This window comes from Camellia sinensis, chromosome 9 (assembly GCF_055761805.1).
Source record: "Camellia sinensis isolate YWXY chromosome 9, ASM5576180v1, whole genome shotgun sequence".
NCBI lineage: Eukaryota > Viridiplantae > Streptophyta > Magnoliopsida > Ericales > Theaceae > Camellia > Camellia sinensis.
The window spans coordinates 11,084,962-11,157,050 of record NC_138969.1 but is presented as its reverse complement, the minus strand read 5'-3'; the positions used below and the strand labels follow the sequence as shown (position 1 = coordinate 11,157,050).

The following is a 72,089-nucleotide window of genomic DNA, read 5'->3' as shown; positions in this document are numbered from 1 at the left end:
TTAAAGAGACACAAATGATGCAGGAAAACGGGTCATTGGGCACAATAGTGACTGTTGTGCTTCAATTTGGTGTGCATTGTGGACTTATTTTTATGATTTGAACTGTTCATTTTGTAGGGTTTGTTGAGTACTTTATGCCTATCAAAAATCATATTAATCGGATATCAATAACTATATGATCGAATTACATATTTTTATGCTATTTCTCATAAGAAAAACTTATTGTTTATTTTTTTGGTTATCGATCATATAGTTATTGATATCTGATTAATATGATTTTTTTTTTGTAGGCATGAAGTAGCTAGTTATGACTTTATTATTGACCTCACTCATTATACAAATTACAAATACTAAAAACATCTTAAATTATGCCACATCATTAATTAGTACACTACGTAATCATTAATTGGTACACTACGTAGTATATTAATTGGTGCATACAGTATTACTCTTATGGATTAGTACAAGTTTACAACCTGGATTTAGTGTTTGGTGTGATTAATAACTAATATTTATTAATTATTATTAGTTTTTATTCTTCATTTTTAGTTCTTCATTCTTGTTCGACTTTTGGAGTCGCATGGTTGTGATTTTTATGGATTTTGTTGGCTTATATATATATATATATATATATATATTTTGTTGTTGATTTTTTTTAGTAAGGTGGGCAAATAAGGTTAATTTCGTACCTTCAAGAAGACCGAAAATTTCGTCCCCCAACCTTCAGTCTTTATAAATCGGAAGGATGTTGTTAATGTATGTGGTTTTTTTATTAAAAAAACTTTCACAATTATAATGAATTAGTGTAATCCGTGTTATGTACAAGATTTTATAGATTAAAAAAAAAATTATTATAATTATTTTAAAGTAATATAATATTTTGTCTTGTGGTATACATGAAATTTTTAAGTTAACTTTTATGTTTATAACTTTTTAAATTATTAGTTTAAAAAAATTAATATATATATATATATATATATATAAATCTATTTAGTGAAATTTGGATAATTTATATTAAAAAAAAGTTAAACCTGATTAAATGAGATTAAATGAGTTATGACATATCTCTTCTTATTATGAAAATATACAAATTTAAAAGTTATAATTAAGACAAATATACAATTTTATTGTTAAATATAAAGTGAAGTGATATTTAACAATAACTAATATGATATTTTCTATTATTAATTCAATAATTTAAGTTATATTTATTTTGATTTTAATTTCATAACTAAAAATACAATATGAGGGTCCGTTTGGCAAGGAAGGTTGGGGCTAAAATAGCCACAAAAGACAAAATAGGCTATTTTAGCCACAACAAACAAAACATCGCATCCAACCCATAATCATTACACTCTTCTCTCACAAAAAAATTCAAAAAAGTCAAAAAGTCAAAAAGTTCTTCCCAAACCAAGCTTTTTAGTCCAGGCTAAAATAACCAAAAAAGTCAAAAAGACAATCCACTTCCCAAACGGAGGCTGAATATAATACACATACGAATTTTTAGCCTTTAAGAATAAGTCAAAATATTTTCAAACTTTCATTATTTTCTTTTAATTTTTTTTTACCTAAATTGATTTTGAATTTTAATAAATTTTTTGATGTGATACAAATTACTTTAACTTTTTCATTAAATTTTTATCAATTTTTAAAATAATTTTCATTTTTATTGCATTTTTTTTTCTTTTCACCAACTTTGATGGAAAAAATAATAAATTTTTAACGTTTCATCTTTTTAAATTTTTATCAAATTATAGTTTGACAAAAAGATAAATATCAAGGATGGAAGATTCTCTTAATTGGAATTATAGTGAAATAACATCTTGAAATAATTAAAATTTGATTATGTGGTTGGTTGAAATGTATAATTTAATTAATTCTCCTATCATATTTGTATAAAAATTGACACTTATGATTACATCATCATAAGTCAGATTATGAATTTTTTTTTTGAAGTGTCAAATATTTTCCATTTGTAAATATCCTACATATTAAAAAAAGAAAAAAAATGTAGCTTTTGGATATGTGTTTATTAGGTTTTTTTTTTTTTTTTTTTTTTTTTTTTTTTATGGACATAAACAATTGATGTTTCAATTTAAAAAATTAAAAGTAAAAAAAAAAATTATAGATTGGGTTTTTTAGAGATAAAAGAAGTCATCTAACTTTTCTATATACTATTTAAGATGGACTATTTAATCACATAAAAAAATAGAAATTATATTTAGATATTATCCCTATATGTTATGCTATTATATACAATTATAGCTGTAAAAAATTAATTATAATATATATGAAAAGATATATTAAGCTTTTATTTTCAATTAATTCAATTATAATTAATAAACTAACAAGAAGCAGAAATGGTATAATGGAATAGAAAAAGGATAAAAATAAAGAACACAATGATATTTAAAAGTTTTAAATTTACCTAATTATACAAAAATCTAATGATATAGTAAAATCTTGAATTCTCAATAAATTTTTACATTTTTTATAAAATAAAATGACAGTAAAAAATAAAAAATTTGATACCCATTTTTTTACTTCAATTTTATTGTCTTTATTGAAGAAAACAAAATCCGATCAAAATTCTTGGCACAGAACGGACATAGATACTTTGATTATAACCACAATCATCAATAATTATTCTCTACTATGCAAACTTGTAAACAAACACATAAACCTCATTAAAACCAAAACCGAAACCAAAACCAAAACCAAAACCAAAACCAAACCAATAGCAGAGAAAGAGAATCACATAGTGAAAAAATAAAATTTAAAAACAAATAAATTTATGGAGTAGAAGAATGTTACCTCCAGCAATTTACACCTCACCTAATCCAATCCGTTAGCTCATTTTCCAGTGCCCATGAAGTCTAAAAGTTGGAATGACTAATCAGATTATTCTTTAAATAAGATTTGAAAATTTATTAATTTGTCCCATTAAGTGATTTAAAATTTTGATAAATATATGTATCAAAAAAATAGATAATTATATTACTAAATCATAATTCAAATTTAGAAAGTCATATTTTTTTGAGATCCATATCTAAATTTTTATTTTTGTGTGGTTTCTATTTCGGTGTTATTTTTTTTTTTTATTTTTTTTTGAGGATGGAGTTGTGGGTTTCTGTTTTTTTTTTTTTAAAATTTAGTTTATCTGTGGTTTCTATTTGTTTTTAATTATTATTATTTAGGTAAGTTATGATATGAGTTAGATATGTGATAGACATGTGAGTTTTATTGATTTAAAGTATGATGGTGAGAGATATTTTCAAATTGGATTTATTTAGATAAACTTTAAAGATTTTTAAAAATTAAAATTGGATATTGAGATACAAAAGAAAGATTTTAACTGAATAAATAAAAATTAAATTTATTAATTTTATCTGTTTGTATATTTGATTTTTAATTTTTTTTTGTTATGTTATAATATAATATATAAGATATAGATAGATATTCACAACTTTCATGAAAAATATTATCTGATTTTTTGGTAAGGAGAAAAGGAAGACAACTTTTAATATATTTTTTTTTGAAATCGGTGAGAGATTAGGATGGAGAGGTTATGAAATATTTTTGTTATCTTTCCATTTGAAATCCATAAATTAAGGGATAATTATTATTTCTAGAATAATTAAATAAACAAATCAGTTAATAGTTTTTTTAAAATCTATTTTATAAATTGAGAAATTAATAAATTTATAAAATTAATTAATTTGTCCCATTAAATGATTTAAGATTTTGATAGATATCCATCAAAAAATGGATAATGATATTACTAAATCATAATTCAAATTCAGATATTGCTATATCTTTTTGAGATCCATATGCCTTCGTTTGGGAAGAGTTAAAATAGCATGACTTTTTGACTATTTTAGCCTGACTTTTTTAGCCTCATTTGGTTTTTGTTTTTGGCTTTTTTGAATTTTGTGAGAGAAAAAATATAATGATTATGGTTTGGATGTGATATTTTGTCTTATTAGCTTATGTAGCAAATTTGTCTTTTGCGCTTTTTTTAGCCAAAAAGCCAAACCAAACATAAATTATTTTCTCTTTTATTTTTGTGTGGTTTCTATTTGTTATTTTTTTTTCAATTTATTTTAGATGGAGTTGTGGGTTTCTATTTTTTTTAAATTTAATTTATTTGTGGTTTTAATTTGTTTTTAATTATTATTATTTAGGTAAGTTATGATACGAGTTAGATATGTAAGTTTTATTGATTTAAAGTATGATAGGAGATATTTTCAAATCAGATTTATTTAGATAGACTTTGTAGATTTTTAAAATTTAAAATTGGATATTAAGAGGCAAAAGAAATATTTTAATTGAATAAATAAAAATCAAATTTATTAATTTTATCTGTTTGAATATTTGATTTTTAATTTTTTTTGTTATGTTATAATGTAATATGTATAATATAGATAGATACTCATAACTTTCATGAAAAATATAAACAAATGCAAGTTTTAATATTGTTTTTTGAAAATTGGTGAGAGAAATTATGATGGAGAAATTATGAAATATTTTTTTTTATCTTCCCATTTGAATCCATAAATTAATGAATAATTATTATTTTTGTACGGGAAAGAAATAAACCTTCTTGTATAATCCTGTTGATCAAGTCTGCGCTCCTCCGTACAACGTCGCTTTACTCCCTGAAAACACAAACGTGGGCTAGCCGGCGGGTGTGTGCCGGAAACCCCTCCGATGCCTAAGTCAGAAAAACAGACAAGTAGACAAAAGCTCTGTGTATTCAGAAAACAAAGTTGTGTCACCTCTCCAAAGGTGATGTTTGTGAACTTTTATAGGTTTCGTGTGGCACAATCTTAGTAGGACTCTTACTCCTCCATGTAGAGTCCTCCTAGGATTCATACTCCTGAAGGAAAATGCTTATCCTTCAACACCCCCCTCACTGCTTAAACCAAGTGAGATGGTTATACCATGGTCGGGCTACCATACAACCGAAATAACATTGCCATGCTAGACTGACTGGCGTAACCGATCTAACTGTTAGTTCGGCTATTCTTTGCTTTTCCCCTACCTCGGCTTCACATGCAAAAACCGAGCTATCCAGAGAAGAGCCTACGCCGAACTAACCCAAAACCAAATCCTAAAGAGGGCTCAGTATACTTCCTCACGTCTACCTCGGCTTTGCATGCCATGACCGAACTAACCAATATGGCCGTGGCGACCGAGATAACAACAAGGCCTTCTTGGACCGAGCTAATGAAAAAACCCATTTTACTCCGCCTTTCCTACTACGGCCCAAAGCGGCCTATCACCCAATCTCGGCCCAATTTATTCATACAAATTACCCTCTCAATTGCCCCTTAATTCCATCTGCGCAGCATGATGGGATTACCTTGTCTTCCAGCTGAGCTAAAAAATTTTAACCTTACTACCGAGCTACGCCTCTTAGCCTTTCCAGCCGAGCTAGGCTCACACCGGTCTATACCTGTCCGGTTCAAACGTCTCTTCAATCACAGCAACTGAATCGTTTCTCCTTCCCATAACACGTGGCACGCCCTTATTGGCCTATTGCAGCTGTCACGCCGTCCTCGTACTTCGCATAATTTGAACAGTTCCCGCCTTTTGTCCCTTCTCTTTCCACAAAACAACCCTTTGTTTCTGAATCACTTACACCATTCACTCTTTCTTCTCTCCTTTTGCCTTCATTGTTCTCCATCCTTTGCAACTGTGAAGCTCGTGCTCGCTGTTATTTTCTACTTCCATTTCCTTCTCTTCACCTGGTAAGTTTTTCAAACTTGTTTTGCTTTTGTGGTCTTTGCATTTGCTTTCTTTCATTCTTGGCACACTGTTTCTATTTTTGCAAAACATATTTTCTTGCTCTACCTTGTGTTTTCTGGGAAAAACTTCATAAGAATCCCATGAACTTCATGAAGCTGTCTGCAGAACACTTAGTTTAATCCAAAATTACAATATAACCGAACTAAAAAGTAGTTTGTAGTCGATGTCATTCTACCAGACTACTTAACCGAACTAGCACTCCATGTTGGTACCAGTAGTTTCAATAAGTGAAACCACTTCTTGATAGACCTTAGCCGAGGTATCCAACCGAACTAAGTCTGCACTTAGCATACTGGGAAACCTTAATTTCCACCGATCTAGGTCCTTGGAGCTAAACCAGCTTTCTTAGTTTTTAGATCGAACTCAGAAAGCTGCCCCTAGGCGCTCAACCGGTCTAACATTACCTACTAATCCATCCGAGCTACCAAGCACCTTGTTGAAACCGAGATAGAACCTGTAACATCCTACATAGCCGAAGTAGGACTTCTTTTTTCTTGCTTCTTATTTTGTAGCACGGTCCAGCAAACTGTGCTTAACACCTTTGTTTTTCACTTTGCAGACTTAGGTTGCCCAGATACTCCTTTGGGCGCTCAATCGAGCTACACAGCACCAGTCTTCGACCGGGCTAACACAACTTTTAATTTATTCATAACTTATAAAATAAATGGCGAAGTATAGGTTTTTAGTAAACACTCCGGGTGGCTTGGCCGAATTCCGAAGGGATTATAACATCCCTGACGATGTCCACCTAACCTTAGCCGAAAAAGATGTTATACCTTGGAGAAACCAGGGCTTTGTACCCTTTACCCTGTTATCAATAATAGAAACCGGACTAAGATTTCCAGTCCAACCCTTAATTTGTGAATTCCTTAGGCAAACGAGAATATGCCCAACCCAGCTTTCCACCAACTCATACCGCATTATAATGGGCATAGCCGAGCTAAACCGCCGAGCTGGCATTAACCTTGGCTTAGCCGAAATCTTCCACCAGTACTCCATAGGGTCAAAAGAAGACGGCTGGGTTTACTATCTTAGAATACGCCGCCGCCGCCGAGAAAAAATAATAAAAAACACACCGGACAAAGACTTGAATGATGATGACTTTTTCTGGGTGTCTGGCAATTTTGAAGACCAGCAAGCCCAGATCCCTGGCCGAAGTATAAACTGGAATAAAGGCGAACCTGGTATAATTTACTTCGGTTTGTTGGCATGCTTTGTTTTATTTCGGTTACCTATTCCTGAACTGAACTAACAGTTTGTCTTCTTTATGCAGATTCAGCCCATCTTCAATCCTTGTACAGTTACCCCAATCTGAACACTATCCGCACCGCACTTCGTTTTCCAGAAAGAAGTTGGGCCAAACTTCTTAATTTTGAGCCCATATACCGTTACAGCGGTCGCCGAAAAGCCAGAGTAACTGACTTTCTGTTGGAGGACACCCCTGAACCAGACCCAACCTTGCCGCAAATTAGACTAATCCCACTGACCGCTGAAGAAGAAATGGCCAAGAGAAACAGAGTCAGGGCCCTCTTGACCGAGACAAACAGGGCCGAGGTACCACCACCAAGCCAAACACAAGAAGCCGTGGTGGCCCTACCATCTCAACAGCCTTCAACATCTCGGGTGAACAAGCGTGCCCGGACTAGCCAAACCGAGCAGCGACTTGTGGACGAAGATGAGTCCATTGTTCCGCCACCAAACCTTCCACCGAGCCCTCAGCCGGAGTGATCTGACCAATCTAGCTCTTCCAAGTGGGCACCCAAGCTCACTTTCCAGAACCGAGATATCCAGGACACCGACTCGGTGGTCGCAGAGAAGGATCACGTACTGGCCTTCAATCTGGCCAAGAGTTTGTGTCTTCCAAAAGACATGGAGCACCACCACAATCAACTGAACACCGAACTGAAGTCCATTCGGTCTTCAACGAAATCAATGATTCTGGTAAGTAGGTTTTTTCGATCTTTCTAATTCTTCCAAGTTTTAGCTCGGTTAAAAAGAAATAATTCTTTTGCAGGCCATTCAGAAAAACAATATCACTCACAGGCGAGTGTTGGAGCTTGATGGGTCGTTAAACACACCAAAATTAAATACTAAACTATACCAAATTCTATCAGAATAATGGCAAGTCCAGGTATCGATCCACATGGACTATTGTGAAATTAAACTAATTTAATTGTCAAATTCCTAAATTAATTTTGATAAAAAGATTGGTTGTTTATAGCCTAATTTAATAACGAATAAATTAAACTAAGGAATTAAATTATCAATAATAAATGAAATTGGGTTTACTGAATTGGGGAAAAATCCTAGGGTAGAGAATTCACCACTAACCACATAATTAGGGTTTCCAATTGAAATTAATTATGCTATGGTTTGAACGGATTAATGCTTCGCAACTACAAGCTCAAAGCATTTAACAAGAAGATTATCACATTCAATGTACGAGCACGAACCATCTCAAGTAATACGAATCGTTCACTCTAAACTAGGGTAATGATATGACTCGTTCCTCGTAGCATGGTTCGTTCCATACCTTGAATGTGAAGGAATAGAAAACTCATGTATGGATAATATTTAACAATCACAGAAGGTCAAATACTTGAAAAGATAATGAAAATTATATATAAAGAATTTCTAAAACACCATACAATGGTTCAAACCTTTACATAATATAAAATCAAACAAGAAAAACCTATTACATGGCTAGGGTTTCTTCAAAACCCCAGAAAAGGAGACTAGCCACTCATGGAGGAGTGAGAGGAGGTAGATGGAGAAGGAACCACCATGGGAGACATCTTGAAGCTTCTTGTTCCTCCCTCTTTTTCAAACCCTAGCCTCTCTCTTTAGGTCAAAACAATTTCAGAACCCTAATCCAGCCTTTTACTTGCCTTTTTATACTTCCAATCTCGTCCAAACAGGTTTAAAACGTCGGTTTGACTTTCCCAGAAAAAGTCAACGCACGTGCGGAAAAGTCAACGCACGTGCGGGAAAGTCAACTCTGCCCAAATTCTGTCTTTTTGCTCATTTTATGCTCCGACGATGTACAACCTGATTGACACTCAACACACATAAAATATACAGTTTGACCAGCAAGTGAAGTTAAGAGATTCTAATTAACGGCCTCAATGATTTACATTTCGGCCTTAATCACATCCCCCAACTTACTACTTGCTAGTCCTCAAGTAAGTAAAATAAAATAAAATTAAACAAAATCTATCTATTTCCTCTTTCGTGGGAAAACGATTGCATTTAGCATATGCAACAAGCCTTTAAACCACAAGGTTACCCCAAGTGGACGAGTAAAGTCTCGTGAGGGTTTGCAGAAATGATACCCACAAATATTAACATATTCATATATACTCAACAACAAATGACAACACTACTCCACCTAACAATCAACTTATGTGCCACTACAGTGTGATATTTAGACATCATGAGTCATTAAAGGCACAGTGGACAAGCATGAAGGAACCTATTGAGTCAAAACCACAATTCAGTTAATACAAAAGTAAAGTTCCCTATACTTGTGCATGCTAGTAGACAAGTCATGAGTACCCTCGGTGTAAAGTGCAATCTCCATATTAGTTAACTATCCACTATAATAGCCCAGTGTAACTCATAATAACACCCATCATATACAGAAAGACTAAGCTGTTGCAGCCAAGATTTTCAAAAGTTGTTTATTTTTATTTTTATTTTTAAATGACTGTGCAATGTCCTGATCCATTAAGCTTTCTAATCAACCCATGTAACAAGCATTGGGCCAATGACTCCCAAACCAGACGGTTTTAGGGCACTAGGTGTAAAGACACCGCTACGGGCTTAATAACTTGAGTTGAAAAGGCTACGAATCCGAACAAGTCATTCTTCTTATTTTTCCTTAACTGTGCAATGTCCATGTCCCTTAAGCTTTCAAATTAACCCATGTAACAAGCATTGGGCCAATGACTCCCAAACCAGACGGTTTTAGGGCATTAGGTGTAGAGACACCCCTACGGGCTTAATAACTCGAGTTAAAAAGGCTACGGACCCAAACCAGTTAAGTTTTTTTTTTTTTTTTTTTTTTTTTTTAGGAATCTTGGCTCCTCATTTATTCTTTCCCGCAACTATAGCTATTATCAATGATGTACACTAGGGATTATAATAGAAAGATCACCGCTATGATAGTGTGTTCATGTGAATTAAGACATACTCATGACAAGTGTACTAAAATCACAAACACAGACAACTCTTGGCTCGTGCAAACATCACATGCAAGTATCTACCCAATAAACCCTTTTCATACAAGTCTACTATGATCTCCAAATAACATATGCAAATATCATCACCCTACTAGCAAAAAGTCACATCAGGTGAAGTAATGCAATCAAGTGAAACATGTATAATCATGAATTATGAGCCAAATAGGAATGCACAAAAGAAAATATAGCCCTCATCCCCCAACTTGAATATGACATTGTCCTCAATGGAAAAGTAAAGAGAAATGAGAGAAAATTACCAGAATTGTAGGTGCACATCCAGGCAGGCAGAGAGTAACATATACACACTTCACGTTTTTTTTTAAAAAAAAAACGAAAAAGAAAAAGGAAAATAAAAAGAAAAATAAAAGAGACAAAGAGGTATACAGGCGGGGACTACGGAGAAGCCAGTGGTGGTGGTGGTGGGAAATGTTGGGCAAACAAGGCTTGCATCAAAGCGCGCGTCTCGAAGGCGTTATCCTGACCCTGTTGCTGGATGGCGAGGTTGTCGGCGTGTAGCTGATTGAAGCGCGCCTGAGAATAGTCGTGATGAGCCTGAAAATCCGTGCGCAACTCCATGAGACTCTAGTGGTAATCATGAAGAGTACGGTGGACCTGATCGATAGAGTGCTGAAGCTGTAAGTACTCCTCGCGAGTCATATAGAGTGGGTCCCCTTGGGGAGGCACGGGGGGAACAGGATGAGCTGGGTGCTCATGGACGGGGTCCTGGGCCTCATCAACCGGGGCACCTACCGGCTACGGGATGCGAGATATGCTATGCTGCCATTCCTGCTGGCCGAATGTCGGATACCCTCTATCAATCTCCTCATCCTCAGCAATGGGGAGGTGGTTCAGCTCAAACACAAGTGTCAACAAATTGGCGAATGGTAGGGGCCAAGTCAGGTTCTGCATAGGAGTAGGCCGAACTGCCTCACGTAGAAATTTCTGCAAATGCAGCAAAATGAAATCCTCAAGCGGGACCTGATAACCAAGCTGATACCCGTGTAAAACCCGCACAAACTCCAAACGGCGCTTAGCTCGATGCCCAAGTGGAAGGACATTCTTATGGACCACGGAATCAAGGAAAAGCAAGCGGCTAGGTAGCTTGCTCTGCCGCAAGCATGTGAAACTGGGGTCACCGTGGGCTCCCGGGAAGTATTGCTGGATGAGGCGATGTATGGGTTGGCGATCCTCAACTTCCGGGAAAGGCTGATATTCCGGTTTGGCGAAAAACTCTAACACTTTGGCAATCATGGCCGAGGTGATGTGAACAACATGGCCATCAATGTTAGAGAGCAGTCCAACCGCAGTGGGTGTCTCATGTAGGTTCTGGTAGAATAGGCGCACCAGACGAGGATAAATGGGCGCTGTCACAGCGCAAATGCCCAACTGTTGTCGGAGTCGGAGCTGCTCAACCGCCCAAGTAGTGTCCTCGTCATGCTGGAAAAATGGCATGTTGAACTGCGTGAGGTTGTGAAGAGGCTGTGAAGCCCACTCCGGCCGGGACAAGTCTCCTGGTGGTGGTAGCAAGGATGGTGGTGATGATGGCGGTGGTGGCGCCGAAGAGGAGGCACCCCTGGTCTTTTTGGAGGCCCGAGCAGAGACACGGCGACTCATATCCTGCACACACCAACAACAAATACAGATACCCGTGAAACTAGCATGAGAATCAAATAAATTATGAAAGAACAAATTTGCTCATGAATGTACCACATGCAATTCCCACTTCTTTTTTTTTTTTTTTTGTGTAAAAACGAAATTAATTAAATAAATGAAGTAAAATGTCATTAAATTAAATTAACTAAACTATAAAATAAACTAAACTAAACTAGACTATAAAATAACTAAACTACAAAATAGACTAAAGTATAGAATCAAACAACCAAAACTAAACATGTTTATTTATTTATTTATTTATTTTTTTAATTGAAGAGAAGAAAATTAAATAAAACTTCAGAAAACAAAATAAAATAAAAATTAAACTACTTAGTAATTATATGAACAATGACATCATAGAATAAGATAAAAATAAAATCATTAACTACACAAGTATAAGAAAAATAAAAATAAAACCAAATTTCACTAACTAATTAAATTAACCCAGAATCACTACGAAGCAATTAAACTAAACAAATATAATGAATAAAAAAAAACTAAATTAGGATTAGTGTTAGTACCAATATTTATGAGTTTTTTTTTAATATTATTTATTTAAAATTGATCAAGAATAAACACAGAAAATAAACATGAAAGCATGCTTTTAAACACTGAGAATAAACATTTCTACCTTTAATTGACATCCGAAATAAATATAGCACAAAAGAACATACGGAATGCCCATTAAAGGTATAATCTTCACGCGAAAATTACGGGTACTACTTTTCTCCCTAACTGTATTTGTAACTTTCCCTATTCTCCAACAGGGTGACAGACTAGGTTGATTTGGTATCCAGAATCGAGGCGCATAAAGCTACCTCAATCTATGGGGCTGCCATACAGAGTTCAAGCCGAGGTAGTTTTGAAGCAATCTCCACACCCCTGGGTATTTAAACCAGACTTTAGTCTCGGAAATCCCAAACCTTTGTGTTCTAGGCTTTGCCATTCGAACTCTAGTTTCCACCGTCTCAGTTGGTCTCCTAGGAACTCACTACAAACACGGTTAGGTGGCTATACCAGACCGTCAGATGCCGTTCGGGCACGGCAAACACCAAAGGAATTACACCTTTAGAGGATTTAAAGTCTCTTAGACGCAAGTAAAGCATAACGAGAACAAAGAAAAACAAAATAGCATAGAAGGGAAAGAAAAGAGAACAAGAAATCAATTTATCAATCATAGTAAAATGGGTCCATCAAAGCAATGGACTCAATCCTATCCCCATTCCCAATCCCCTCTATATATGGTTTCAATCTTTGGCCATTCACTTTGAAAGTGTGGCTAGTTTTTGGATCTCGCACCTCAACGGCGCCATGACTAAATGCCTCAACAACCTCAAAAGGGCCATCCCATCTTGATCTTAGCTTACCCGGAAAGAGTCTCAATTTTGAATTAAAAAGCCATACTTTTTGGTCGGGTTCAAAAGATGTTCTATTAATGTGCTTGTCATGGAATTCCTTAGTCCGAGCTTTAAAAACTCTCGAACTCTCATATACATCATTCCGGATTTCCTCCAGCTCATTGAGTTGCAATTTCCGGTTGAGCCCAGCCGCGGCCATATCGAAGTTAAACTTCTTTATGGCCCACAATGCTCGATGCTCAAGTTCAACCGGGAGATGACAAGCTTTGCCAAACACTGCCCTATATGGTGACATCCCAATGGGTGTCTTATAAGCAGTGCGGTAAGCCCATAATGCATCAATTAACCGTTGTGACCAATCTTTCCTATCGGTCTCACCGTTTTCTCAATTATGTGCTTTACCTCCCTATTCGAGACTTCTACTTGGCCACTAGTTTGAGGGTGGTATGGAGTGCCAACTTTATGGTGATAGAGTATTTCTTAACTACCGACTCAAAGAACCGGTTACAAAAATGTGTACCCTGATAACTTATTATGGCTCTAGGAAACCCAAAACGACTAAAGATATTTTCATGCAAAAATTTGATTACCACTCTATGATCGTTTGTTCGGGTAGCTATTGCCTCCACCCACTTAGACACATAATCTACTGCCAAGAGAATGTACTCAAACCCGAACGACGACGGGAAAGGGCCCATAAAATCAATTCCCCAAACATCAAATATTTCTACCACAAGAATAGGGGACATTGGCATCATGTCACGCCGAGACATCGAACCCATTTGCTGACAGCGCAAACAAGTTTTACAAAATTGATGGGCATCTTTAAAAATTGTGGGCCAATAAAACCCGCTTTGTAAAATCTTGGCAGCCGTTTTATGCCCACTAAAATGACCGCCACATGCAGAAGAATGACAAAATGTAAGAATGCTATGCACCTCACTCTCCGGCACACACCGTCGGATCACTTGGTCGGAGCAATATTTAAACAACTCTGGATCCTCCCAAAAGTAATACCTGACCTGTGAAAAGAATCGGTCTTTGTCTTGCTTAGACCAATTCTGCGGAGTTTGCCCAATGGCCAAGTAATTCACAATATGTGCAAACCACGGGGGGCTCGCTTGTGACAGCTCAAAAAGTTGTTCGTCCGGAAACGAATCATGCAAAATAAGAGGGTCGCTATTATACTCAATGAGGATTCGGGAGAGATGATCTGCCACTACATTCTCAGATCCTTTCTTATCACGGATCTCTAAATCAAATTCCTGAAGCAACAAAATCCATCTAATCAACCTAGGTTTGGTCTCTTTCTTAGATAGTAAATACCGCAAAGCGACATGATCAGTGAAGACTATGACCTTGGAACCTAGGAGATAAGACCGGAACTTGTCTAAGGCAAAGACCACATCTAGCAACTCTTTCTCGGTAGTAGTGTAGTTCAATTGAGCATCCGAGAGAGTGCGACTAGCATAATATATAGCAAATGGTGCCTTATTGACCCTTTGGCCCAACACAGCCCCGACAGCATAATCGGACGCATCACACATGATTTCAAAGGGAAGAGACCAATCTGGTGATTTCATGATTGGGGCGGTAGTCAAGGCCATTCTTAGTGTTTTGAATGCCTTTAAGCATGCTTCATCAAAGACAAAAGGCGCGTCCTTAACTAGTAAACTACACAAAGGACGTGATATCTTACTAAAGTCTTTGATGAACCTACGGTAAAAACCTGCGTGCCCTAGGAAAGACCTAATTTGACGCACGGAATTGGGTAGAGGAAGGCCTGCAATGAGGTCGACCTTAGCCTTGTCAACTTCTATACCTCGAGGGGACACAATGTGCCCCAACACTATACCCTCACGAACCATGAAATGGATTTTTTCCCAACTCAAGATTAGGTTTGCCTAAGTACATCGTTCTAACACTCTAGTCAAGTTCCTAAGGCATTCCTCAAAAGACGGTCCAAACACCGAAAAGTCATCCATAAAAACCTCTAAGAATTTCTCCACCATGTCGGAGAAAATAGCCATCATACACCGTTGAAAGGTTGCCGGTGCATTACACAGCCTAAAGGGCATGCGCCTGTAAGCAAAAGTGCCAAAAGGGCATGTGAATGTGGTCTTTTCCTGGTCAGCGGGGTACACCGGGACTTGATTATACCCCGAATAGCCATCAAGAAAACAATAGAAACCCTGCCCCGCTAACCGCTCTAGGATTTGGTCAATGAAAGGTAAGGGAAAATGGTCCTTCCTAGTCGAGGAATTTAGTCTCCTATAATCAATGCACACTCGCCACCCAGTAGTGGTTCGTGTAGGGACTAACTCTCCTCCTTCATTCTCAACAACAGTGATGCCCGATTTCTTGGGCACTACTTGTGTGGGACTCACCCACTTGCTATCTGAGATGGGGTATATAATACCCGCATCCAACAATTTCAAAACCTCCTTCTTCACCACCTCTTTCATGTTAGGATTCAGTCTCCATTGCATTTCGCGAGAAGGTTTGGTGTCCTCCTTTAGGTGTATATAATGCATGCACACGGAGGGATCTATCCATTTCAAATCAGCCACTGACCACCCTATAACACTCCGATGTGCCACGAGAACACTCATTAACTGACTCTCCTGCACTGCAGTCAAGTCAGATGCAATGATGACCGGTAAAGTATCTTGGGGCCCTAAAAATGCATACTTGAGTGTGGCCGAAAGTGGCTTCAACTAAAGTGTAGGTGGTGTGACCAAAGAAGGTGTGGCAGGCTCTCTCGACAGAGGAGGAAGTGACTCAAACCGGGCTTTCCATGGAGGAAAATCCGGTATAGAAGAAGAATTAAGTAAGACATTCACCTCCTCAACTGACCCATTTATATCAAAATTTCAAACCCAAAATGAGCTAGACAAGCCTCCAAAGGGTCCTCTACAAGAATGGAGGGCAAAGCCTCCTCAACAATCTCATCCACAACATCCACTAATAAGCACTCCTCTCTCTCATGAGGTTGTTGTGATGCTTGGAAAACATTAAGTTTCACTTGCATGTTACCAAATGAAACTTCCATAACCCCGGTCCGACAATTAATGCATGCATTGGCCGTAGCCAAGAAAGTTCGACCCAAAATCATCGGGATTTGTTTCCTCGAACTGGCTACCGGTTCCATATCTAATACCAAAAAGTCAACAGGGAAGTAGAACCTATCAACCTTAACTAGCACATCCTCAATCATGCCACGTGGCGCTTTGAGGGACCGGTCGGCCAACTGAAGAGTAACAGTAGTGGGCTTCAATTCGCCAAGCCCAAATTCCTCGTACACAGAGTACGGCAACAAATTAACACTAGCCCCTAAATCCAATAAGGCCTTATCAATGAAGTGGTCCCCTATAATGCATGCAATGGTTGGGGCACCTGGGTCCATAAGCTTAGGAGGTGTGTCATTCAACAAGATGGAGCTTACTTGCTCCGTGAGTAGGACCTTTTGGGACACATGTGTCCTAGATTTACGCTTTTGCGTACAAAGGTCCTTCAGAAATTTGGCATATGATGGTACTTGCTTAATCGCCTCCAACAGGGGGAGGTTGATTTTCACCTGTTTAAAGACCTCCATCATTGCCTCCATAGATGCCGCCTTCTTATTAAAAGGGGACGGTGTATCAAGGCACTGGGGAAAGGGTGCCTTAGGCACATATGGAGTGCTAGGGACTAACTTATCCCTCTTAAGTGTTTCCCCCTCACCCTTGCTCTCACTTGGTGAACCACCGCGGTCACCCTTCCTAACTCTAGTTGCATCAGACGTAGCTGATTGAGGCTCTAACTCCCTACCACTTCTTAACGCAACCACCGCCTGTACTTGCTCATGTTGCTTACCATTCCCACCCGAACTCTCTGCCCCGTATTGTCCCTTAGGGTTGGCCATAGTTTGACTTGGTAATTTTCCCTCTTCTCTCCGATTCATGTTGTTAGCCATTTGACCCAATTGGGTCTCTATCTTGGCAATAGAGTGAGTGTGGGAGTGAACTATCGGTGCTAACCCCTTAAGTTCTGAAAGAACTTCCAACACCCGAGTCTCAAAGGCAGAGTTACCCTGAGGAACAGGCGGGGGTTGTGGTTGTCGGTATGGTTGTGGGGGTCTATATGGTTGCGGTGGTCGGTAAGATGATTGGTTGGCAAAGTTATTGAAATTCTGCCTTGGTGGTGGAGGATTATAAGAAGTGCCTTGTGAATGGGGCCTCCATGAGAAATTAGGGTGATTTCTCCATCCCAGATTATATGTGTTGGAGTATGGGTTATTACCCGGGTTGGAGAATTCTTGAGCCGCATTCACATGTTCTTGGACTAACTCCGGAAATTGTGATGCCAAAGGGCACTCACTCAAGTCATGAGCAGGGCTCGCACAAATAACACATGCCTCGTGAAATTGAGGTTGATCATGTTGGGTAGGAGCATGTCCCGTAGCTAATAATTGGTCTATCTTGCGGGACAATGCCTCTACTTGTTGGGCTAACTCTAGGTTTTGCCCGACCTCATAAATGCCCCCTCTTTTCGGGGCTCCAACTATGGGTTGCCGGACTTGCCGGGCTGCGGAGGCATGGTGAAGGGAATTATCACTTAGGTTCTCAAGCAAATGCTATGCCTCGGCATCATTTTTAGACATAAATGTCCCACCACAGGACGAATCCACCATTTGGCGGCGTGGCTCAGTTAAGCCATTATAAAATGTTTGAACAAGTTTCCAATTAGGCACTTGGTGGTGGGGACACTGTTGGAGAAGGTCTCGAAGTCGTTCCCAAGTCTCATGGAATTGCTCGCCATCCATTTGAGCAAAGTTTGTGATGGCTCGCCTAAGTTGGTTGGTTTTACCTATGGAAAAATACTTCTCCAAGAACCGTTGCTGTAATTGGTCCCAAGTTGTGATTGAATTAGCAGGTAAAGAATTTAGCCAGTGTTTGGCTTTATCCTTTAACGAGAATGGAAACAATCGCAACATTAAGGCCTCATTTGTGAAATTCTGGATCCTTACTGTCGAGCAAATTTCCAGAAATTCATTCAAATGCTTATAAGGGTCATCATGAGTTAGTCCATGGAATGATGGGAGCATTTGTATGGTGCTGGACTTAATCTCATAATGAGCAGCAGTGGTGTTGGGCAATTAGATGCATGATGGTGATGTATATGCAGTAGGTGTAAAATAATCCTTAAGTGTCCGGTTGGGCACATCCGGGACATTAGGATCTGCCATCTCTAATGGCTCAATGTATGAATATTCAAGCCTAGGAATACGGGCAGAGGTCCTAAGTCTCCTAAGGGTCCTTTCTAGTTCAAGGTCCAAACTCCACAATTCAGGGCGACAAAAACGACGCCCGTGCATACACTACCCAAACACACACAACAAGTTCCGACTCTGTGCACTAAGTATGAAAGCAAAATACCAAAGGAAGAAATACTCACAGCGGTTTAACGAAAACGCTTTACTCGTCTTGTGGATGCTTGACGTGTAGACGTTATCTCCAATCTCTGTTTGAGCTTTGACTTCCGTTTTAGCACTTTGGTGCTTTGCTTATGAGTGTTTGCTTCTGTTTACTCACTTTAGCGCTGCGGGGTTTTTTTTTATTTTTAAAGCTTGGCTGCGCTCCGTTTGCACTTCAGTGATAGCTCCAATTTCAAACGCTCTGCATACTTAGCAACACCAAAAGCATAAAATCCTAAACTAAAAATTAAAATAAGAATGTAACTTTAAATTAACTAATTTAGCCAGAAATCCCCGGCAACGGCGCCAAAATTTGATGGGTCGTTGAACACACCAAAATTAAATACTAAACTATACCAAATTCTATCAGAATAATGGCAAGTCTAGGTATCGATCCACAGGGACTATTGTGAAATTAAACTAATTTAATTGTCAAATTCTTAAATTAATTTTGATAAAAAGATTGGTTGTTTATAACCTAATTTAATAACGAATAAATTAAACTAAGGAATTAAATTATCAATAATAAATGAAATTGGGTTTACTGAATTGGGGAAAAATCCTAGGGTAGAGAATTCACCACTAACCACATAATTAGGGTTTCCAATTGAAATTAATTATGCTATGGTTTGAACGGATTAATGCTTCGCAACTACAAGCTCAAAGCATTTTACAAGAAGATTATCACATTCAATGTACGAGCACGAACCATCTCAAGTAATACGAATCGTTCACTCTAAACTAGGGTAGTGATACGACTCGTTCCTCGTAGCATGGTTCGTCCCATACCTTGAATGTGAAGGAATAAAAAACTCATGTATGGATAATATTTAACAATCACAGAAGGTCAAATACTTGAAAAGATAATGAAAATTATATATAAAGAATTTCTAAAACACCATACAATGGTTCAAACCTTTACATAATATAAAATCAAACAAGAAAAACCTATTACATGGTTAGGGTTTCTTCAAAACCCTAGAAAAGGAGACTAGCCACTCATGAGGAGTGGGAGGAGGTAGATGGAGAAGGAACCACCATGGGAGACATCTTGAAGCTTTTTGTTCCTCCATCTTTTTCAAACCCTAGCCTCTCTCTTTAGGTCAAAACAAATTCAGAACCCTAATCCAGCCTTTTACTTGCCTTTTTATACTTCCAATCTTGTCCAAACAGGTTTAAAACGTCGGTTTGACTTTCCCAGAAAAAGTCAACGCACGTGTGGAAAAGTCAACGCACATGCGGGAAAGTCAACGCACGTGCGGGAAAGTCAACTTTGCCCAAATTCTGTCTTTTTGCTCATTTTATGCTCCGACGATGTACAACCTGATTGACACTCAACACACATAAAATATACAGTTTGACCAGTAAGTGAAGTTAAGAGATTCTAATTAACGGCCTCAATGATGTACATTTCGGCCTTAATCAGAGCTAAGGAAAACAACTAGGCAAGCCATGGCAGAAGCCGAAGCCAAGACTGCCGAACTAAATCAATCGCAACAAAGGACGGCCGAGCTGGAGGCCGAGATAACTCGTCTAACCGGACTAGTTACCTCAGCTAATACCGACAAACAAAGAGCGCTAGCCGAGATGAAAGACAAGTATTTGCGGGAACTGGCAAAACTTGAGGGTGTTAAGGACGCCGAAATAAAAGTTTTGAAGAAGAAAGCTGAAGACGCCGAGCTGAAAGGCTTCAAGGAAAGCGAAGCTGCATATATCCAGCAGTGTGAAGCTGCGAAGGACCTTTTCTTCAAGTGCGGCTGGAGGGGTGCCGTGGAGCAGTTCGGTTGTGGTCCCGGCACCGAGGTCTACAATGCTCCGCAGTATTTTATTTCGGCCTCACTAGCGGAGTATGCAGCCGATCTTTAGAAGCAATTCCTTGAGGCATCTAATGACGACGATGAAGAGAATGAGCCAACTGACACTCCGGTTGACAATGTTCCAGCTAACCAATCAGTTCGGGCGGAGCCTACGGTAGAAGATCTGACCATTGAGCAACCAGCTGAAACCGAGCTCCAGGCCGAGACTGAGCTCCCAACTCAGACTGTAATTCCGTCTGAAACCGGATTTCGGGTTGATGCCGAGCTGGATGCCGAAATAGATGACCTTTTTAGCTGATTTTGCACTTCTTTCTTTTTGTTGTTTGTTTGATCAGTTTTTTCTGGACTTGTAACCGGAATGAAGTAATATCTTTCTGTACTTGATAATTTTGGAATGCATGCCTCTGTTATCTTCAATACTGTATTGCGGTTGATCTGTATGCTTGCAATTGTAATTAAATCCCTGTGTTTGTGCTTTGCTTTCTAATTGTAACTTGCAATATTTTCGGCCGAGATTCCGTATTCCGGTTTAAGCTGGTCAATCTTACTAGCCAACCACTCTTTAACTGATATAAATATTGCGGCTGAAGAGTACAAAGAGTCGGTTTAATCCCTCCAACCACTTCTTCAGCCCGAACCCTTACTTCGGCTGAAGAGTAATAAGAGTTGGTTTAATCCAGCCAACCACTCTTCAGCCATACCCTTACTTCGGCTGAAGAGTAATAAAAGTTGGTTTAATCCAACCAACCACTCTTCAGCCATACCCTTACTTCGGCTGAAGAGTAATAAGAGTTGGTTTAATCCAGCCAACCACTCTTCAGCCATACCCTTACTTTGACTGAAGAGTAACAAAAGTTGGTTTAATCCAGCCAACCACTCTTCAGCCATACCCTTACTTCGGCTGAAGAGTAATAAGAGTTGGTTTAATCCAGCCAATCACTCTTCAGCCATACCCTTACTTCGGCTGAAGAGTAGCAAGAGTTGGTTTAATCCAGCCAACCTCTAAGTTAGTTTTTCCAGCCAACTTAGAATAAAATGTTTGCTTATTCCGACCAAACGTCCTGCAGCCTGGATCCTTATCCTGGGCTTAGGAGGGGTGTTGGTTTAATCCAGCCAACCTCTGAGTTGGTTTTTCCTGCCAACTTAAAATAAAGTGTCTGGTTATTCCGACCAAACGTCCTGCAGCCTAGATCCTTATCCTGGGCTTAGGAAGGGTGTTGGTTTAATCCAGCCAACCTCTAAGTTAGTTTTTCCAGCCAACTTAGAATAAAATGTTTGGTTATTCCGACCAAACGTCCTGCAGCCTGGATCCTTATCCTGGGCTTAGGAGGGGTGTTGGTTTTTTCAGCCAACCTATAGATTGGTTTTTCCAGCCAACCTTGCTTTTGATGTCCCTAATTCACTAATACAATCTCATACAAAGAACAATTATGCTGAAAAGAATTGACTTTGTTTTTATTGAGAGAAAGGAAAAGTTACACATGTTTGAAAGAGGAAAGCTAAAAATAAAATGCTTTGTCGTCCTTGTCTTCTAGGTGGTATGCCCCTTTGCCTGCTAACCCAACCACTTTGTAAGGACCTTCCCAATTAGGCCCTAGCTTGCCATCTCCTGGCACCAGGGTGTTTCCCATCACTTTGCGCAGCACCCAATCTCCGATCTTGAATTTCCTTGGATGCACTATTTTGTTGTATTTTCTGGATAACTCTTGTTGATATGAGGCAATGTGGACTAGTGCTCTTTTTCTTCTTTCTTCGGCGAGGTCGAGCTCCAATGCTATGGCTTCTCCATTTAAGTCTGGATCAAAATTATCGTTTCTAATTGTGGGGAGGCCGACTTCGAGTGAGATTACTACTTCCATACCATAGGCCAAGGAGAATGGAGTTTCTCCTGTTGACCGTCGAGGTGTGGTGCGGTAAGCCCATAAAACATGAGGGAGTTCCTCCGCCCACTTGCCTTTGGCTTTTTCTAACCGTTTCTTTAGTCTATCCAATACTACCTTGTTTGATGCTTTTGCCTGACCATTTGCTTGGGGATATGCCGGTGTAGAGTTGTAGAACTCTATATTGTATTCTTCACAAAAGCCTCTAAAAACTTTGCCAATGAACTGAGTGCCATTGTCAGATATTAGTGCCTTGGGTATGCTAAACCGTGTAATGATATTCTGCCAGACGAACTTCTTCACATCTTTTTCCTTGATTGATGCCAGTGCCTCTGCTTCCACCCACTTTGTGAAGTAGTCTGTTGCTGTGAGAAAGAACTTCCTGTTTTCGGGTGCCGTTGGGAGTGGTCCTACTATGTCCAAGCCCCACATTGCGAAGAGCCATGGGCTGGTCAATGGTAGGAGCTCTCTGGCTGGTTGATGTATTTGGTGTGCGAACTTCTGACATTTTTCGCACTTCTTCACATACTTTTCTGAGTTTGCTTGCAGGTATGGCCACCAATATCCTTGTGAAATGGCTCTGTAAGCTAACGATCTTCCTCCTTGGTGGCTTCCGCACACACCTTCATGTATCTCGAACAAGAATTCTTCCACTTTGCTGGGGTGAACACACTTTAGATAAGGTCCAGAGAATGACTTTTTGTACAATGCCATGGATGCGGAGAGCCAAAATCGCTGCGACTTTGCTCTAATTTTGTTGGCTTCTTTCTTTTCTTCCGGTAAGACGCCATCTTTTAAGAACAGTATGATGGGATCCATCCATGAGGGTCCTAGTTCGGCGCAACATACCTCTTCTGCTTCGGGGTCTTCAATGCTTGGTCTTGGTAAGTAGTCGATGAGCAACAGATGAGGGATAGATGTATCTACCATTGAAGCAAAGCCTGCTAGTTCGTCTGCTCTGCTGTTTTCCTCCTTGCCAATCTGTTCTATCCTTATTACTTTAAATTTCTTGGTCTCTGTTCTGACCAATTCTTGGTACTTGGCCATCCTGTCATCCTTTGCTTCATAGTCTCCAAAAATTTGGTTTACCACCAACTGTGAGTCGCTATAGACCATTAGTTCGGTGGCCTTTATGTAGAATGCTGATCTGAGTCCTGCAAGAAGTGCTTCATACTCTGCTTCGTTGTTTGATACTGGGAAGCCAAGGTTGATTGCTTGCTACACAACCAGGCCGTCTGGTGAGATGAGGACTATGTCAAGTCCTGCACTATGCCGGTTGGATGCTCCATCCACGAAGAGCTTCCACATCTCTCCAACGAACAACTTCCAGCAAGTGGAGGGATCAGATGATGCCTTGGGATCTTCCATGTTGCTGGTGTCTTCTTCAAGGTACACGCTTGTCGTCTGTCCCTCGCTATTTGATTGTACCAAGTCTTTGTTTGTTGGAGAGTCTTGACTTGGTGTAGCATGGTTTGCGTCTTCCTTCCCTGCTTTGCTTTGGTCTGCCTTGACGTCTGGCTGAGTATCCTGTACCAGGGGTTGCGCTATTTCGGCGTCAACTTCCGTCCCTAGTTCGGCTGTTATAGTCAGGTCGACTGGGCAGATGTGATGACTTCTTGGTGTGAATTCTGCGACAAAATCCGCCAATGCTTGAGCTTTTATTGCGGTCCTGGGTTGGAACTTGATGTCGTATTGCCCCAACTCTACTGCCCACTTCAGAATTCGCCCCAGAAAAGTTCGCCCTTTCAAACAAAGCTTTTAATGAAAAGGCTGTGAGGACAACTATGGTATGGGCGTGAAAGTAGTGTGACAACTTCCTTAAGGCCATCATCAAGGCCAGAGCCAGTTTTTCCAGTGGCAGGTACCTTGTTTTATCTCCCAGCAATGTCTTGTTGACATAGTAGATTGGCAGATGATGGATCCCTTCTGCACGGACCAGCACTGCGCTAATTGCGTGCTGAGAGACTGCTAGGTACAGGAAGAGTTCCTCTCCAGGTACTGGGGTGACAAGCAGTGGTGGAGAGGACATATATTTCTTTAAGCTTTCCAGAGCGCGGTCGCATTTTTCGTCCCATTCAAACTTGGCTTTTAGTGCATGGAAGAATAGTCGTAGTCTGTCCGATGACCGGCTTATGAACTGATTGAGCGCAGCTGCCATGCCGGTGAGATGCTGTACTTCTTTTACTGAGTTTGGTCTCTCCAAATCCTGGATTGCTTCGATCTGAGAGGGGTCTGCTTCTATACCCCGGTTGGTCACAAGGAAGCACACTTGGACGTATTGAGGCGCAACTTGTGCTTCTTCAGGATCTCAAACATCTCGCCTAGGTCCTTGAGATGGTCATTCTCATCTTTGCTCTTGACCACCATGTCGTCGATGTAAGCCTCCATTGTTCTGCCTAACAATGGTTCAAACATCTTGGTGACCATCCGTTGGAATGTTGCCCCTGCGTTCTTTAGGCCAAAGGGCATGACTTTGTAACAGTATAGTCCTCTTGGAGTTGTAAAGGATGTGACCTCCTGGTTTGGTTCATGCATGGCGATTTGATGGTAGCCTCTGTATGCATTCAGAAAGCTAAGTCGGTTGTGCCCTGCCGTTAGGTTGACCAGTTGATCTATCCGTGGTAGAGGAAAGCTGTCTTTCGGACATGCCTTGTTGACTGTTTTGTAGTCGACACAGACACGCCACTTGCCATTCTTCTTTGGCACCACGACTGTGTTGGAGATCCATCTTCGGTAGTGCACCTCTCTGATTGCTCCTGCCTCCAGCAGGTTTTCTACTTCTTCTGCCACTATCTCGGCATGGTGGAGTGCCGATCTACGGGTGCGTTGAATGATTGGTCTGGCGGATGGGTGGACATTGAGTTGGTGACAGATGAAGTTAGGATCAATGCCTAGCATGTCGTATGGTGTCCAGGCAAACACTTCAATATTAGAGGTCAAAAATTCCAAGACCTCTAATCTCTCAGTGCTGGACAACGATGAACCGAGCAAAAAGAACTTATCCAGGTTCTTTTCATCTATTCTTACCTCTACCAAGTCTTCCACCGCTTTCTGATTAGCTGCTTTGCCTACATCTGCGAACAGTTCATTGCTCTCAAGTTCTTCCACTGAATGAACGTATCCTTTGGCAGCGCGGCTGCCATTCACCGTAACAAAGCATTGCTTGGACATAATCTGATCTCCATAGACCTCTTCAATTACACCAGTGTCGTTGGGGAACCGCATTACTTGGTGGTAGGATAACGCCACCGATCGCATGGCATGCAGCCATGTTCTGCCCAAGATCATGTTATAAGTGGAGGGGACCTTTAATACCCAGAACTCTACTTGTTTCGTCACGCTTCCTGCCTTGACTGGGAGGATTATTTTGCCAACGGGCCATTCTGGCATGGAGTTGAATCCAATCAGGAGAGATACGGCAGGTGCCAAGTCTTTATCTTGTAACTTCAACTGTTTAAAGGTGTCGTAGTACATTATTTCACATGAACTGCCTTGATCTATCAAAATCCGCTTGACGTCAAAATCCTTGACTCGGAGAGTGACAACCAAGGTATCATTGTGAGGGCAATATATCCTTGCCAAGTCCTTATCCGAAAAAGACATGACGTTCGTGGCCTCTGTCTTCCCCTTCTTGATGGCAGGTTGGGCACTTTGTACTTCTCTAAAATGCTCAGCCTTTTTGATTGATCCTCTAAGCTCGCATACACGCTCGGGTTCGAAAACTCCATGTATCACATTGATAACGCCTTGAGGTGGGGCGTCGATTGGCATTCCGTTGGGGTTGTTATGGTCCTGGGGGGCTGGTTGGGCCCCTCCTTTAATGTATTTATCCAGGTGACCTGCTGCTACCAACTCCTCCAGGTGCTGTCTCAATGGCGTGCAATTTTCAGTGCGGTGCCCCTTTTCTTTGTGGAAGGTGCACCGTGATCTTTCGTCATAGTCCTTCTGAGCTTCCCCAAGCTTAGCTGACCATTTGACGAAAGGCTCATCCCGTATTTCACTTAGAATTCGGTAGATCGGTTTCTTGAAGACCGTGGTTATGGCAGTGCGGACTCTCAACCATGTTTTATCTTGGTCTTCTTCGTTGTCTCGTTTGCCTCGTTCGTTTTTGCTTGGGCGGTCTACCGCGTTGACCTTTGCTGAGGCCTTCTTCTCTGGTACTATGGTCGTGCCAGATTTTGTTTTGGCACGTGCGCCATCCTCTTCTACCCTGATGTGCTGATGCACTCTTTCCATCAAGGCTTCCATGGTGAGGGGTGGTGTCATGGTGATTGAGTCCCTTAGTCTGTTCCCGACCGGAAGGCCTCTCTTGTATTGTGCAATGGCGAGATTGGTGGGATAGTCCCCAATCTGGTTGAATGTCTCCCAGTAGCGACTATTGTAGGACCTTAATGTCTCTTTTTCGCCCATGTCGATGGAGAGTAGCTGGTCAATCTCTACCGGGATTTTTGTGCTTGTTCTGAACCTTGTGACAAACGCCTCCGCCAATTGCGCCCAGGAGGCTATGCTGCCTTCTGGAAGTTTTTCAAACCAAGTCAAGCCTAAATCGCCAAGGCTTGACGGGAAGATGATGCACATTAGAGCCTCGTTTCGCCATTATACCGCCATAACCTGGCGGAAGTGGCTTAGGTGAATGTAGGGGTCCGTCTTTCCCTCGTACGTAGTGAATTTGGGCTGAAGGAAGCCTGTAGGTAGGGGCGCATTTTCAATTGCCGGAACGAATGGCGAGGTCTGCAGCCTTGCTAATGCTTTGTCCGTCGGTTCGTAGGCAGGGCGTGGTAATGACATTCCAACCTCGACGCTTCCATGCGATCGAGGAGCCAATCGTTGAAGGGCAGAAACTCTGCGAGGGTCGCGCGCCCTGGTGTCCTCCTTCCATCGTGCCTTTTCTTCCAGCATGATCCGCAAATCGGATGATCTTGGCAACTCCGTCTGTTTGGATGATGTTTGGTGCGAGTGTGAGGGTTGGTAGGTACTTCCCTCTGTGTAAGACCTCAATATCTCGTTCTCTCAAACCTGGAGTAACGAGTTCTGGAGGTTCTAGACTGAGTATCACCTGTCTTGAGGCTTCTACTCTCTGCTTGTGATGGTGTTGAATGCCTTCCATGGTCATCTGAGTGGCGAGGGGGTGTCTTGCTTTTGCGCCCCTCTCTTGTCGCCACTTCTTTTCCCTTGATCTGGCGCTTCATAATCTCCATGTCCGCTACCATCCGTCGTATCAATTCGTCCTGCTCCTTTACGCGGTCCTCCAGAACTTGAGGATCAATCCTCCGCCTTTGTCTGTTAGGACTTTGTGAGCGAGAGTGACGGGGGCTGTTAGTCCGCCTCCTCCCCCTTGCATCCCTTCTGGAATTCTGTCATTGTGGCTCTAAGTCCGCCATAGGAGGGATAGAACGTAGGCCTTCACGCCTTGCAACCCCTTCTGGCATTTGTTCGTCGATGGCGGACTGTGGCAAATTTTCGTTGTGCGCCATTGATTCTAAAGAGGAAAAGCTTGATCAAGAGGTTTTGTTCTTGTTTGAATTCTCACAGACGGCGCTAATTGTACGGGAAAGAAATAAACCTTCTCGTATAATCCTGTTGATCAAGTTTGCGCTCCTCCGTACGATGTCGCTTTACTCCCTGAAAACACAAACGTGGGTTAGCCGGCGAGTGTGTGCCGAAAACCCCTCCGATGCCTAAGTCAGAAAACAGACAAGTAGACAAAAGCTCTGTGTATTCAGAAAACAAAGTTGTGTTACCTCTCCAAAGGTGATGTTTGTGAACTTTTATAGGTTTCGTGTGGCACAATCCTAGTAGGACTCTTACTCCTCCATGTAGAGTCTTCATAGGATTCATACTCCTGAAGGATAATGCTTATCCTTCAACACCCCCCTCACTGCTTAAACCAAGTGAGATAGTTATACCATTGCCGGGCTACCATACAACCGAAATAACATTGCCATGCTAGACTGACTGGCGTAACTGATCTAACTGTTAGTTCGACTATTCTTTGCTTTTCCCCTACCTTGGCTTCACATGCAAAAACCGAGCTATCCAGAGAAGAGCCTACGCCGAACTAACCCAAAACCAAATCCTAAAAAGGGCTCAGTATACTTCCACACGTCTACCTCGGCTTTGCATGCTATGACCGAGCTAACCAATTTGGCCGTGGCGACCGAGATAACAACAAGGCCTTCTTGGACCGAGCTAATGAAAAAAACCATTTTACTCCGCCTTTCTTACTACGGCCCAAAGCGGCCTATCACCCAATCTCGGCCCAATTTATTCATACAAATTATCCTCTCAATTTTCTAAAATAATTAAATAGACAAATCAACCAATAGATTTTTATATATAAAATTAGTTTAAGGTCTTTATCCCATTTTTAATAATGAAAGAAATTTACGATATTATTTTATAATGTTTAATGATGTCTAAGATGCCTCGTGAGTTGTCTACTTGATGCTCAATTATCTTCACTTTATTAAACCATCCAGGCAGCCCGAAAACAATAAAAGTTGAAAAGCCTTCCACTAATATTCTGTAGCTTTTCACCCAATTGACAGCTAACAGAAGAAAACACTCAATCGGAAAGGAGAGGGTTATTCAGATTTGCTTTCAATACTATAGATATTGCCACCCACCCTAACAACGCTAATTGTTATTGCCAATACCAACATGAACCAAGACAAAAACTTCTCAGCAAGGGTCAAACCATGCCCTTGTTTACTTAACTTCAATGCAATAATAAGTGCTGGAAATGTGAAGTCCAGTGAGACTACAGTAGTCATGGAGAAACCCAGAGAAATTTCACAAGGAGAGCTTGCATTGGGGACCTTATCGCCCTAACGTTTATCTTGGAATTCATGCGATGTATTCCACTGTCTTTTGTCAAATTTTATCTGCACTTTTTTTAGTTTATATATATATATATATATATGTATATTATATGTATATTATAGAATCTATAAACTGTTGCTTTCATTGTTTCTAAACAATGTAGTTTTTTTTGTGGGAAAGTTGATTTTTTAGATTTTTTTAGTTGCTTTTTTCACAATTTTTCATAGAGAAATTTGTGAAGAAATCCAGAGAAATTCTTTGTGAAGAAATTCAGAGAAATTCTTTGTGAACAAAGTCAGAGAAATTTTAATTTTTTTTGATCAAAGTTAGAGAAATTTGTAAATAAAGTTGGAGAAATTTGTGAGCAAAGCCAGAGAAATTTCATTTTTGCCTTGTTTAATTTTTTTTTTGTATTGTTCAATTTTCTCTGGTTTGAACTCAGAGAAATTTGAATTTTCTTTGATTTGAATCTAGAGAAAAATTCTTTGGTAAGTCCAGAATTTCTCTGGAGGGAATTTCTCCGGGAAGAATTTCCCTAAATTGAAATTTTTCTAGATCAATATTGAGGGAGCTTAGACATTATGAAAATATTGAACGCCATTTATGTTATAAAATTTTAATACCAGGGACCCTAAAAAAAAATTCCCATTTTTATAATCTATTTTATGAATTGAAAAATCAATAATTTTAGAATGAGAGTTTAGACCTCTTAGGAGGTTTCTCATTAGAAATATCATTTTCCTTATATAATATATAAATAGATATATGTATTTATATTTATTTTAGATATTTTTTTAATATACAAATTATTTTTTTTAGATTTTTTATAAAAATAATTTAACAATCTTATCACTAACCATAGTGTATGAAAAAAGTTGAAAAGAGTACTGCAATAATTATGAGAGAAGTTAAAAAGGTTTGTGATTTGGAAGAAGTCAATAAATGCAGGGGTTTTTTTCAATTTTTTTAAAAGAAAATTAAAAAATTAATATTGGAATATTAGAGCTCCAACAAAGCTTGTCGGTTAAAAACCCCATTTTTTTTTATATAATATATAGATAATAATATTAGGAGATTTGTTTAAAATACGAATTATTCTTGTTATTGTGGAAATCATAAATATCCAAATTTTTTATTTAATAGAATTAACAAGAAAAATAAAATTTTTAACTGCTCTCTTATACAATAATAAAATTATTTGAATTATTAATTAAAATATATTTCTGATAACATTAAAAATTGTTACTTGAGTTTGATGATTTATTAATAACAACAAGAATTATTTGTTATATGATTGAAAACTTCAAGAAACAAGATGTTATTTTCAAGTAGGCAATCCGTCGAACTTTATTATTATTATTATTTCAAAACTATAGTAGGCAATCGATTGGAATTTTTTTGTTATTACTATTAATTTACCATACAATATGTGCCTTGTTCTAGTTTTTATTTATTTATTTTTATTTTTTATATGTATATATATATATATATATATATGACAGTATGATTTTGAATCTTTGGACCAATTTGTTGGAAGACAGGTTATTTTAATAATTTTTGACTTTCTATAAAAAAAAATATATATATATAAATAAATAAAGAGAATAATGTGATAATTTATAATAATTTTTTGGCTAAAATTAAATATCGCCAAACGAGAGCTTATCGTTGGTCAATTATTATTATCCTAATGTATTGCTAAGAGTACGTTTCGTTTCTTACAATGTAAGATTATATATACGTACAAACAAGTCCTTTTCTTGGTTTAGCTATTTATATACATGGTCTACAAGTTCAGATTGCCTAAACAACACAAAACCATAATCAAATGGCATCAAATCCTTCAAAAGATTCCCAACCAATTCCTGGTGTTTTAGGAAACCCTAGTAATGAGAGAGAGAGAAGAGATTCAACACCACCAAATCTTCCAGCTGTTGCAGACGAAGTTCGAACCGGTACCACCCCTTCACTCCCGATAAGCCAGGAGAGCGTCCCCGGATCATTCAACCTTTCAGCTCAACCAGATCTCCTCGTCTCGGAGAGACAAACCGACACGACCTCTATTTTAGAGCCACCAGTCCTTCCAACACCGGAATCACTTCTTATTGATAGGGGTTCTTAATCTCCTTCTATACGGTTTGCCTAATAATACAGTCATATATCGATGTATATGAAAATTATCGTCTTGTAAACGTGTTTTTTTTTTTTTTTTTTAATAATATTATAATGACTATATTTATTACCTCAGGTCTGCATGATGTTTTATAAATCAATGTAAGGATGGCACACGAGATGCATAATAAGCAATTTTAAGGCTTTGTTTGGAATAAATTTTTTTAGTTTGATTTTTTTTTTTTTTGTGACTGTTTTAACTTGATTAAAAAAGTACTACTTGTTATAAATTTTTGACCTTTTTTGATTTAGATGGGATGTTTGTGGGAAAAAAATAAAATAATTATAATTTAGACATAATATTTCTTCTTTTTTTAATTTTTTAGTTTTTAAATTTTTTTTTTGGGGGACTAAATATGCAACCCATACCCCCTACGAAAGTGACATTATTAGTATTATTATTGTTATTTTATTCTTCTGGACAAAGAATTGCAGAAACAAGTCATTGAGTAATTGTACTTTATTTTTAAAATGAAAAATTGCAAATCAATATATATTCTCAAAAATAATTTTAAATTATTGATAAATTTTATTAATTAAAGTTATAATTTTTTTTAATAAATTTATAAATATTTAGTGAAGTTTCTACAGATTTGCAACTTTTCCTTTTCAAGACTGCTATGTATTATTATTATTTTTCATCTTTTAGGTAATTGGCAAAATATCATTTGTCTGTCTTTATTAATTTTTTAATCTTTATCTTCAAACAAGATAATCATAATCAACCATTACTATTTATATAGACAGACGCTAATACAAAAATGTGATATCATTTGGTTTGGGTTTGTAGAGTAGTTTTTGAGATAAAAAGTATGAAAATTTATTTGATTTGTCTTTTTCAGAAATGGTTTTGAAAAATTGTTTTGGGAAGACAGTTTTAAAAAAAGTGATTGATTTGATGTGTATGAGAGAGAGAGTGATTTTGAAAAGTAGCTAACCAAACAAAATTTTGAGATTTTTTTTAGAAAAGTTTGTTTGGTTTGATTACTCTTGAAAATTTGTTTGTAGAGAATTTTTTCTAATTTTTTTTTTGAAAAACAAACTTAATATTTCTCATTTAAAATATGTGTTTTGTGTTATTTTAGTATTTAGACTGATTATAATTTAAGATTGAAATTATTAATCTATGTGACTCACGCTCCATTGTTTGAATATAAATTTTATTATTTGGATTAGATACAAATGACCATTCTATCTAATAAAATTGACAATTTTTTTAATCATAACACTAATAATGCAAAATATATATAATTGATATTATATATATATATACTTTTATATTACAAAACAAACATAAACAAGAGAGAATTATGTATTTAATTAATCCACCTCGATAACCAATTTTATATTAATCTCATAAATTGTTAATTAATTGTGCAGTAAAGTGGTTCCTATGGTTTAAGTCGTTAGTGCTATGAGAAAGTATTTTATGCTAGAAATAGAGCTATTTTTGGAAAAAAATTGCACATCAGCAAAAACAAAGGAAAGGTTAATTATACTTTTTGGTACCTCTAAAATATGCGTTTCGTATTAATTCGGTCATGACATTTCTTTTTCCTGTTATTATTTAGATGGGGTTCTAACATTTCAATTGTGTCAATTATTCAGGGTTTTTTTTTGTTTTTTTTTTATTTTTTTATTGGGGGTACAGTTGTTTGTTTAAAAATACCCATTATTCTGAAAATGAATACTGATTAGGGACTACTTTAACACACATTTATGATGCCTTCTTAGGTGGGACAAGAAAATGCCCTTCCTTTCTTATTGAATCCAGTCAATAAATGATTTGAAATACTATTAAAGATGAAAAACATATAACTTAGGGACAAAAGTATAATTGGCTCTTTATTATGTGTATATTTAACTCATACATATTAATGGTTTAAAAAAATGGGTGTTGAATATAAAAGCTTTCCCAAAAGTCTTTCACCATGGTCTTCAAGATTCGAATCCAGACTCGTATTATAAAAATCTCTCATTTGTAATTTTCTGCCTTGTCCGACTTTGAAAAATAAATTTTGGGTTAGAATATCTAAAATATCCTCTATTTTTCTTAGCTTTAAAATTGAACAGGAATTTTTTAAGCCAGTATGTTTAGTTATATTTGTTGGAAATGGTTTAATATAGACATATTTTTTAGTCCAATTTGAGTGAGCCCCAAACGTATTTTTGGGGTGAGTTCGAAGAGGTGATGTGTTCCTTGCCGCGTGGCAAGTCACACGGTGAAGACGGAACGTCAAAGCCATTTATGAGTGAATGGGAAGTTGACGTCGTTTTCGGGTCTAATATTAATTTTTTAGATAAAATTCTTTTGATTTTTTTCAATAAAAATTATTATAAGAATTTAATTTAATTCTAAATTCAAATTTTGGACTCATAAGTGGTTTCCTAAAGTTTGTAATTGTGGGAATTTAATTTTAATTCTAAATTCAAATTTTGGGTTCCTAAGTGATTTTTTAAAATTTGTACCTCTTCTTTTATTTATTAAACTATTCAAATTGTTTATAATATATATATATATATATGTATTCCAATTAGTTTAAATAATAAAGTTCAACAGGTTTATAAATATTCCACAAACCAACGGTACTTTTTTCAAATGAATTGGAAAAAATGTTCTAGCAACGATTATGTAGTAGGTGCACCTGTTCAAGTTTATTTATGCACCTTTTCACTTATTTTGATACCAGTTCGGGTCTATTGTTTGCCTATAAATACAATCATTTTTCAGCAATACATGGGATCCAAAAAATTCAGTCTGCAATCTTTCAATTTGCTGTCCAGATTTTATTCTTTGCTATTTATTCTTCATATATAATTTTAGGAATAAATATTCAAAAAGTTAGAACACAGGTTTGGTTCGCCGAACAATTTGTTTTGGAGTGCTACTATAAATTGGTTAAGATCATTGTATCCTGGGAGATAGACGTCACTCAACCGCAAGCACCGTAGCGGGGCGAATCTGTCTTAAGGACAGAGCGTCACACATTCGACTTGGTTTTTGAATTTTTAATTCGGTTCAATAAATAAATTCGGTACGTTATTTATTTATTTGTTTGAGTTTGTTTCGATTTATTTTATTTACACAGAAGATTGTTCCAACAATATTAATTCAAGCAGAACAAATATAGAGCAATCATAAGGTTTAAAATGAAATACTCAAACTTGGAAGAAAAAAAAGCAAGACACACAATGCATCTACTAGTATCCAAGACATTTAAAAACAATGGTTTATTTCTGAATTAGATTGGATGCCATAATGATTTCAATGAGATTTTTTTTAATCAATAAAATAAAATTAGTAATATTTTATTTTTAGTAATAAAACATTAAATAAGAAAGGAGAAAGAAACATAGCAAAGCAGCATAGTTCTTCCAAGAAAGAATGGTTATATATCTGGTTTTTTTTCCCCCCCACAATTTATATCATTGTGATAATGGGTAAGATATTATTTATTTTTATTACTTCATTACTAATTATGTTCAAACAAAAAATCAATTCTGAGTAATATCCATGTGAACGGTGATACAATAGTGATAAAAAAATCTTAATATAAAATATTTCTCATTGCAAAAAGAAAGAAACCCGATTGGCAAGACAATTAAAAAGTAAATCTCATATAGCCGCTATGGCACCTGGCTGACCTGCAACAGAAAGAGAAGATTCCGGCGGTGGTTCGTCCACCTGGGGGCATTCCGACGATCAAGTCAGTACTCAATATCTCTCAAAGATAACCAACAGTGCTTAACTTACTGGACAGAATATAAATTACGTACCTTTGACCCATGGGGGTGCCCCTATTTTATAATTACCTCAATCCTAATCCCAATAGAAGCCTAACTTCTATGGATTCCTGTTCAGTACTTACCTTGGATTCTTCAAGAGATAAAGATAAACTCCCTAAGAACTTTATCCTTATCTTGGCTAAGTCTCCTTTTTATTCCAGGACTCTTGTTCCTTATCCCTTATCTCAGATTCCGATATCTTCGGAGATTACCTCGGCTTCACCGAAATTATCTCGACGTCATGACCAATACACGTGGCACCTCGGCTGACACGTCGGCGTCACCTTGCCACGTGTTGGTGCTCAAAAATATATCCCCATAACTGCCCCCTAGGTTCTATTACCTCGGCATTCTGAGGTGATGGAACCTATATTTGTGTTTTCTGCCAGTACATCGGCTTAATGACTTCTAGCCGAGATCATTATATTAGGCCGACATATCTTCTTAAAAGATCAAGAATTCCAAGAGCTCCTCCACGCATATGAGCTGTCATACATCACTTTTCAACTGTTTCAGTCACGCGTTTTATCCTTATTGGATAGTACTTGTGGCGCGCCAGTAAGCCGTTTTACCTGCGTGCGCCGTCTGACGCATTTGCTGTCCTAGGCGCATTAATTACCCTCTTTTGCCGCCGTTTCAAGTTTTTGACAAAACTTGTGTTTCCCCCTTTCGTGTTCTTCACTTTTACATCGATTCCTTTGCTTTTTCTCTCTCTAGTTCTTGAATATGCCATTATTCCAGTCTTTAAGCTCTGTAACTGCCTTCATTCTTCCTTCTGGTGAAGCTTCTGCCGTTCTGCTACTTCTGTAACCATTGACTGACTTCGGCGATTCTTACACCGGCTTCTTTTTCTTCGGTGAGTTTTACTGTTCCATTCGTTTTCCATTCTTTTGATGTTTTCTATTACTTACTGCCATTATTTCATTTGTTCAAACCTTTAAGTTGTGAATCATACACCTGAATGTGTTTTTCCCACGATTTTGCCCTTGCCACATCTTGAACACACGCACTGTTTCACCATTTTTTTGTACTTTTGCTACTGTTCTTGGCCCTATACTTCTAGTATTCTTTATGCTCTTGATAGTCCATCTCTGTTCTTGGTTCTGAAACTCGTTCTTGTTTCTGTTGTTCCAGATTCGTTCCTTCAATCTTTATCTTCATAACTTTAGGTTTGGGATTTGTCTGTAGAACCCACAATTTAGGGCAAAATTGAAACATCCCTTACAAATTTCTGTACCAACTCAAACCTAGGTCTTTTGCCGAGGTCCCAATAACCCTATTTGAAACATCTTCTTATTGAAATCCAATACCTTTAACTATCTCGATATCATGGGTATGTGGAAACATCGGGTAGGCACCCCCTCCAAGCTAGAATTTTTTAGGCAAGAGTTTAAAATCCCAGTCGATGTTAATTTGAGGTTGGCTGGGAATGATGACTCCATCATGCCTATTGATCACTCCATGCCCTTCCCTGTAGTTGCCTTTATTGAGTGTGGACCTCGGTTTCCACTCGACCCTTTTTTCCGTCAAATCCTTCACTTCTATAAGTTGAACCCAATGCAACTCGCCATCAATTCTTACCGAGTTATTATTGGTACCATAGCTTTAGTCAAACAAGAGAATGCCAGGATTACGCTTGCCGATTTCCAGTACTGTTATACCATGTGTCGCCTCAGAAAAGACACGGATTATGTCTACTACCTCAAGCCGAGATCCGCTGAATATAAAATTGTAGCCGACCTCCCAAACTCCAACAAGGGAGCTGGTGACGATTACTTCATCGTCTCGGGCAATTGGAAGTTTCATCCAAATGATGACCTCCATTTTTATCCTTTAAGTCGGTCTGTTTTGGGGGAAGGAGCTAGTAAGGGCCACCCTTCATAAGTTTTCTTATCTTCTTGCATAAAGTTTCCAATATTCTATTCTAATGTCTGTGCTGTTCTATCTTTGCTGTTCTTCCTCAGCCTCCAAAGAACTTTCGCCAATCCTTCTTCCCCAGCAAGGATTTGAAGAAGCTACTGAACCTTCTGGTTCACAAACGGAAGGCGCCCTTGCTTCTCAACTTTATCCCAACGTATAAGTCAGCTTTGCCCGACGTTCCTAAGAGAAAGAAAAAAAAGTCTTTCTTCTCCTTCTGCCACAACTCCACAGACTGCGTCCACATCTCGGACAGATCAACGGTCAACTTCCGATCCAGCTGATCAACCATCAACCTCGGCTCCATACTTGATTCCAATATCACAACGCCGCCGTTGACGCCGAACAGTTTCTACTGCCGAGATGGGTCGCCCAAAACCAATTGCAAAAGATCTCTTGGCCAGCATTCCTTCTGATGTTGATGCACAACCAACTCAAACCCTTCCTCTACCGAAGCTGAAAAGAATAAAAAAAAGCTCAGCCAAAGGCTAAAGTTACTCGAGTTGAGTTTGAGGATGCTTTATCAATATCCAAGTTGGCTGAGAGTGACAAATCTCAACCCTCTGCTGGGAAGAGGCGCTCTGAAGCCCAGCCATCAGAATCTCCAAGATCCAAAAAGTCGAGGTCATCGTCTGCGACCACCTCGGGGTCCAAAAAGAATGATGCCCCCTGGGCTCTAAAAATTATGCTGGAAGATAAGCCAGTCATGGCTAACGACAGTGCTGATGACATCAACATCGGCGCGACTCTCAGTACTGCTCTGCTCCTCCCCGACGATCTTAATCGAAATGCCTAGATGAGTGAGTACGAAAACTATGCTTTGATGCTTCAACGTTCCGTGCAAATAAGTGTCTTTCTTCTGGCACTTTTTTCCTTCTTTTTCATACTTAGAAACTTTCTAATAACTTCTGTTTTATTCAATTTCAGGCCATCCAGCACGCCCATTCTTTTTCTGTTCAATCTTTCGAAAATCAAGAGAAATTGGCCAAGATGAAGAGGGAGTTCTCTTCTCTTCAAAAGACCAACAAAGGCTTGCAATAAAAAATGAAGAAGCTGGAAGACCAAGTCGAGGCTACAATCAAAGCCCAAACTGTTGCCGAAGGTAAGGCTAAATCTGATGAGGCCATCAGGAAGGTCTTTGAGGCCCAAAGGAAAGAGGCCGAGAAGAAGATGGCCCAAGCCGAAAAAGAGCTTCAAGAAGCCTTGGCCACCAAAGAGGCTGAAATCAAAGACGTCGATGAAAAGGCGTACGCCCAGAGCATGGCCGATGTCACTGCGGCTTATGAAAAACAGGTGAAGGAGGCATGCAACAAGGGTTTCACCCTTGGTTGGATGTCCCTTCTGAAAAAGCTCAACGTTCCGGAGGACTCGCCCTTGAGAAAAGCTGAAGCCATTCCTCTTCCATTCCCTCCATCTCCACCTCCAAGTCAAGACGTCGACGAATCTGAGTCTAAGTATGGTGATGAGGATGAGGATGAGGCCTTGGTGAGAAAATCCATGGATACTGATGGGGCCAAGTCCCCTCTTTAGAAGGAGCAAGTCCTAGACTTGACTCAAGATGAGGAAGGTGATGAGGTTCCCAAAGACGCTGCTCATGAGAAGGCATCAGCTGATGTCCCTTTCGCCGACAAGAGTATTGAAGAAACTTTACAAGAAATTGATGCTGAGCTAATGGCGGAGAAGGCGGCCGAGGTTGCTTCTCAACAATCGTCCGAGGTCCCAACCCAGCTCACTGTCGATGCTGAGGAACCTTAGTTTTCATGTCTTTTCTTTTGTACTTTGTTTTTCTTTGCTTTTGAAACAATGTAAGCCCTCTATATGGCCGATGTGCCTCCTTTCTGTGGAATGCTAATACAACTTTCATTTACTGAGTGCTTGTACTTTTGTGTTCTCTTGACTGCTTTTGTGTGATTCTATACTTAGAATATTCTGCATGTCTTTCACATACTCTTCATTCTTTGTACAATCTTCTCGGGGTGACACACCTCGGATAGACAAACTTCTTGGTTTTAATCTTAACTTGTAAACTTTTAGCAAGTGTTTGAACATCATAGTGGTTTAACTCAACCTTGCAAATTGTCCACAAATTTCAATAAGTGTTAAACAATGATTTCGGTTTAACTCAACTTGTAAATTGTCCACAAATTTCAACAAGTGTTTAAACAATGATTTCGGTTTAACTCAACTTGTAAATTGTCCACAAATTTCAACAAGTATTTAAACAATGATTTCGGTTTAACTCAACTTGTAAATTATCCAAAAATTTCAACAAGTGTTAAACAATGATTTCGGTTTAACTTAACTTGTAAATTGTTCACAAATTTCAACAAGTGTTAAATAATGGTTTCGGTTTAACTTAACTTGTCAATTGTCCACAAATTTCAACAAGTGTTAAACATATTTGTCTTCTCTCTGCCCCCTAATGTGAACCTAAGTTCCACTTGGGTTTTATTTCGGAAACAACATTATGTATCTTTATCAGTCACAAGTGTTGTAGAATCTTCCTAAAATTTTATTTATGTCGTCGGCAAAAAATAGGTCAAAACTCAATGATAAAAAAATTTCAGGTTACAAGTGTTCCAAGGCCTTGGCAACTCTTTGCCTTTATTATCTTCAAGCCGATATGTCCCATTGCCCAGTACCGAGATGATTCGGTAGGGTCCTTCCTAGTTTGGGCCAAGTTTTCCCTTTCTAGCATCCTTCTTATTGCCGACAACTTTCCTTAGGACTAGGTTGCCGACTTGAAACTCTCTTGGATTGACCTTCTTGTTATAAGCTTTTGCAAGCTGCTGCTGGTATGCTGCAAGCTGGATTGCAGTTTTTTCTCTTCTTTCTTCTAAAAGATCCAGATCTCGGGCTAAGAGTACATCATTAGTCCTATTTGCTACTCCCTGGGTTCTGATTCCTGGGATGCCGATCTCCAGCGGAATGGCTGCTTCTGCGCCATAAGCCATGGCGAAGGGGGATTCTTCTATTGATCTTCTCGGCGTAGTTCGATGAGCCTAGAGTACATTGGGTAATTCGTCTCCCCATTTTCCTTTTGCTGCCTGCAGCCTCTTCTTTATCCCATCCAAAATTACTTTGTTTCTGCTTGTCCATTGCTTTGTGGAAAGCTTGGGGTTGAAAAGTAGTACTTGATCTTGAACTTTGCACAGAAGTTCTTGATTAGTTTACTGTCAAATTGAGTTCCATTGTCTGCAACAATTGCTCTTGGAATTCCAAACCTGATGATAATGTTTCTTCATATGAAGTTCTTGACATCCATATCTCGGATCTTGGCAAGAGGTTCTGCTTCTATCAACTTTGTGAAGTAATCTGTTGCTACCAGCAAGTACTTTCTTTGTCCAGTTGCTTGAGGCAATTGCCCAACCAGATCCATGCCCCATTGGGCAAATGGCCAAGGACTGGATACAGGGTTCAAGTCAGCAGCTGGCTAGTGTATCAAAGGTGCAAACCTTTGGCATTCTTCATGCTTCTTTACGTAGGCTTCTGCATCTTTTTGCATGTAAGGCCACCAATACCCCTGGGTAATGGCCCTGTGAGCTAGTGATCTGCCCCCAGAGTGGCTTCCACAAATTCCTTCATGGATTTCATATAAAAAATCTTCAACCTGTAAAGGGTGTACGCACCTTAAGAGGGGTCCAGTGAAGGACCTTCTGTAGGGATGTCCTTCTGCTGTCAGACTGAATCTTGCCAACTTCAGTTTGATCTTGTGTGCTTCCTTGCGGTCATCTGGTAGCTTTCTTTCCTCTAGGAACGCAACAATTGCGTCCATCCAACTTGGTCCCATATTTACGCACATTGCTTCATGCTCCGTGGTTATTGGTTCAATGCTCAAGCCCGACAGGTAATCAATCATTATTGTCCTTGCTTTTCCAGGTTGTATTGCACTAGCTAGGTTGGCCAACGCATCGGCGTGGCTGTGATCATCTCGGCTTACCTGAAGTAGTCGGCAGTTCTAAAACAAGGCTGATAGTCTGATGACTTCCTTTGCGTAGGCCAACATTCGTTCATCTCGGGCTGCAAACTCGCCTGTTGTCTGGTTAACTATCAGTTGTGAATCACAAAAAACTATTACCTCATCTGCTTGCACTGTTGCTGCCAACTTCAGTCCTGCAATGAGTGCTTCATACTATGCTTCATTGTTTGAGGCCTTGAATCCTAAACGAATTGACTATTCTAGTACTTGCCCATCTGGGGATATCAATACTACTCTTGCCCCCGTTCTTTGTCGGTTTGAACTCCTATCAACAAACAGTCGAAATGAGTCGCCGATGTAAATGCTGCAGGGTTTGAGTTTGTCCTCTTTCCTTTATTCCTTTGTCTTTGGCTGTGCTTCTCCTTGCTTGGTTGGACATCGCTTATCCTGGCTCAACGTAGCCCGATGTTCAATGGATTCTGGTGTGAACTCGGCCACGAAGTCGGCCAGAACCTGGCCTTTGATTGCTGTCCTTGGCCTGTATTCCAGGTCATACTGGCCTAGGGTGACTGCCCACCTTGCTCTTTTTCCTGTCAGGTCTCCTTGTTGCAGTAAGGACTTCAAGGGGTGCTCTGTTAGCACCACAATTTTATGGGCCTGGAAGTAATGGTTCAACTTCTTTGAAGCCATCATTAAAGCTAGTGCCAATTTCTTTAAGGGTAGATACCTTGTTTCTGCGTCGGCTAGGGTTTTGCTTACGTAGTAAACAACCCTTTGCTCCCCTTTCTCTTCTCGGATTAGTATGGCACTTATCGCATGTTCTGAAACGGCTAAGTACAGGAACAACTCCTCCCTAGGTTCTGGATTTGAAAGAACTGGAGCTGTGGTCAAGTACTTCTTCAGGTGGCCAAAGCGGCTTCCCATTCTTCTGTCCATAGGAAGTCTGTGGCTTTCTTTACCAAGTTGAAGAAATGTCTGCACTTATTTGAGCTTCTGCTGATGAATCTATTTAGGGCTGCGGCCCTTCCAGTTAGCATCTACACCTGTTTTGCCGACGTCGGGCTCTTCAACTCTAGGATGATCTTGATTTGATCTGAGCTGGCCTCGATGCCCCTTCTAGTTACCAGGTATCCTAAAAAATTACCTGATCCAACTTCAAATGCACACTTCGATGCATTGAGTCGGAGCCGATATGTTTTAAAGATTTCAAAGACTGTTTTTAGATCGGCAAGATGACCCGCAGGCTCTTTGGTCTTAATGACCATGTCGTCGATGTAGACTTCTACTGTTCGGCCAATGAGGTGTTTGAACATTTTGGTTACCAGTCTTTGGTAAGTTACTCCTGCGTTTTTCAACCCGAAAGGCATTACTTTGTAACAGTACAGGCCTTTTGGGGTGATAAACACGGTTTTTTTTTCATCTGGGGGGTACATGGCTATCTGGTGGTACCCCCTGTAGGCATCTAGGAAACTCATTCTTCCATGCCCTGAAGTGGCATCTACTAGCTGGTCAATCTTGGGCAGAGGAAAGCTGTCTTTGGGACAGGCTTTGTTGAGGCTAGTGAAGTCTACGCAGACCCTCTATTTACTGTTCTTCTTTTGTACCACCACTGTATTGGATAGCCATGTCAGGTAGTGTACTTCTCTAATGGCCCTGGCCTCCAGAAGTCTGTCTATTTCTTCTTCTACTGCTTTGACATGCATCAACGTCGGTCTTCTGGCTCGTTGAATTATAGGTTTTGCCGACCTGTCCTCTTCTTCCACGTGAGCCTCAGGTACCTCCTCTTTAGGATCAAGCAAGAGTTTTCTTTTCTTTTGTTGTTGCTGCTTGTTCTTCAGGAGATTTAAAGCTTGCACTCTTTGAGGAGAGTCTCTCTGTGGGGAACCTACACCAAAGAAAGGACTATAAGTAAAAAGCAAAAGAATCATAAAGGAAAAGAAAAGAAAGAAAGCACAGTGCGTACCTTTCTTCGAAGTAGCTCAAGTGACTCTAGAAAGAGGTGAGGCTATAGGAGCAGACTTTGTGGTAGCAGGGGTAAGAGCTGGGGTAGCATAAGCAGTGGAGGAAGTAACAACTCCAGTACTTTTGGACTTGGCTTGAGGCACATCTAATACCATTAATAGATCTTGAGGAGAAATGGCCAAGAGCACATCCATATTGGCCATCCACCAGTTCTGGTACCTTTTCAGTGTGTTGCTTTGGGGAATGAAGGATAGGTATTCAAAATCAATTAAGTCTTGAATAAACTTGGAGGTTGCCTCTTCTAATCTGGATCTTGGAACTTTCAGTTCTCTATTCGCAAGGTTTGAGTTGGACTGACTGCAGAGAGGGATAGGGATCCCTTGAGAGATTCCAAATTGCCTAGCAAATTGGACAGGGCAATAGGGCTCAGAGATACACTTATAAGCTCTAGAGTTCATAGTGCCAATGAATAGTTCCCTCGGGATCAAAATAGAAGCTCATATATTTTTGTGCTGAGGCCTAGAGCAGGACCTATCGCTCAAAAAGGTCCTTAACCAGGCTGGGCCAATATTGGCTTCGAAGGGGCAGAAGAAGGTGTGAGAAGAAGGAGAAGCTGGGAGTTGGTGAAAAAAAGAAAAGTAGAAGGCAAAGTTGGAAGGATAAACAGAGACATTGGCTAACTTCATGCCATAAGTGGTAGGGTTTGGTATTAAAAACTTTAGACACTTAGAACGCAAATCAGTGAAGTATGCAAAAAGTCAGTGTTGGAGTATCCAAAATGGGCCTCATTAATTGGCATCCATGGGTTTTTCACAAAAGAGGGAACGAGCTTTGTAGACATGGCCCAAAACATAAGGAGCTAAGGCCACATTTTTATGCAAAACGAAGGCTTTGGCAAGAGGGGCAAACTCAAGCATAATCCTTTGAGAAGAAGTACAAAAAAGGAATTTGCAAAGCCAATACAATAAAAAAAGAAAAGAATTCCCTATCAGCCGCCTTCCTTTTTGTTCTCAGCCTTGACAAAGTCACTATAGGATGAGTTCGGAGGGGGAAGAGAAAAATGGATGTTGAGGTCAGGGTAGTTTGGACCAAAGGGAGTACCAATAGGGGATAACCCTAATAGATGGCAGATGTTAAGAACAGTAGAGGCCATTATACCACATCTAAATTGGAAGAAATTGTAAGCAAAATTCCAAAAACAAAGAGTAACAAGTATTAAAAATGGGTCATTCGAAATAGTGAACCTGGATAGTTTGAGGGCGTTGAAGAGGCAAAGTTCCTGGAGATCTAGTGTCTTAGCAGGGATGACCTGATCATACCATTCTTCCCATTCTGGTCTTACTGTAGGCCAACAGCAATGGGGTCGGTTCACTCTCCAGCTTCCCTAATCAAGTCCGCCTTCATAAAGGAGGCAATGGTCCTCCAAACGCAGGTACAAAACTGGAAGCTGAATAGGGGCCTCTTTAAAAATAGACCTAAGCACATATTCTTGTTGCTTATGGTGATGGGGAATGAAAATACGCCATCAATAGCACTTTTCCCGCCAGCTTTATACTTTTCACGCTCTTCAACAATGATTCTTTTTAAGGCTACGGATGGACTCACTCACTCCATGACTGGTATCTTCAAGGAGGAATAAGCCATTGGCAGAAGTTTTCAGAGGACGAAGGGTAAAGAAGAGGAGAGATCAATAGAAATGAAGGGTTTGTGTCTTGGGCGAGCAAGTAAATTAAAAGCATGAAAAGAAAGGGCTTTTAAACCTTTCAGTCCGAAAGATGCCCAATCAGTTTAAATGGATAGAATTCATTAGAAGTACTGAAGGAACGGATACAAAAAGTTTCTCTCAAGAGTGATCGTTTGGGAGGAAAACGTATCTCAAACACTCATATTGGCTTCGAAATCAAATATTTGGCTTCGAAGCCAAGCTTTGGCTCCAAAGCCAGATGACAAATGTCTAGCTAGGGCTTCGATAGTAGGAAGTTGATTTCGAAGCATATTTCATACCTAAGAGTATAAGAATGCTCACGTGTTTGTTTGCTTAAAGGGGATTAAAGGCTTGCTTTTAGATTGCTTGTTGAAAGTAAAATCCTTCAGAGTAAATTTTGAAATACTCTGCAGCAAGAATTTGTTTGTTTTAGACTTCGAAGTTGCAAATAACCAACATTTGGTTAAGTAGTGAAAGAACACAAAGGGACTCACTATTTAAGAATAAAACAGTGCAATCCCTAAGGGAAGTTTCCATACTTCGAAACACGTAGACTTTTTTTTTTTTCGAAAGCAAAGATAGTTAATTCAAAGCTATTGATGGTGTTAACCATATGATTGGAATGAGAAGATCTAAGGCAATGATTGTCAATTATACTCCATATGTTAGAGAAATTCAAATTAGGTTTCCAGTATTCCATTGGAAATGTTTAAATTAGGTTTCAAAAGACAAAATTGGTAAATTTGAAACTTTGATTTTGTTTGCTTTGGGCAAATAGAATGGTTACAAGTATGCAATTAGAATATAAAACCAAACCATGCCAAATAAAGAAAGAAAAGCCTAGCTTTATTGATATAAAATATTTACATTGGGAAGACTTATTTGGCTACATTCTCAATTTCGTAAAAATAAGGATTGGACAAAGTTACAAGGTCATGAAACTCAGTCCAACAAAAATCAATAACCATATACTCTTTTATTAATCTATCTTCTATCTTATCCAAATTTTGTTTATCTAATTGATGAGCCCTTAATTGGAAAAAGAGTTGTTGGGCTTTCATTTCAAATTCTATGTGCTTAAGAGCCTTCTCTGTCTCATCCATCTTCTCTTCCTCATGTGTTTCGCCCATGATGACATCTTCTCCATATTCAAAGTCTGGGTTTTTGAAGTTCTCAAATTCTTCGAGGAGATTCTTTGCCTTGTACTGAATTTGGATTCGAGTAGCAACAGTTTCATTCAATATTTCATTGGTAATTGAAGCATTGATGTGCCAATTGAGTAGGAGGGGAAGTTGGTCTAGAAAAGCATGGAGCGCTGTATAGGCTACAGGGTTGAGAAGATGGCTACGAGAAATGATGTCGCAAGCCTATAACAGGTTCTTATGAAGAATATCATCTCGCAGGACTTCGAAGGACATATGGAAAAAAGCGACAAGCAGGGCCTGAGCCCTATATTGCTAGTAAGCAGTTGGGGGAACTAGAGCTTGATAAGGAGTGAAGTGTTGACTCTCGAAGATGGTGAGCCTCAATTCCTCAATCCGATTTGGGTTGGGTTGGGAGGCAGCAAAGGAGTAGTGGGAGGCTCTCTGAAAGAAGATGGGAATTCAGGTTTGTTCACACACTCAAGCCAATAAGAGGATTAAAGTTTTGCTCTTTTGGCTAGGAGTGCAAGACTGATTCCTAAGGCTTCATCAAGGTGTGGAGCCTTCGCACCATTCGGGATGGTAGAGTAGAAGTGTACCATGCTGAAAGTAAGTTGTGCTCAAGGTTGCGTAGACGGTTGAAAGGAATATACAAGTACACTACAGAGCTACGCTTGGAAGGATGGACTGCAAGAGGGTCATTGAATTTAGGAAATTGATGATGGATGCGCTCCCTCGTTTGAGGTTGAGTAGGAATAGGCCAGACTCCCCAGCCAGAAGCTTTAGAAGAAGAAGAGGAAGCAGCAGCCTCAGCCCATGCAGAAGGTTTTGTGGCAAAAGAAGAGCTTCCCCACACTCATTTATCTTTTATACATCAAAAACCTTTCTTTTCATTTCACACCCAAATCTTAGATTTGTCCAAACCACAACCAAATCTCATCATCTATACACAATAGCAAATAACTAAGTTAAAAACCATATTAGAGTGTAGAAAATCCATACTTGTTAAATATTACCATTTTGATCAAAATTCTCATTTCTCATTTCAATATAATTTCTAATACAATTCTAAGAAATAATACAACCATATCCATATTCATATAGTCTCCACATGTTAATCAACATTCTCAATTTAGTCATTTCAAGACAAATTTATAACATATTATATATCAAACTTCCAAAGTTCCATCATTTACCATCCTTCCAAGAAATCCCTCATTTAAATGTAACATGGTAAATATTCACCGATAGCCAAAATAGTTATCTCTAACATATTAATTAAAAGATAACAACATGGACATATAATCCAACATATAACTATAACTTGGAATCTCCCATGATTCCCAATATTTAGAAACAAATTATATTCCACATTTTATTAAATATGAACAACTACACTAGTTTTCAAATCACAATCACGTTCGGTAACCTCTCAAGATCCATTTATAACCGTGTCGTTTTTATTCCAACAAATACATTAAGTAAAATAATACCGTTAATGCTCAAGAAAACATCATTTTCTTTCCAAACTCATTCTCCAAGCATTATTTAACTATGACATCCTATTTTGATCGAAAGGCCTAAAAGTTAAACGTAATTCCTTTGTTTTCTTTAAAAATGCTCTTTTGGCTACAAACCAGTAAAAATTTCAAAACCAATCGAATCAAATTCCGTTTTTGTTTAAAATTTAAAGCATAACTCTTTCATAACTTTACAAACATATTCCAAGTTTACACTTTCGCAATTTGGGCATCAACTTTTTATTTTTCTCAAAATTTCTCTTTTAAGCAAATAAAACACAAACTTTCCAAAAATTCTAATTAAATTATATACAACTCTAAACTCCATATAATCAAGCAAAAGTGTATAAAGAAGTGTAGAAAAAATCTCTACTTAACAATTTACACAATATTCCTCAATATCAATTTATTTTTTTAAAAATAAATTCCAAAACTCAAGGATGAGATAAATATTTCAACATTAATTTTTCAAAATAAATTATCTAACCATAATATGGTGTAGATATAATCCATACAACTATTAAATTCTATTTTCGGATTTCTTTTACAAAATTAACAACACAAAATGATTTTCCCAAAATCAATCTCAAAATACCAACATTCTTAACATTTCAACATAATTTTTCTTCCAAAAACTACCAAACAAAAATATGAAAATATATCTATATGCAATACCTCTTATAATTATATATTTTCTCAAATATAACCCTAACATAGCTTTAATGTAAAAATATGAAGAAAGTCCTTACCTCAAATAATGAAGAAGAGCAGATCTGGAAAGCAAATATTGCCCGATCATAAACCTGAGACTACCATTGCGAAGATCACGATGAGCTGTTCGACTTTCATTTACAACACTTTGACAAAATCTCACTCTAAAGACTCCCACTCTAAGCTCAAAGCTTGAGTAACCATGGAAAATAAATAGAGAGAGAGAGAGAGAGAGAGAGAGAGAGAGAGAGATGTTTGAAAGAAACAGAGAGATGAGCTCTCTGCTCATCAAAAGCTAAGAGGAAAATGAAGAAGGAAAAAAAAGAAAATGAGGGGAAATGATGGCAAGACAAAAATGAGGGCCACCCACATGGGTGTCTCCCAAATCTTGTGTAACGCCCTCAAAATAAATCCATAAATCATACATTTGTGATATAAGAAAGAGATATAATATTCCATACATCAGAGTATTCTTACAAGAAGTATTACATGTTAACAACAAAAGTAAATGCCCTACGGGCTTACAACTTTCCAAGCCAACACTTGGTTACAACATAAGAGAGTCCTAATTCTTTACATATTAAGCCCTTGGCTTGAAAATATAAACATGTAATACAGAAAGATAACGACAAAAAGGAAGCCCGCGGCCTCTACACTATCCAAGCTGGGTCCTTAGAAGCGCATATCCCCTGAATCTGAAAATGATGACCTATATAGGGTGAGCCAAAGCCCAATAGAGATATGTGTAGACCGCCCGAACTCCACTCCGCGCGCGAGGGCGCGAATTGTAGTTTATGCTACTACAGATCGGACTCCTATCACGGTTCTAAATCTAGTCTCACAAAGTTCAATGTAAGACTGATAAATCACCAAAGCGTCCAAATCCGACAAATCATTTTGGAAAACTTATTTTAATCAAAAAGCGCCAAACATAGACTCTTTTGCCAGATTTCAGAGTTGCTACCTAAATATTTTATTTTGAAAAATTTAGGAAACCCTGACTCGTGCCTAAGGCCACGTATCCGTCATCACCAAAGTTGCATCGGCTCGGGAACTTGGGTACGAGGGGGGAAGGTCCTGAAATGAGCACCCCCGCTCGCCCGATTAAAGATCAGCCTTTACTAACATGATATGTTGTTTTTGAAAACACATGTGTTCTTATTCCGGTTTATTAGCTAACCTTACTATGTGATGCGCACAACGTACAAGTATAGACTACATCACTCAATTTGGAACAAAACATCTCATGTTTATTTTTCGAAAAGTGGTTTGAAGTTGCTACCATCAAGTAGGCTAAAGTACGAATTTGCCACTCTTAAGTGGGCTTGAAAACATGATTTGCCACAAACAAGTGGGCTTAAAACGCACATTTTAAAACGCACATTTTGATAAATTGTTCCAATTCAAGCAATGAAGCTTTCATCCACAAGCATTCATGCAGTTATAGCAGCTAAGCAAATAGCCTCATGGCAAGCATGCTATCATGACAGTCACTTATACACATGCAAGGATGCTAAAGCATAAACACTCATAGTGTACTCCAAGTCAAAACAGAAGCTAGTTAGAAATCATGCATGATCCTAACTATGTTAAGATGCCTAATGCAACACACGTAAAATGCAACTAAATAGGCTCGGCTATTCTAAGGTGGCATATGAATGCTATACTTGATACATGTATTCAAATAGGAATTGAAATACAATGCAGTTTGAATGATGCGCCGAGCTCGGTGCATGCAAGACGAATGAATGATGCACGCATGCAAAGCACAAAGATGCTAATCAAAACATGCCCTAAAAGTAACCATTGAAAGTTGATAAGTAAAAGGGAGAAAGAAATAGAGGTAGAAACACACGTACACTTACATGCACACTTATTACAACAATTGTGCCCTTTCGACGGAGGGTCCGAATGAAAGCTGAGCTATTCTAAACTAAGCTACTTATTTACAAACCAACTAATTAACTAATTTAGCTAATTAATTATTACAACACAAATGAATTTGAACAACTAGCTAGTTTAAGCTAATTAAATACAAACCAAATTAATTAATTAAACATTTAACTAATTAATTACAAATAACTAAGCTAATGAACTAGTTTAGCTAAGTAATTTAAACAAATGGCCTCGGAAAGCGAGGGGGATATGCATGCTCGGTCGGCTTCGCTCGGAAATCCACTACCGTGCCTCATGATACCTCTATTTGCACTCTTTTGGACTTTTGAAAATTGTGCCAACTTCCAAGATGCTTCTGATTCACCTTAGGAACATACTGAGAGATGGTCGGCCGAGAAGAATGGCCATCGGCCAGAGTTTATGTCTATCGGCCAAATTTGATAGCCGATTGGCAGACTTGGTGGCCGGTCGGCAGCTTTGATGGCCGGTCGGCCACTGCTTCCTGCAATTTCTCCTTTTTTGCTAGAACAAAACACAAACAGAGGCATGACAATGTATTTGCAAGGTATGTGTGCACAACCACCCTCCCTATCATTTCTCAAGCTCAAGAGAGTGCGGTACTCGACTCTCAGGCCATCAATCACGCATCTCAATGGATGATGGCCAAATAAGCCAACTTTGCACAATTCAATGTCAATGAATGCACAAATGACACAATGAGCCTACACTTCTATCATGCTTGATCAAGAGGGTCGGCGACCGAGAAATGAGGCACGTTTCATCACTTTAAGTATGAAATGCCCCTTGTTTCTCGTGTTTGGATTAACGTCCAATCCAAACACATGCAATGCAACACAAATATGTTATCTTGACATGTTTTACTTTGATTTATTTTGTTTACTCATTTTAGATTACCGATAAGCCCTTTAACCGGTTAAGTCCAAAAGTGAGAGTCCTTTAATCTTGAAAGAGGATCTAAGCCACAAGCACCTTGAGCATAGAAGAGGCCTCATGCTTTTGATTAGTAGAAACCTTCAAGAGAAGGCTAAAACCATTAGGCATGAAAGCCTCAATTTCATGCTCAAGCCAACAAGGGGCTCAAAACCACTTTCAAAGTGGTACAACAAAAGAAAGATGGCATGCAATGGTATGCATTTCAGCACTGAAATGGGATGCTAAAGACCTTATGGCATGCAAACAATGCAAGCATAACATATTAAAGGTCAAAAACATCAAAGCTAGTAAAGAACATTTCACAAGAGGCATGCAATACCAAGCTTAAAAAACCAAACCAGCCCAAAACAGAGCTACAACAGGCCAAAATAGTGGCTAAAATGGACTGAAATGATAGCATGAAAAGCAAGAAACTGCATAAGCAAATGATGGCTCGTAAGCAAGGCACAAAGCTTAACTCTCAAGAGCACTTAAAGGGTGGAAAATATGAAAGCGTGGCAGATATATATGCTCTGAAATAACATGTCAAATGATGCCAAAACATGCAAACATCACATGCACAACATGTTAAAGGCCTCAAAACCCAAAGCTAGGCAAGGCCCTTTACACTATAGCTATACAAAGCAAACCCCAAAAGGCCAAGAACACCCAACCCAGTCCTAAAGCATGTCAAAATAATGCTAAAACATGTATGAAGTATAGCCAAGACAAGCTAGCATGAAGGGCCAAAACACCAAATACACTAGGCTAATGGGTAAGATTGCACTACAAGTGCAAGAACCAAGCAAGAGGTGACTCCACCAACCAAAAACAGAGTTATGGCATGTCAAAATAACACCAAAAATGGGTTGAGACTAAGCCAACACATGCTAGAAAAACAAGCTAACTCATTAGGCATGCAAAGCTAACAAAGAGGATTTACACTACAAGTGTAAGAAGCATGCAACAAGTGATCGAACCAACTAAAAACTGAGTTAAAGCATGTTAAATAATGGCCAAAAATGTGCTGGAGTGGAGCCAAAACATGCTAGAATTATAGGCTAAAATAGCAAGCATACAAAGCTAGTGAGCAAGGTTTACACTACAAGTGTAAGGAGCATGCAAGGAGTGGCCAAGCCAGCCACAAACAGAGTTAAAACATGTTAAAAAAGTCACAAAAACATGCTTAGATCTAGTCAAGAGATTGTAGAAAAACATGTTCAAGTATGAAGCCAACAACACATGCTAACAAGACAAGAGGAGGGGGGACAACCCCCTCTTATTTGGGGCCTCAAAACCACATTTTCACCACTAAAATTCCTATGGAATTCAGTGGTTTAAAGGCCAAAAAAAAGTTGGTTTGAAAGGTGGTGAAAGATGGCTCAAAAGGCCTCACAAGCTAAGGAACAAAAAGGGAGAACAACCCCTTAGCCAAACAAGGCACAAGCCAACACTTTTAGGATTGGAAAAAAAGAGGAAAAATAGAGGTTTTTTTTAGATCAACACCACCCCAAAAACAGCCCCAAAATAGTGTGAAAAGATGGCCAAGCAAGCATGCAAAATAAGCTAAAAGGGAGAGAGTTCTTACCCTTGATGCACAGCTGCAAAACAGGTCCAAATTCTGAGCTAAAACCACCTTAGGAGCTCCAAATGATCCATAAAGAACCTCAGCCCAATGGTGGTTAAGTTTGATCAAGGATGCCTAGGCAAAGGAGAGGTATATCTCTAAGTATATCTCTTGCATGCACACAAGGTCAAGAGGGAGAGCCAACTAGAGAGAAAAGATGAAATTTAGCTTTGAAATTTCTAGAGAGAGAGGACTTTTTTAGAGAGAGAGGCTCTCAAAATTGCTTCAATGTTCTTCTCTCTAAAACATGAGATATGGCTTCATATATAGCAAAAATGAGCTCGAGGTCAAAAATATATGAATATGGGGCAGCTGGAGGTTGCGTGGAACAGCTGGAGGGAAAATATCTTCAAATTCTGAGTTTTCTGGACATTTCTGGCCGATCGACCACTTCCAGTGGCTGATTGCAAATTTTGCTCTGCAAGTCCGACTTCAAATGGGCATAACTCCTTCATCTAGATTCCTTTACAGGTCATTATTGTGTCTAAAATGAAGCCACAGAAGTAAACTTTCCAATGATGGTAGCCTCACCTCAAAATTCCAAGTGTGCTAAGAGGTATCCATTTTTTAGTGAAGACTGCTCATTTCCGGCTCAATCAGATTGATGCCTAACTTCAACCAACCATAACTCCCCCGTCTGGACTCGACTTTAGGAGATTCTTGAGTGTAAAATGAAGCTCCGGAAGTCTTATTTCCAACGGTGGTGGCGTCATAGCTTAAATCCAAGTATACAAAAGGATAGGCCCGATTTAGCGAGGACTGATCGTCTCTCTCTTAACGATTCATACCCAATTTCTTCTTCAACTAGGTTTCTTCTTTCCACTCCTCTTTTCTTCAACTCCAAACCCCCAAACAAGATGTTTTTGAAGATTTTTTGAAGAGTTCACCTCTCTTTCATGCATTTCCACTTTGTCCTTGCTCAATGTAGACACCCCATTTTTGACCGACCTTGAGACTCAGACGTCACCAGTTGAGCACTTGGTGATATTGCATAATGTGTTCGTTCAGAAGTTTCAGAGTCTTGGCTGCGAGCCCTGCCTCCGGACTTCCGAACCCTCTTTTGTGCCTTGCCTCGGTTTGCGAACCAGACTCGGTTTTCTCGGTTTCTTTTCTTGAGGGAAGGAAGAGGTCCAGTAGACCATCTCTCAGTGGCCGTGGGCTACATTTTGTGGCCATAGGCCATTTTTCCCATTTCGGAGTCTGGTTTCCGGCTTTCGGAGCCGTCAGGCCGTGTGCCTCGGTTCGGGACCGCTTAACCATCTCCATTTACTCTAAATTTTGGCATACATCTTATTTTCTCCCTTTCAAGGGACACTGGGGCCTAAGAAACCCACTTCGTGGCCAAACGCCACTTTCGGTGCTTGGCAGCCCATTTTCGGGACCCCGAACTGCGTGTTTTGGCCCCCGAGGGTTCGTTTTGCATTGCTTTTCGTTCATTTTTGGCAGGTGCCTCTGTTTCATCACCAGGGAGGTCACTGGAGGGTGGGAGGCCAGCAATTATCTTGGCAACCAGTTATGTTCCATTTTCGCCCTCCGACACCCGTTTTTCGCACTTCCGGGCCAATGTTGAACACCTTGGAGCCATTTTCTTCAAACCCAAACCACATATTTGTGATGTACACACATGGGAGGACCCTAAAAGTTCATGGCCGGCCACTAATTCAATTTGACCCTTTTGAACCCCTCATTCCGGGCCAATGTTGAACAACCTGGGTCATTTTTCTTAAACTTTGAACCACATATTTGTGTTGTACACATATGGGAGGACCCTAAAAGTTCATGGCCGACCACTAATTCAATTTGACCCTTTTGAACCCCTCTTGAAAATGGCTTGTTCTCTCTCTTGTTTTAGAATTTCCAAATTCGAACCACAGGGTTGTGAAGAGGAGACCTGAGAGGCCACCTTTTTGTGGTGGCCGGCCACTAATTGAAGTTGACCTTTTTGACCCCTAGCCGGCCGGCTAGGGGGGGTGGCCGGCCGACCACCTGCAGCAAAAGTAAGGGGCCGGCCATACTCCCCATGCTTGGTACTTTACAGCTGTGCAGCTGTTTCCCCAGAAAATATCCCAATCCGGGGGATATTTTGTGGGGGAAAGCTTGCCTCCTTTTCCCCCACCTTTACACCCTCTTTTTGTTCCATATAACCAGCTGCCAACATACATTATAGGGGTTGGAACAAAATTGCTTTGAGGCTTTACATACAACTCTCCCTCTATCTCTCTCATTTTCTCAAAAAAACTTCCAAGTTTTGGCCTCATTTCTTCATCATCATCAAGCTCTACCACCACCCCTCCATTCCAGCAGCAAGGGGAGGAATTCCAGCAGCTTAGAGTCATCAAAGTTAGTCCAAGAAGCAACAAAAGTATTGGTCTTCAAGGGTAAGTCCACTTTCCCTCTTTTATAGCTCATTTTTGCAACATTTGTAAGCCATACATGCTTATTGATTTGAGCTTCGACCAAAACTGAAAAGGTCATTTTTTTGAGCTCATTTTCTTGTTTCATTAAGGGCTCAACCCTGTTTGAGCCTTCCATATTGCACTTGCTTCAATATCCTCCTTAAATACCGTTTTCTTGCATGCTTTGGCAGCCTATCATGCTTCCATTTTTGGACGATTTACAGGCCTAGAGATGGCCTTATTTTGACCTTCTTGACATGTTTCATTAAGGGTCTTTGGCTGTTTGTGGAATATTTTGCATACTTTGTGTTGTAGCCACTTTTGAGCCTCATTTTGCATTGCATTTATAGCATGTTTGTATACTGTTTTTGGGATTTTACAGTTCTGAAAATATGCTTATTTTTGGTCCCTCTTCAATGTTGTAGAAGGGAATTTTTCAGTTTGGGCATTGCATATACCATTTGCCTCTTTGGCCACCTTTTGGCCCTTTTTCTTGCATAGGAGTGCAGCCATACTTGTGATTGTTTTTAGAGTTTTTACAGTTCTGAAAATATGCTTATTTTTTGTCCCTCTTCAATGTTGTAGAAGGGAATTTTTCATTTTGGGCTTTGTATATACCACTTGCCTCTTTGGCCACCTTTTGGTCTGTTTTCTTGCGTAAGAACTTAGCCTCATCTATGTTTATTTTTGAGGTTTTTAAAGTTCTGTGAAAGTGCTTATTTTTTGTCCCTCTTCAATGTTGTTGAAGGGTTCTAACCCATTTGGAGTTTGCAGCTGTGAGTTGCTTCATAATCTTATGTTTAGGGCCATTTTCGCATGCTAATTTTGCCCTATCTTTGCTTGCTGCTTGGCCATGTTTTGTACTAGAAAAATGCTAATTTTGGGACTGCCTTGCTTCTGTATTTTCATTGCATATCCATATTGTGCATGTTTGGTATAGCTATAGGCCATTTCGGGTCCCAAAATTCATGTTTCGGGACTATTCTGTGCATCGGGTGTGTTTTCGCCTCGTTTCGGGGCTGTTTTCCCCCACTTTTCATTACTGAAAATCCATTAGCATTCTATATGCCATTTCCATGCCATTGCATTGCATATACCATTGCCTCGATTTGCGTGCCCGAGTGCACGCATTTCGAAGCACTTCATTTTCATCCATCGGCCTCTTATGTGAGTGTAGCTGAGGCTCTCTCATGTTAGTATAAGTCCATGTTGCATTCTATATGCCATTTTTGCCATATTGCATTACATATGTCATTGCCTCGGTTTGCGTGCCCGTGTGCACGTATTTCGAGACACTTTATTTTCATCTATCGGCTTCCTATGTGAGTGTGGCTGAGGCTCTCTCGTGTTGGTATAAGCCCATATCATATTTTTCATGTCATTTGCATTGCGTATGCCATTGCCTCGGTTTGCGTGCTCGTGTACACGCATTTCGAGGCATCTCATTTTCACAGCATAGTGCATACTAGGTTGTATCTTAGATCGTATTCATGCATTTTTCTCGGTTTGCGTGCTCGTGTGCACGCATTTCGAGGCATCTCATTTTCACAACATAGTGCATACTAGGTTGTATCTTAGATTGCATTCTGTCATTTTCTCGGTTTGCGTGCCCGTGTGCACGCATTTCGAGGCATCTCATTTCCATAGCATTGTGTATGTTAGGATTGTATCTTAGTTGCATCTCATGCATGTCATGCGTATTGCATCGTGTTCGGAATAGGAGTTAGTCCGAGCACGGGAAACGAGGTGCGTTTCGTACTCCGAGTGACGGAACGTGTCTCAATTCCCCAGTCACCGACACTCCGGATTATCCATGATGGAGTTAGGTTGTAGCTGTGTTTTCATGTGCATTCATCCTATATTGAATTGTGCATTTCGACTCCTCGACCATCATGCCTCGGTATGCGTAATTGGTGGCACGAGGATCGAGGCATGCATATATTTGTGAAAATACATTGCTATGCCCCTTTCCTGCTCTCTGTTGCAGCAAAATGAAGAATCAGCAACTTTTCGGGACTTGGCACGCTTTTCAAGAATAACTGCTAAACAGAGGCTAATTGGGACATCCCAGTGGATTTCCGCGCAAGGCAGTCCCTGACTTGCATGCCAGTTTATTTATTTTCTTAGTTAATTTGTTAATTAATTAGGAATTTGTATATTATTCGGACTGTAATATTTGGACTGTAATATTCTTTTATTCGGGACTGTATTATTTATTCGGACCCTCTGCGCGAGGGCACAACTGTAATAAGTGTGCGTGCGTGTGTTGTATGTCTTCCAACCCCACGTCTTTCTCCCTTTTATTTATCCGCTTTGATGATTAGATTAGGGCATGTTTAAATTAGCATACAGTATGATAGCATGTTTGCATTCATTCATCTGTTTTGCATGCACCGGGCTCGGCGCACCATACTAACTGCATCGTACTTTCAATTCCAAATTGAATACATGTTAGTTGTAGCATTTCATATGCCATGTTTAGAATAGCCGAGCCTGCTATAGTTGCATTTTTGCATGTGTTGCATTAGGTATTTCTGTATATTTAGGATCATGCATGATTTCTAATAAACTTCTTTTTTTAGCTTGGAGTACTCGGTGAGTTTTATGCTTTAGCATCCTTGCATGCGTGTGAGTGACTGCCATGAATAGCATGCTTACCATGAGGCTAATTGCTAATGTGATATAACTGCCTGAATGCCTGTGGGTGAAGGTTGGGTTATTTGAATTGGAATAATTCATCAAATGTGTGTTTTAAGCCCACTAGATAGTGGCAAAATCATGTTTTCTAAGCCCACCCGAGGGTGGCAAAATTTGTATGTTAAGCCTACTTGCGAGTAGCAAACCATCTTTCAAAAAACGAACATGAAATGTTTTGTTCCAATTCAGGCAACTCAGTCTATACTTATATGCTGTGCGCATCACATAGTAACCTAGGCTAATAACCGGAATAAGAACATACAATGTTTTCAAAAATAGATATCATGGTTAGTAGAGGCCGATCTTTTGATCGGGCGAGCGGGGGTGCTCACGAAGTGACCTTCCCCAATCGTACCCAAGTTCCCGAGCCGAGGCAACTTTGGTGATGACGGACACGTGGCCTTTGGCACCGAGTCAGGGTTTCCTAAATTTCCCATTAAAAAATATTTAGGTGGCGACTCTGTATCTGGCAAAGCAGTCCATGTTTGGCACTTCTTTCAAAAATCTGTTTTTCTCAAAACGACTTGCTGGATTTGGACTCTTTGGTTCAGACTTAGAACCGTGACTTCAAATCGAGTCCGAGCTGTAGCGAGGTCCCCCGCGGGCTTGTTACACTCAGTTTGCCGAAAAGCGCAACATTTAACAAAATGCGAACGTCGGAACATTGCAGAAACTTTGTTTCAAAAATGTTTTGAAATAGAGGGTTTTCAAGTCTAAAATCTTTGGTCAAAATAGTTTTCGTCCAAAAATGGGGCGTAAGGTTGGGATTTGACTCTCTTCTTGCCGCAGAAATTAAACCTTTGCACTGCACACCTTATCACCAAGTAAACAATCAATAGCGCCCAAGTTTTAAGGGCGGTCAAAAATGAGGTATCTACAATATGCTAAACCAAATATGAGAAATAACTAAAATATTAGCATTTGATAAATGTCCAACACATGTACATCGACATACACCATTTTTAATATAATCCACCAACATTGATATTCATCATTCAACTAAATTTCATTGGTACTTCCAATTCATTTCATTGCCACAATTTGCCTATTCCGATAATTCAAATCAACTCATAAGAAAACAATATTTCGATACATCAACAATTTCAAAGAGACTACAACTCATATTAACGACACTTCAATCATCAACATCATTCAGACGCTTATAAAGTTTCGGGACTTTCACCCTGGACACTCCGGCCAACTTAATTATCAATGGAGTCCATCCCCTATCTCCTCCCACACAATGGAGTACATCCCCTATCCCCTCCCATACAAATATACATATGCAATGTATTTAAATTAAAGCACATATTCAATGTGTTAATCCAACAGTCATATTCAATGACATATTCCAGGTGATTAGTTTCAATTTTCCCTAATCAACATGCGGTGTCTGCAACACTCAAGACTATCCTCCACCGATAGCCCAAAATAATTATTTCTAAACAGATAATAAAATTATCAACAGATAAATTATCAACATTTTCATAGGTGAGTGATTAATTAATCCAACTACACCATTCAACCACAATTCCATCCAATTTCATAATTTTCAACTCAATTTCACATTTTCATATTTTTCCAAATTAATTATACAAATTAATTTATCACATTAATTAGGGCATTAGCCCTCTTTTCTCCACTATAGCCCTAAGGCTCAATTTCCTCAATTTTACACTACTAATCCCATTTTTTTCAAGGTCTCACATATATATGGAGCTCAACAATTAAAAACCCCCTTTTTATAATTTCAAAACAAACCCTAACTTTTTCAAAATTTTCATAACTCACCATTTAATCAAAATGACTAAAATTTACGTTAAAACTCATAAGAATGAGTAGTTTATCCCTACCTTAATTTTCGGAGCTCAAAGGAGAAGACAAAGAAAACTCAAGGTGCTCCAAACTCAAAGATTTTCGGATCAAAACGTAGTCCACACAAAGCTCTATACTTTTTACAAAGGGACTAGAGTAGATACACCCAAGAACCAAGTGTATTTCTAGAGAGGGAGAGAGTGCAGAGAGAGAGCGGGTCGAAATTAGGGTTCGAGGTAAAAAGGAGATGCAAAAGTGATAAAGAATCGCGCTGCTGCAATCTGATATATTCGAACCTCGCTCGAGCGAAGAAGTGGTCGCTCGAGCGACCAGACACAAAAGGACCTCGCTCGAGCGCAAATGCCACGCTCGAGCGAACAACGCAAAACTTCAGGTCTGCAACCCAGAAGTACGCTCAAGCGTAAGAGTACTCGCTCGAGCAAAGAAAAGCTCGCTCGAGCCAAGAAACACAACCTTCAGGTCTAACAGAAATGCAGACGCACGCTCAAGTGCAAGACTTCTCGCTCAAGCAAAGAGACACGAGACACAAGGCTCGCTCGAGCGACAAAGTCCTCGCTCGAGCGAAGAGACCAAAAACTGGACAGCAACCATTTCTATCACGGTTAAAAACTTTTAATGACATTTTGATATCAGGATAAATACTATTTGTGACACTATCAAGCGCCATTAAAAAAAGAATTAGAGACACTTTTAAGTGCCATTACACCATCAAGGTTACACACTTTTAGTGACACTTTAATTTCATGATAGACACTATTCGTGACATTATCAAGTGCCATTAAAGAAGACTTGCAATCTAAAAAATGCCACTATATGAATTTTTAATGACAGTTGTTATCTTACAATTGATATAAATGACACTAAATCCAATTCATTTGTATCATAAAATGGATATAAATGACATTGAAACTTATTTTAGTGACACTTTGCAATGCTACTATCACTACTACAAAATGCCACTTATATGTTCTTTTCATTGACACTTATAAAAGCTACAACTAAACATGCATAAATACCTGTAAAAATTAAATCGATTTTATAAACAACTGAATATTAATTGCTACATTTTATATTAATTTGACATCCATTCATCTTGTAATATTTTCATAATAATAAACAAATATTACCACCATAAGATCATCACATCAAAAAAAAAAAAAAAAAAAAAAATTTCAAACCACAATCTTTTTTTTATCTAAAAATATAAATTTATTTATACTGCAATAAAAATCATAATCAAATTTATAAAATATTCTACCACACTAACAAAGTTAAAGCAAAAAAAATTTTTAAAAAAATTATTTCAGCCATAAGTTCTGAAAAGCCATAATAATATCCATCTTCCGGAGAGACAAATTATCAAAACAAATTTAGTTCCCAAATTCCCAACCTCACTTGTATAAATATTCTCGACTAACATTCATAACTTGCGAAATCTGCATCCAAAAGATAAACATATAAAGGTAATTAAAACTATATTAAGTTAATATAAATTTGTTAATGAAATTAGTATTTACGAAAGAAATATATCACAAATGAAGCAGGCCAAGCAACATGAGCTCCAATAACTTGTCCAATTGTTTTGACAAGTCCATATGATCAGATTAAGCTGTTATTAGGTTTGATTGACACTTGACCATGTACCTCCCAATAGTCAGGTCCTAGTTCTTTCCCTTCTACTACTTTAGATGGGCTTGTCATTTTAAGTACTGTAATTGCAACTGTTTCTATTGGCCTAATAATACTTTTTACAACAACTATATCTCTCATCTGTAAATCAAGATTTAACTACTTAAGTAATTATATATTTACAATTAATAAATAATATTTAAAAAATAAACTAGTACAAAGTGCCAGAGTGAAGATAATCACAATTGAAAGTGATATGCATTTCTCTAATAGATAAGCAAGCCACATGATTTAATCACTTAATTGGTTCACTACAATACAACAAATTATATAAACATAACAACCGTAAGTCTTTAGACCGTATAAAACAATAAAACAATAGCTTAAAAAATCAATCACAACCAAAGGCACCAATCAACAACAATCAAAACCATGCCCATTATCAATATTAGGATCCCCTAAACTCAACAATGTAAATCAAATATAATCGTGAAAAATGACAATAAACTAATTACTTTCAAGCAAGATTTTGAGGGATTCAGAAAGAGCTCATGCGATAATAAATGATATAAGGTATTGCATGAAGAAGACTATCACACAAATAACTGACTGCACTCATAACTGATGTTATGCACATTACGATATAAAATATGATAATGGATTGTATGGCATGATGAAGTGAAGCTTAAAAGTTGAATTGATTGTTTCAATCTCCACTTAAGCAAAATATAGAAGTTACAATGTTACCAATTTGTCTTTCTTTCTTTTCTTTTAATTTATTTTATCCTATTTCTTGGCATTTCAAACAGATCCATTCGGACTTCTTTGATCCCATTCCATAAGTCTTTTTCTCAATGAGCTTTGTGATAATAAGAGAGTTCCTACTGACATGGTGATAAGGTTGAATATGCCTTATGCAGCTAAAAGAACAAGGCAATTGGAGACTTTGAGCTTTAGAAACAGGTCAAGAAGAAACTAACCTGGATTCTCTCAGCAAGTATATCTAGCCCATAAATTTCTGCAGCTTGAGCACTTGCAACAGCACCAGCATCCCTCAGTTCATTTGTGGCTACCAATTGACCCAAAGTTAATACAGTGAGAACAGGAAGCTTTCCTATAGTATAAAAAAGGTTAAAAAAGATGCCAAAGGGACAACTGTAGATCACCTAATCAGCACTAGCAGTATCATTGACGTTTTCTCTTGTAGCACCCAACTTACTTAAGATGATATCACTTTGAGCAAGTGCCTGCAAACAATAATTTGTCAACTTGTAAAACCAAAAAAGTAAAAAAGATAAAAAAAAATTAAGGATTTATAACTCATTCAAATAAGAAACTATTTGTTTAGATGAAATATATTTTGAAAAATTATAAAATATGTCCTAAAAATATAAAAGAAAGCATTCCTCAATTATGACCACCAAAAAGTATGGTAACAAGTTGATGGTCCACTTGTTATGACCAGCCAAAATATATTCAGCAATATTATTCTAGGCATCCCCCCCTTTGTAAAATTTAAATTTCTAAGGTAATGAATTAGTCATTTTTAGGATAGATATCTAGCTCAAATTTACAGTTTAAATTATGTTTATCAGTAGAGAAGTTGATTTTCAAGTTTACTTCAACTTATTTGATTTTCACATCTCAATTTTCACCAGCAAAGATACTGAACCTTACTTCAAAACTAAAGTTCAATCCAACATCAAAATTAAGAGCGGTGGTAACTCTTTAATCAAAACAAAGTTGAAAATTGATGGAAATGGCCTGAAGCAATTGCTTCCTGGTAACTTTGTAATCATAACGAAGCTGAAAGATGATGGAAATGACCTCAAGCAATTGCTTGTCCAGGGAAGGACAAATTTTAAAACCCCAGATTGATGAACAGTTGCAGACATGTGAATGACAAGTTTGAAAAATGCCAGGTATCTTTTTTTTATTATAAATGGTCAATTAAACTCAATTCAGCAATGTTCTCTCCAGCTCAGAAACAAAAAACTAAAATAAACAAGCCTAACCTGTGGATGGCTCAAAACACGTTTCAAGTGCTCTGTTCGAACACCTAGTAGTGCTAGAAGGCAAAGGTTAACAGCCCGCTGAACCTCACCCACTATGTGCAGCTTATGCCAAAGGAGTAAATCGTAGTTGTGATGGATTCTTCCACCTAAAGAATTTTCAATCAGAAGAACTGTTTTATCAGCCAACCAGAGTTCGACAGCCTGCAAAATATGTTTAAGAACAAACAAGAAGGAATGAGTACATCAATTTAAACTAAGAAGCCATTGGATACAATTAGAATCAAATCATTTCTTTCTTGTTCTTTATTTTTTTTTTGGTACAATCATTTCTTTTTGTTTACCCAGCATGTGAACTGAAAAATTCATCTTTTAGAATTCATTTACTACCAAAAATGGAGTCCTCACACTATATGAAGTCATCACAAAAATAATAATTCATAATGTACAAAAAGATGTCAACAAAAACAAAATAGACTATTCAAATGTTATGAAAAATTACAATTCTGTGTGGTGTCCTAAATTCTGCCCACAAGCTGTTAGAGTTACATCATAATCAACCTTGAATGCATCTTCAAACTTGTTGCAAGGAACAGTTTTGCATTGAGAGTAGGCTTTGAGTGCAGCATCCTCACTACAGGCACCTGGTACCCCCTGCATTATTAATTGGATAAGCTGCTATGAATATTAGGCAAAAATTTATAGCCACCAGAAATTCTTTTCCTTGATCCTTTTTTACTTTTTCCTGTGCATTAGGAGCTTGTGACTTGGACAGAAATGCAATACCTTATATGATATGCGCACCTTCCTACTATCATTTAGAGAAACTGAGGAATCAATCACTAATAATGGTTCTGCAATTAAAGATATTGGAAAATAAAATTGAGAAAATTACAAGTTACTAAACCAAAATCAGTTAGACATTAGATACATAAGACAGTTTATCATAAGCAAGCTTCACATAAGTTAAACAAATAGTGAAAAACGACATAAATGGTTAAAAAAGTGTGAATTGAAATGGATAGAAACAAAAGTAGGCAGTTGATCAACCAACTTTTGGGATAAATCTATTAAAGCATCCAACTCAAAACCAATTGGCTATGAGTGGAGGGGCCTCTCAAGTATATTAACCAAGCTTGGGAGGCCTAAAGAGACAATGTGGAAAGAAAACATTCAACTATCAGTGTCCCAGACTGTCAGTAAGTCCCAAAAAACCAAAATCCTCACCCTAGAATTGCTAATGACCAATCAGATTTGGTAGTGTGATGGCAGGGGGAAACCTACTTTTGTGCTTTAAAGGGGATGGAGAAAGATGCAATAGACTTGGTAATGAAGAAGATGGCAAGCCTAGAGGACAAAACATGTAACAGGGGGTGCACAAAGTATATTTATCATTGAGTTCAGCCAATTAGTTTTTGGACTTGTCTTAGCCCTTTCCAGTTGCACTAATAAGGGCCTAATACCTAAGATGTCTTTATCCCAAACTATTTTCTACAGAGCTGGTGACCAATCTTTGCTTACCAATAAGCTATCAAGCCACATCTTCAATCTAACAATCCAAGAGGGCATTGTTTACTTTAATCGTTATGAAATGAAAAGAAGATTTGAAGCACAACTTCAACCCCCACCCACACATCAAACCATCACAATGAGAAAGAATGGCACACCCTCCAAAAAATTATCATATGGGCATAAAATAGCCATAGCCTAATTATATAACAACTCTACTCAAGATAATTTGCAGATTCATACTGAAAAGGCACCCTTCCTGCTGCAACAAACATAAAATAACTAAACTAACACTATATGTTCCATCCATCGATGTCATTTACAACCATTCAATAAATATTGATGAACCCATTAATCACAACGGCTGATCATGCAAAGCTTAAACAAATACCCAAAAATTCACAAACCACAGTCAATTTGCAGCAATGAGCAAATGAACATGGCTAAAAAAATGTAATCGCAAGATTCAAGTGTAATATGCATATATCATGTATACACACCAACGCACACAGAGAGGGAGAGCGACAGGGAATAAACAGAATTACAAGCTGGCATCTTCCCCTACAAGAAGCTTGACTGGAGTCCCAGATCGCGAAGACATGAGATGAACAGCTGAGAGTTCCTTAGGACCGAGAATCTTACCTGGCCACCACAAGCCATTCCGTCACCGAACCCAGACAATTGTTCCAACACTGCAATCAACCACACCTGTTCCCTTATCCGAACTGCCCATCTCTCTCTCTCTCTCTAACTGTTCTCTTTTGCCTCTTTGCCCCTAACCCTAGTTAGCTGCTATACAAATTTTGCTCTACAGATTCTGCCTCGTTGCCTCTTTGCCGTGTTTCCTTATTTCTTTCGTTTCATAATATAACAGGGAGAGTATGAAGTGAATCATGGATAGCTGTGTACAAATTTTTTTTTATTGATTTGTTTATAAATAAATTTGTTCATATTTTAAATAACAAAACAGATATCAATTTTGGTCCTTATATTTTTATTTAAATTAATTTTAATTTTTAATAAATTTTGTGTCAATTTGGTAAAATTAATGATACCGTTAATATTTTTAACGAAAAATGATCACTGAAAATTAACTCACCAAATTGAGCGAATTTATTATTTTGCCTCTAAAAGAATGATATATTTCACTTACATGCATATTTGTTATTAAAAAAATGCTAAAATTAGGGCAAATTACACTATTAGTCCCTCTATTTTTGCTATTGTGTTCATTTTAATTTTTGTAATATCAATTGAATCAATTTTAACATTAAATTTTTTATTTTGTCTCAAATTGACCCAATTGATAGCATATTATATTGAGTTCAATTTATTTTTTGACATTAGATAGCTTGGAAAATTTTTAACTTAATGACATTTCTCAAAATGCCGTAAATTATTTGTTTGTGACACTTTTCACTTGATGCCATAAGAGTAACTTACACCTACTTAAATTAGTGACATTTTTTAAAAAATGCCATTACTACTAAAGTTTAGTGGCATTTGTTGATAAATGTCGCTAAAATAATTTCTTGTGCCATTCTTTTATAAAATATCATAAAATTGATGCTATTAAGTAACATTTTTGTTGTAGTGATGTGACACTTTTTTATTGAAATGTCACTAGAGCCTTTTATGTTTATGGCTTTGTGACATTTTTCTAAAACATGCCACTAAATATTTTTTTGTGACATTTTTTAAAAACATGCCACTAGTATAGTGCCATTAAAGTGTGTTTTTGTTGTAGAGTGCCCAATACATCATAAAACTCAAATACAAGGAATTAAAGGACAGAAAGAGACATATACAACAATACTTAACCAAGGAACCCAAGTCCAAAATACAATACATAAAGGGGAAAATCCGGAATCGCTATAGCTTGATTTTTCCAAAAAAATATAATTTTTGTAATAATATCTCAAAATTTTATAATATAAATTATAAAATGATATAATTTTTCTCACCACAAAATATAATATTTTGATCACTACGAAATATACACATTTTCATTCTTTATAAAAATATATAATTTTTTCACCATATAGTACACACCATAAAATCAACTATCAAATATTTATTATAATCTTACATAATAAATAATAACAACTCCGAAGGTGGATACTACTAATCACCTAATTAAAAGGACCAAACAGTTAAACATAAGCCATTAAACAAACTCAAATTAAATTAAATCTAAATCATGGGTCTCACCTATAAGTCAAATATGGTCCAATTATATACCAAAATAATTCTAACAAATTTATCTCAAATTCTGGTCCAAACACCCAAAACTCAAATTTCAAATTTTGCTATAAATTAAACTGAACACCAAACAGTCCGTGAATTTTCATAAACTAAATACTCATCATTTAATTCTAAACTTTTTATCCAACGTGCTAGACTCATATGAGAACGACATATAAAAATTTCATAATTTTCTGAGATCGATAACTATTTTTAAAAAATACGAAACCCAACTATTTTCGCACAGAATTTATACAGCACTGAAATTCGAAAATTTGCTCAATTAAATTATACACTAGCTATTTTTTAAAAAATTCTGGGTCACTACATTCCAATATCCATTATTGTAAAGTCTTGGACTAAAGAATTGTGAACAATAGGTTCTTGATCCAAAGGTCGATGAATTGCAAAAGCTTCCATGACTTGAATAAATGGAGATAGATAGGTGTGGCTAATAAATGCATGAAAATTCTTTTGAGGGTGAACATCATTATCTAACAACTCTTCGTATGCTTGATCTATGTAAGAAAAGGTTTGTTTGGCCATACAAACTGTATCAGCCTTTCCAATGCTCAGATCGTGGAAAATGTTCGAGGCATAGAGAAGAATTTAATGCAGTACAAACGCTGCAATGAGGGATGTCGGTTGCATTTCTAAGAAGATGCAAAGCCCATGCACGTCCTAGGACATGGGTAAAGTGCTTTGATCTACTAATATCACCAAGTAATGGGTATATTAGTGTGGGGGGTAATGTTGGTTGTATAAATTGTAAAAGCCAATCACAATTCAACACGTGGGATGAAGGGGGTAATTTAGGAAGTTAATACAAGTTGTCAATCAAAGTCAGACACGTGTCAGCCTGTATTGTAGACACCCCATTTTGACCGGCCCTAAGACTTGGATGCTGTCTTTTGATTACCCAATGATGACAATTAGAAAGCGTTTCTCACAGAATCCTCAATAAGAGAGATGAAATTTGAACTTTAATTCCAACCTTTACCCTTTTGGCTAGATTGTTTTAAACTACTAAATATTTCATTAATTTAGTATTTTGTAATTTTGCATAATTTTATGTGTTTGTTCATATTTTTGATGTTTTTATATATATTGGTATAAATTATATATTTTAGATATTATATATATTATAAAAGAAAAATAATAAAAAATTTTATTGATGCCGGCATGCCGACATCAATTCACTCAACTGAACATATATATATTATATATTATATAATATGTATATAGATGATATTTATATAATATTTATATTATTATATTTTGGTTTGTTGCTTATATAAAGCAACCAAATGGATAATTTCAAGGGGACCAAAAAAATTGATTCAAGAAGCAAAAAAAAAAAACATTTGAGTTAGAGAGAAAATAGAGAAAATATTTCAACCTTGAGCCAAAATACTTCCAAACTTCCATAGCTATTGAGGATTTGAGAACACACTTTTTACACTTGAGGGTGATCAAGAGGGAGTTTGTAAACTAAGGAGTTCATCCTTTCCAGAAACTTGAGAGTGTTGGAATCAAGTTTGTTAATTAAGAGTTTACCTCTCTTTCAAAGGTACAAATTTTCCATACTTCTCTCTTACTATTTTCCTCTCTTTTTCTTGTTTTATACACTGTTTTTGGGTTATTTTTGGAGGCTAAGATATGGTTTAGAAGTCCCAAAAGTTGAGGGGTTAGTCACCCTTCCTTAAACTTGTTTACTAGCTGTAATCTATTCATAGGTGTTCACCTTTGTTAGCTTAATTTCAGCATTATTTTATGCTATTTAGGGGGTTGTTTAATTTATTTCAATAAGTTTGTTTAACATATTATGTTTGTGTTATATTAACCAATTAATCAACTTTGCATAATCACCTCTGCAACCTCCCTCCATTCTTCGTTTATTTTGATTAAAAAGTTGTGAAAAATTAAGATTGTAGTTCAAGTATATGAAAGAAACCTTTCTCAGCTTAATGGTTTAATCTCTTAAGAGGTTCACTACCAAAGGCATAAAAACTTTCTTATATTAAAGTACAATCATTTATTTTTCAGTTTTTTTTATCACCAGTGTGTTTACTTTTAAGGGATTAATTGACCCTTGGAAATCACCAAGGAAAATGTCATTATCACTTATTATCAAGTTTGTATTTCAAGTCATTATCGCTCATTGTGGGTTTATCTAAGTCATTATCACTCTTTTGAGTTTGACTAGTCCTTGTTGCACATCTTGAGTTTGACTTGAAATCCCTTATCGGTTATAAATGAGTTTGACTCTTCCTTTGTAATTTTCCCCAAAGAATTTATCATCAGTGTGTTTACTGTTAAGGGATTAATTGACCCTTGAAAATCACCAAGGAAAATGTCATTATCACTTATTATCAAGTTTGGATTTCAAGTCATTATCGCTCACTTTGGGTTTTTCTAAGTCATTATCACTCTTCTGAGTTTGACTAGTTCTTGTTGCGCATCTTGAGTTTGACTTGAAATCCGTAACTTGTAAATAAGTTTGACTCGTCCTTTGTAATTTCCTCCAAAGAAATAACTTGACACTTATTTTCCTTTATTGCATTTCGGACCTAGTGGATGTAGACTTAATGGATTAAAGAAAAGGAAAGGTAATATAAAAGAGGCTAATAAAATTGAGCTTAAAATGAATCAACCAACATAAAGAACTAATATGATTGATTGAATTAAGTCGGACGTTATACCGAATTTATTGTGTCAAGGCTTGTGTTACATTAGTCCATAATGTTTTGATGAATCTTGAAGTGTCTCTACTTCCCATCTTGAATTTGCTTTATGATAGGAGGGAGGGGTGGTCATTATGCATTACATTTATTGATCTTTGTCCTATCGTATCCAAAATCATCTTGCAAATCAACTTGCAACCATAGATGGTTTAAGAACCAAGCTCGCTCTTCTCTTGAGTATTTTCCATGATAGAGAAGAGTAGAAGAGACAAATATGGCCAGGAATACCCTGTCTGCATGTGTTGCACTGTTTCACCTCATGAACAAAAAAAAAAAAAAAAAGATTTCTACAAAGAAAACAAGGTATGCTTGGATTTATTTGGGGCTCGACTAAGTCTTGTTTTGGGTCGGCAAGATTCCAATAAATTGCAAACAATACACTTTTGGTCGAAAGCAATGATAAGGTGAAACAGAGCAAATCTCAACAAGGCAGGCAGAGTAATTCTTGAGGAGCATCGCGTGATCATTACATATTATTTGTTGTAATAAATTAGACGGCCCCTTTTCATTATTATTTATTCGGATTTGTAATATTTATTTATTTGGACACTTGGACATTCGAACCCTCATTCGCAAGGACAAATATGTAATAATGTATATGTCTTCCAACCCCACGTCTTTCTCCCTTTTATTTACCAGCTTATGATGGTTAGTTTAAAGACATCATGTTTAATTTAGCATACTCATGTTTGCAACCACTTGTATTGCATGCATAAAAATTCGGCTCATCATATTATTCAAATGTCAAATTCAAACTCTTTACTTGAATGCGTGCGCGCTATCACATGCCTTGAATTGACTCGCATGCCATGCTAGTAGCCGAGCTTATTAATTGCATATTGTATGTGTTGCATTAGCCATATTACATAGTTAGGATCATGCATTTTTCTAACTAGTTCCTTTTTTGGCTTGGAGTACGAGGTAAGTTTTTATGTTTTAGCACGTTGCATAAGTGTGATTGTTGCTATGTCTAGCATGCTTGCCATGAGTCTAAATGCTTAATTGATAAAGTGCTTGAATGCCTGTGGATGAAGGCTATTTCCTTAAATTGGAATAATTTGAATAATGTTCATATATGATCACTTTTTCAAGTGGTACATATTCAAAGCACTTTTGTTTTTCAAAACAAACATGAATCAAGTATTCCAATATTTTCAAAATTAGTATATACTTGTATGCATCACATAGTAAAGTTAGCCTAATAATTGGAACAAGAGCACATAATGTGAATAAGAATTGCATCATGATTAGTAAAGGCCGATCTTTGATCGGGCGAGCGGGGGTGCTCAAATGCATTTCATGACCTTCCCCTCTCGTACCTAAGTTCCCGAATCGAGACAATCTTGGTGATGACGGATAAGTGGCCTTCGACACGAGTCATGGGTTTCCTAAATTTTTCAAAACAAAATATTCAGGTGGCGACTCTGTAAATCTGGCAAATGAGTCTATTTTTAGCATTTGATTCAAACATCGATTTTTCAAAAAAGAATTGCTGGATTTGGACTTCTTTTATGTTTTCACTATTTCACATGGCACTTGTGAAATCAGATTCAGAACTACAAGTGGAGTCCGAACTGTAAGGGCTATTCATTCTTCCGAAAGGAAGCACAAAAAGCCGAGCTACAATAATAATAGATCTGCGTGGCACTGGAACAATCAAAGGATATAAGGTGATGTGGCCTGATGGTTATTCACAAAGTTCAAATTCAAAATTAAGAGGGAAGCCTAACTGCAATATGGCGTAGTGGGACTGACTGTGAGAGAACATGTTTAGCAATCATGAGAGGATATTTCGACGGTTGGAAGCCCCCTTCGACAGTTATAATTGACTTCGACAGTTATCATTGAGAAGTATAAATAATAGAGAAGGCCTCAGAATGAAGGATCCAGACTCAGATCAAAAAATCAATTTTATTTACTTTGTTTTCCCTTCCAGTTTTTACAGTTCTTTACATTTTTATATTTCAAATTCCTGTACTGCACTTCATTCATAGGAGCAGTTTCAAATAGTTTGTTGTTGTAAACCTCTACGAGGCTGGGTCAGATCATTGTAAGTTTTCATTTTACTTAATGAAATTTTGAAATTATTCTTCACTTAGTTATTATTTACTAAATTCTCCTAAACAAGCCACCAGTAAAAGTCCTCTTCATTGAGGTTGAAAGAACTAAAACACAATCGTCTGATAATTAGTTGACAATTAATCTTATGTAAGAACTAATTGATCCTTACTGGCACACTTAAAATTACAACATTAACCTTCGAAAGTCAAAAAAGTCAACAATTATAAAATAATATATAAATAATAATGACACGACATCATTATCGATATATGGTATTACTAACCAATAGTAAAATAACGTAGGAAAGGTCAATCACAATTGTCAAATATAATTAACAATTCAATAATTTTTCATTTTGATAGTAGGACTAGCTATGTTTACATATAAGTGATGATTTGATATCACTGTTGCACTGAATTTTTTTTTTAATAAATTTTTCACACATAATAATGTGATTTGTTATATTTTTTCATTTTCAATCAAAACAACCATTAATATTTTTATAATGTGAAAAATGTCATTAAAATGAGTGGAGGGGGAGGGGGGCGCAACAATGATTCATCCCACTAAAAATATCACCACTAATAGCACTAATGCATTAAAAAAGTAAAAAAAAAAAAAATACAACTTCAAG

At 38.0% G+C, this 72,089-nt stretch overlaps 1 protein-coding gene across 1 annotated transcript; it reads right to left on the bottom strand.

Moving 5' to 3' along the window:
• Positions 1-60,441: 60,441 nt before the first annotated feature.
• On the bottom strand, positions 60,442-65,299 carry LOC114265902 (arogenate dehydratase 3). The gene is made up of 7 exons (XM_082886122.1): positions 64,907-65,299; positions 63,684-63,751; positions 63,459-63,551; positions 62,901-63,101; positions 62,052-62,132; positions 61,866-61,954; positions 60,442-60,692 (listed from the first exon to the last, which is right to left on the bottom strand). Exons 1-5 carry the CDS (start codon positions 64,959-64,961, stop codon positions 62,052-62,054), a joined length of 498 nt encoding a protein of 165 aa, XP_082742248.1. The 5' UTR covers positions 64,962-65,299; the 3' UTR covers positions 60,442-60,692; positions 61,866-61,954.
• Positions 65,300-72,089: the final 6,790 nt, after the last annotated feature.

Bases quoted from the DNA above. Each gene is read 5' to 3' on its own strand.
- LOC114265902 (XM_082886122.1), bottom strand. From the start codon at position 64,961: ATGCCAGCTTGTAATTCTGTTTATTCCCTGTCGCTCTCCCTCTCTGTG. The intron at 63,552-63,683 runs GTATTGCATTTC...TTAATAATGCAG, and splicing joins AGGTGCGCATATCATATAAG to GGGGTACCAGGTGCCTGTAG. The intron at 62,133-62,900 runs GTTAGGCTTGTT...TATTGTTTGCAG, and splicing joins GTGTTTTGAGCCATCCACAG to GCACTTGCTCAAAGTGATAT.